Source organism: Lonchura striata, chromosome 1, assembly GCF_046129695.1.
Source record: "Lonchura striata isolate bLonStr1 chromosome 1, bLonStr1.mat, whole genome shotgun sequence".
NCBI classification, from domain to species: domain Eukaryota; kingdom Metazoa; phylum Chordata; class Aves; order Passeriformes; family Estrildidae; genus Lonchura; species Lonchura striata.
Genome location: NC_134603.1, coordinates 27,468,775 through 27,529,722, shown reverse-complemented (window position 1 = coordinate 27,529,722; position 60,948 = coordinate 27,468,775). Strand labels below are relative to the sequence as shown.

Sequence of the window (60,948 nt, the reverse complement as noted above, 5' to 3'; positions counted from 1 at the left end):
AAAACAATTTAGGGGTAAGTACACAGAGACATGGACAAGCACACTTACAAAAGACAGACATTTTTCTAACTCTGCTGCTAACAGTTTGCAGTGCATACCTTTAAAATGCAGTGAATTAAATAGCATTTTGTGGAGTGCAACCGTTTTGTTACACATGGTGCAATATTTACCCACAATAGCCCCATTTACTGCAAAATATTGATGGTATGGCCATGAATGTCATAGAGTTTTAAGGAATTTTGTTTAATCTAGCATCGTATATTGTATATTGAGCTCTTTTTTTCCTTTTTTCCTATGGAATATAAACTTTCAGTTTGGAAAGTATAAGAATTTCTTTAAATGCCATCTCACCTATGAATATGTTTAGCATTTCTGTAGGAATTAAGTAATTCTATGGCAATAGACTAGTCCTGGATTACTTGTATAATGTTTCAGCAACATCACAAGAGAAAATATAAAATCTTCTTAAAATACAAGGAGGAGATTCTAAAATATAGAATCAGAACATAGAAATTATCATGTAATAGACATAATCCTAAACATTTGATTTCAATCCCTTTTTGTTTCTAATTCCATTTAATTTAAATCTGAATTGCTGTATTTTCAACTTAACATGTTTACTCTTTCAACATATTTTAAACTATTGATTCGAAACAAACTATTGAACATCTAATCATGCACTGCTTAAACACAGCTGGACTGCACTATCTCTTTACAACTGAAAGCAATTCTAAGGGGACACCCCTTTCTTATCTTGGCTGTATCAAGTGAGATAACTTGATCACTTTGGCAAGAGAAAAGGAAGATAGTTCTGGCTGTGTGTTCCTAATGCCTGGATGAAAGATGTATAAACCAGCTCCTTAGTTTATCATGTTGGAATGTTCATAACATTTAAAAAGCTGCCAATGATAACATTACCTGGAATGAACAGGAATAATCTGTGTATGCTGATGACTTTTAGCAGGACTTTAAGGCACTGGAAAACAAATAAAACCTTTTATTTTTGAGATGGTTTTAAATTTTCGTAAAACTCACCACCTTGTTTCATTATCTGAAGACATACTGGAACAGCTGCTGGGGCCCTTATTAGATAACTTTTTTCCCTCTTTGCTTTACTAATTTCTTCTGTGTTGCCTTGTTATTTGGTGTCCTTGAAAAGCCAGGAGGATCAAAACCAATAATCCCAACCACCTTGCAGAGATCAGCCTGTTTGTAGCTTTGAGGCGCTCCAGCTACAGTTTTAGTGGGGCATCGGGTGGTCAGGCTCTCTGAAAAGCAGATGATGTAGTATCAAGCTCAATGTACTTGTACAGCTGACCTTTTAAACATTTAATAGAGGTTATTTACTTTTATACCTGTACCTTACAGCCCTACTTCACTCTTTAAATATGGATTAGATTATCTAAACTTAGCTTAATAAACACAGTAACATAACCCAATTTGCTTTTGCAGGGTCAACTTTACACATGCAGGGATGGTATTGTTTTTGTAAAATAAAATAACTACCAAAGCTATCTACAAATGTGGTTTTTTTCCCCCTATGTATGATATATGTGAACAGAGCTTGAAAACTTGACTTTGTCTTTTCTTTCATTGACTCTGCCTCTGAGGCATATTTCCTTCCAACCATTGTGTGCTCTGAGCCTTGCTTATTAGTTTGGAATGGAAATTAAACTGCTGCAACATTTATGTTTCAGAGAGGGGTCCTCCAGTCAGTCTTGCAAATGTAATGTAAAAACTTCATCAATCAATAAAGTCTTCCTGATAGTCAAGTTGTACATTTCAAAGATTTTTATACTTTGCAAGAAGTTTTCTCTTTATTCACACCTTCATACATGAGATTATTTTTAAGTAGCTAGAGAAAAAAGGCTCACAATTTATGCAGTTAAACCAGTCACTGAAGGTTTTAACTCTAGATATGTATACAAGTGCATCAGTCATAGTAAATCTGTAAGTCTCTTTGACACAGTTTCCAAATTCAGGTGAAATATATGTGAATACATCTTCTCCTCCAGAGACTATGACAGTGTTTTAAAGGTCTATTTCTTCACAGAAGTAACAGTTATAGGTACTTGATGTTTTCTGAATTTTAAGTATGATCTGCCCCAGATGTACTGAGATATTATTGACATTGCTTATTGGTCATTACCATTAATTCCTTGCTTACAAGCACATAAAAGCGTATTGATTTTCACTGTAGTGATAGGCACCTGTAATTGCGCATGCTGCCAAAGGAAAAAAAAAAAAACAAACAACAAAAACCAAAACACTAGTCCACAGTGTTTTCATATGGGTTCATAGAATAACTTTTGCATATGTATAAACCTCCCACTGTAGATTAAAAAAAAAAAGGCACTGTTGAGTAACTGTGTTTAAAAAGTCTCCTCCTATGTTCCCCTCCCCAAATCAGTGAGTATTCTGGAGGTTTCCTACTGGGAAATTACCTTTTACCATTGACGCAAGAACACTTGGCAACAAGTCCTAATTTTAAAGAACATAATTTGGATCTTCTCTGGCATTTAAAATATGTTGCCAAATCATATAACAGAATTAGCAAGCATATCCTAATCTATATAAGTACTCCTGAAAAGCAAATAGTCTTTCTACATAAATTTTTTAGAAGAGAATGAAAAAAAAATCTTATATCCCCCCCTCTTCATGTCCCCTTTTTACTAAACTGAAGGGTTGTCTTTATCTTTATCCTTAAATGTAATGTGGAATGAAAGTCCAATACCAATGATCTCTTTGCATCTGGAAGGTTTCCAAGAGATGCACACGAGACCCATAAATGGAATTTTTTAATTATTTAGTTTTAGTGTCTATAGGAAACTGAAGGTCTCCACTGGCAATAGAGTATAACGTGCCAGTGTTCAGGTCCCAGGAAAAATAAATAATTGAAGTTTTCTGCTTCTAATTCTGTACTAAACTAAACCAGTACTAAATTGAAGTCACTTTCCCATGGAATTTTATACATAATAAAGATCCTTGATATAAAATCCATGTAACTTATTATTGTTATAATCAAAATAAATAAATGCATTATTTAAAAATCTGGTTTTCTGTTAAAGATTACTTTTACCATCGTTGCCTTGATAACTGCAGCTCAAACTTGCCTTCTTTTTGTCCTTGCTGTCCTTTTTAAAAAAATGCTACTGGTGCCAATGAAAACTGTTAAGAAAGGATCTCTGATTTGAATTTCTTCTGAATTTCTAACTTACCTGAGAGTTTTTATATGCCTGCTCAAACAGTGAAGACATTAGCCTTTTCTAACCAGCCTTTATTGATTCCATATGACTTCAGAAGGGCATGAGAAACTACAACTAGAGGTTGTAATAAGATTGTAATAAGGAAACAGTGTGGTCTGCACAATCAGAAAATATTTACTTTTTGATTCAGTACGAATATTAAAACAGAGGTGAATTGGATGCCAAATTAAAATACAAATAATTTTAACTTTTCAAATACTGTCCAAAGACCTTTACACTAAATAACCCAAAGGATAATTATGATATAAAAATGAAGACTACAGAGAAAGCAGTGGATGCTCAGCCTTCTTTAAAATCCATGTCAGTGATTTAAGAAATTTATATGCAGATTTTAGGATATTGATTTTGAAAAATCACTAAAAAATAGTCAATCTCCATAGCTCTTAGTGGTGGTAAACAACTTTCAGTGTTCAAGAAAATGGTCAATATATTATTAAATACTGCATTAAAACAACCAACAATGCTCTTAATAAGAAAGGAGGTCCAAAACCTACTAAGTCCTACTAGCTTCAGATGTTTTGGGAATGATCTCATGTCATTGTTATACTGCTGGGAATCTTCAAGGCAATCTTTTGGGGATTGATACCTGACTGTTTTAAAGCTAAATTCTGCTAACACATATGGGATTTTGCCTGGATAAACTCTGTCTCATGCATACTTAAAAACAGGATTGCATTTTTGGGACCTTATGCTTGATAAGTAGTGCAGCATAGTTAAATAGTTGTGGTATTATCTATATTTGTAAACATTTGAACTGAGTGTATGGAGTAATTATTTCTATATAAAATAAGGTTTATCATAGATTATGTAAGTCTTGCCTTGTCATCCTGAGTTGCAAAACTGGAACTTGTTGACATTTTCCTGTTTTTCTTACAGGCTATTCTCAGTAATACGAAACTACTGATATCTGCCTTTGCAGATGTCCGCAGCTGACGTCAGGAATTTCAGGCACCATTGTGCAAGTTGTGTTCTAACCTGTAAAACTTGTTGCAGTGGTGATTCGGGATATGACAACTTTCAGGTACATCTCAGTCATAGCTGGATTGCAATTTTCTGTTCATTATTTTTGGGTTGTTCAGAAATTATGATTCATCAGCATAGAAAGTGTTCAAAGAAAAATTAACACCATAAAGTTCTGCTGAAAGACATCTTCATCTGCTTGATCTCTGATTCAAGACAGATTGCTAAAATGATATCAGCCATTTTGAAACAGAATATGCATCTTTCAGAACAGAAATTTTGACTTTGACCATATCTGATATCAATTACCAATCCTCCTTTGGAATAAAGTAGGAGATCAGTTCCTTCACTTCTAAGAGAGCCAGAGCACCAAATCATTTGCAGTTGTTCACACTCATGGCAGGGTGAGAGAGACCCCTGAGTTTCTTGTCTGCCATCAGTTATCTGTAGACTATGTTTGTTACTGTTAGTTATATAAGGTTATCAAATGTATATAATTATATAGTTATATATCTATATATAACTATATATATGGAATTATATATAATTATCAAAGACCTTTTGCCTTTTGCAGTCAAGAGCTATTAGCTGAACCACTGAAAAAGAAAGTGACTAGTTAGATGGGACTAACCTAGAGAGATCTGCAAATGTATTTATGGTTTGTGTGAAACAGATGGTGCATGACAGCATGATAGACAGACAATATAATATAAAGAAATTTGGTGACAAAAATACAAAAGAGTAGGGCAAGGTAATTTTGAATTTTCTAAGAAAGGAATGAAGTTTTAGGAATAATACCAAAGGAAAAATAAATATTACCTTGTTATACAGATGCAATGAGAATATAATTTGGAAATGTTACCACAGTTTCTTTTGCTTGATCAGATAATCAATGTCAATTTTATGACTATGAAAAATATTCTTTCTTCACTAGGTGAGGATGGTAGAGACTCAGTAAAATGATCTCTTGGAAGAGAAGCCAAGATTTCGGAACTGTGACCTTTTCACTGTCGCATCAGCCTGGCTATAAAGTAATTCTAGACTCTGGTTTAATGCAGCAGATTGTGTGTGACTGACACAACAACTGCTTTGCTTCTTGAAACCCAACACAACTGGCTTATGATTCCTGCCATTACTGTTTTCTGTTCCTACATCCTTAAGTGTAATTCAGCTTTTAGCTATGATCTTATGACTGTTGTTAAAATATTTAAATGCAAGTATTTCTTAATTAAAGAAAACTAATTCTGATTCTGCTGATTCTTAGAAATTTAAATAAAAACCCCTGTCATCTCCTTTTCCTTTTTCTTCTGCATGAATGCAGGGAGTAAGGTTAATGTTATGAAGGAGCTCTTGACCTCATGCAAAGTCCAAGAGATAGGATTCAAAGACAAAGAGTCCAGTGTTTTTTTGAATAAACTTCCCAATTTTTTTTATTCTTGAAGTTACAAGGTGGCTGTGCAATAAGCCTTTCTTGAGATGGCAAAGAAATTAGGTTTGACTTTAAAGGAAGTCCTAGGAAATGCAGCTTATAAAGGGTGGCTGAACGCTTACTTCTTGTTGCACAGAACTTAAATATTTTTTTCCAAAATAAGAGGTTTTTGTTAATTGCCATAGTGATGGAAGCAGATTATTTAAAAATTTAAGTTAAAATAATATGATTTAAAGCAGTTTATTTTTGTGGCTCTTGTAATCCAGATGTTGTCATGTTTTTTCAATACATTAGAAATTGTGGGACTAAATTGCTGTGACAGAAATCACAAAAATGTCCCAGCAACCCAGGGCATAGGAACGCTGAGGATAATAGATTCTAATACACTTCTTAAAACTCAGCCCTGTATTTCATCAACCACTGATTATTGTCTACACATTTTAGGCTACCCCAATCTGCAGGGAAAGTGTTAGCACTCTTCCAGGAAACTGGGATTAATGAAATGTGATAGCCTTGGCAAAGCCTTCACAGTATAAATAGAAGTGGATCCCTGGCTTTCTGGATGAATGTGTGCAAAGTTTTAATGTCTAAAGCTCTGAACCTACAAAACATTATAGATGTGTTTAACTTTAGGCACAGCAGGACACCTACTGAAGTTATATGAGAATATGAAGTTAAAAATGAAGATAGTATAAGAATGAATGAAAAGGAGTCTTATTTTAGGGATGCTAGTCGGAAAAAATCCAGAAAGCTCTTCCAAAAAATATTATGTTATGTTATATTACGGTATGTTATATTAATTATACTATATTAAGTATATTATATTATATATTAATATTGAAATTGGTTTTCATTTTGTAAGTTTCAAATACTACATATCTCAATAGTGTATTGATTTGTGAAAAACACCCTGCAAATATTTTTACTAAATATTTCACTAGCTCTCGTAGTGACCTTTTTTATTTAATGTTTACAGAGAATCGAGATACAGTTATTTGTAATGATCTGGTCAAAATCCAATATTGTATTAGACAGTCTTCCCATATAGCTATTTTAACCAGTGGGGGAAAGTTGCAAAGTCATGAAAGTTCTGGAGTGAAATAGGAGGGCGCTTCCAAGCTGCCAGTCACTGCTTGATCTGAGGAAGCTCTGGCCATCCTGGTGTAAAATATTGCACGGGGTGAAAGAGATGAGGATCACCTTAAAAATAAAATAACTCACAGTAAACATTGGCCTGTGGTTTAAAGGTGTGAGATAGGGCCCTGATGGTTCTGAAAAAGCTGTTGTCTCATATTACCCCACACCTGCTTCATGCACTGGGCTTTGCTTATGTCAGAGATGCAGCTCTGTTTGTGTGTGCACAGCTGGTTATTGTGGGTAGGATCAAACTTGGCTCCTCTACATCAGGGAAAGTGTCTTCTTAACTGGGAAATTTTATCTGCTATGGCCTATAGTTTTAGGGTTTTAATGATAACTGAACATATATTTTAAGTTGTGAAATACAGGACATCAATCTATATAAAAAGTATAGAACTGTGTCCTGTAACTCCCTGTCCCAATTAAAAGAACAAAGTCTGAAGCAAGGAAACAACTTGTGTCCAAATAATGAAGCATGCATAATCTTTTCTTGTCACTAGGTTGTAGTAATATGTAGTCTATATTTTCTAACAAGTAACAACAGAACCTTATAGTTTTCATCATGCACCTCATATTCAGGGAATATATTTAATTGCAACTAATATGTATGTTTAGATAACAGAAGAGATTTGTAGGTAGACAGGAAATGTTAATAAAAACAAATTTTATGTTTGGCAGCTATACTGACACAACATTAAACGATTGATATTAGAAATGACGGGGTAGTTCTATGTTTTTGTCTTTTCCTTTTAACCTTGTATCTTAATATGAAAACAGAATATATTGGGGCAGACTCATTGACTTATACATAAGAGAAAGACAGACTTTTATGTTGGTATATTTTACTTTCCCTAAATTAGGGGCTTTCACCAAGCAGGCTTGTTCTTCTTGCTTGTCTTTCACATTTAAAAGAATCCATAGACCCCAGAGTTTTGGACCTAAAATTGAAAATCATATTTGTGTGCCAGGAGATTGCTGAAAATTGTTACTTGAATGACACATGTTCAGGATTTGCGTGCTTCAGTTGGAATTGCTGATGGGTTTAAACATAGCTTTGCCAGGTGTATTTATACATGCATACATATATATATATATATATATCACTGCTATTACTTGAGAATCAATTTGAGCTGTATCTGTGGCACTGTATGTATGGAGCAGATGTTTGTCCAAGGTAACAAAATGTATTCCATTTTTGTTGTTCCAAAAATTTTAGTTCTTTATTACAAGGGTTTGTGGTGATAGGACAAAGGGAATGGCTATAAAATAAGAGAGGGTAGGTCTAGATTAGATATTAGGAAGAAATTTTTTACTGTGAGGGTAGTGAGGCACTAAAACAGGTTGTCCAAAAAGGTTGTGACTGTCTGGAAGTGTTCAAGGCCAAGTGTTGGATGTAGCCCTGAGCAGCCTGATCTAGTGGAAAGTTCCCTTCCCATGACATGGAAAGGGGGTTGGAACTGGATGATTTAAAGTTCTTTCCAAATCAATCCTTTGTTCTACAATACTTCAGTGATTTGTGATAGCATGTATTCTGGAAGTTGCATTAGGCATTAACTGAATCTCATTATTTTGTACAGAATTGATTGTTGAATAAATAGCACAAGAGAAATGCCTTCTTTTAGAGGTGTCACTGACTGTTGAAACTGCATTATTTTAATCAAAACGTTGCTCCTGATAGAAAATATTTTAATTAGAATAAGGCAGTCACACAATCTCCGGTTTGGAGGCTTTTACTGGGGAGCTGTGCCCTCTGCTGTTAGCTTGAGCACAGTGAAGGAATAGAAATAAGCACCAGCCTGAATACTTTTGACCTGAAACATGGGTAAAATGGGGCAGTTCAAAATCATCTTCTAACATAACTAATTTCACAGGGTAAGTTGTCCAAACCCTATTTTTGGTATGAGAATTTTTGTCAAAATGCTACAGAATATTTAATTCAAGTTGCATTGTAAATTGCATCTGGTGGCTAAGAATATTTTTTATTTCTCATCACGTGAGAGACTCATCAGTGAAAAAGAGGAGAAAAAGAACTTTTGAGATGGATTTTTTTTTATTTTCTCAGTGATGAAGCATTAAAATTCATGATTTCCTCTGAAACAATGGGTAGAAAAAGTACTAACTCTTCTATAAAAAAAGAAGTACAAAACCAAAAAGTGTATGGTTACTGGAAAGATTATTGTTCTTTTCATTATTGTTGAACTTTTTTTCATCAAATACTGCTTAAAATACAATTCAAAGCTTATTTGTCAATATTACTGGCTGACTATTCTACCTATAATTTGCCATACCTTCTAATCTTACTGTCCACAATGGTGATAGTCACAAAGAATAACTTATATAAGCCAGTGAGGGATGCAGTGCTTCTTTCACTATTTCTCAAATACAGTTCTTAATAACAAAGGCACTGGGAAAATAATTATCATTTCAGTTACGATTCTAAACTATTTTTCTCTTTGAGCTAATAAGTTGCTGGAAACACCTTAATGAGCAACACATTAAAGTTTTATTACAAATGTAAAATTCAGATGTGCATATATGCAAATAAGCATATTTATGCATCACATAGTTGTAGTAGTTTAGCTGATTTCCAATCTAGGATTTTATTACACGGGCAGTGTTCTTTCTTGTTATGTTCTACATTAAACTCTACAAGCATAGTGCAATTGGAGAAGTATCCAGACTGCAAGGCAGGGACTAGGGGAGCAAAATCCCTCTCGTGGTTAGAGATCAGGTTTGTGACCACTTGAGGAACCTGAACACACAGTGGTCTATGGGATGTTGAAGTAAATCCCAGAGTCCCAAGGGAATTGGCTGATGTAGCTGCCAAGCCACTCTCCATGACATTTGAAAAATCATGGCAGTCAGGTGAAGTCCTAAGTGACTGGAAAATGGAAACATCACACTCATTTTTCTAAAGGGCGCAAAGGAGGATCCTGGGAGCTACTGTCTTGTCAGCCCTACTACCTGAGAATAGAACAGACCCTCATGGCAGCTATGCCATGAGAGGTGAATCAGAACATCCAGATGGCTTCACCAAGGGCAAGTCCTGCCTGACAAACATAGGGGCCTTCTGTGGTGGAGTTGACTACATCAGTGGACAAGGGAAGAGCCACTGATGCCATCTGTCTGTACTTCTGTAAGGCCTTGGGGACAGTCCCCCACAGCATCCTACTCTGTCAGCTGGAGAGAGATGGGTTTGGGTGTACTGTTTGGTGAATGAGGAATTGGTGGAACCATGGTGCCATCCAGAGGGCAGTGGTCAAGGGTTCAATGTCCTGATGTATGTCAGTAACAGGTGGTGTCCCTCAGGGGTCCATATGGGGAGTGCAGTTTAATGGTTTTTAACAGTGACAGGCTAAGGGATCAAGTGCATCCTCAAGAAGTTTGCAGATGACACCAAGATGAGTGGTAGGGTTAACACACCTGAAGGATGGAATGCTGTCCAGAGGGACCTGGACAAGCCTGAGAAGCCAGCCCACAAGATCTTCAAGAGGTTCAACAAAGCCAAGTGCAAGGTCCTGTACCTGAGTCAGGGCAAAGGCTAGGATTATAAAACCTGGGGTATGAAGGGACTGAGAGCAGCCTTGCCAAGAAAGGCTTAGGGCTGCTGGTGGATGAGAAGCTGAAAATGTCCCAGCAGTGTGCACTCACCATATCCTGTGCTGCATGAGGAGATTGGCCAGCAGGGAGGTGATTCTACCCCTCTGTTCTCGTGAGATCCCACCTGGAGTACTGTAAGCTGCTCTAAGAACCCCAGCACATGGAGGACATAGATCTGTGGGAGTAAGTCTAACACAGGGGAGCCACAAAAATGGGTAGAGAGTTGGAACATCTCTCCTATGAAGAATGGCTGAGAGAGTTGTGCTTTTTCAGCCTGGAGAAGAGATAGCTCCAGGTAGACCTCACTACAGCTATTCAGTACTTTAAGGAGGCCTATAGGAAATATGGGGATAAACTCTTCAGTAGGACATGTAGCAGTAAGACAATGGGTAATGTTATAATTAAATATGGTAGATTTATATTACATAAAAGGAAGGAGCTCTTTACAAAGAGAATGCTGGAACACTGGCACAGATTGCCCAGAGAGATGGTGGATGCTCCATCCCTGGAAACATTCAGCTTAAGGTTGGACAGAGCTCTGAGCAATACAATCTAGATGAAAAGATCCCTGCTCATTGCACAGAAGTTGGAAGTAAGTAACCTTAAAGGTTCCCTTCCAACATTCTATGATTTCATGATTCTATGGTAAGTGTATCTACTTGATGGTGCATGGATAGCCTGGTGCAGTGAGATTTGTTGCCCATTTTCACCAGGGCATATTTGAAACCTCCTGCATATGCAACCTAAGAATCGTATTTGTTAAGAACCAGAAATAGTTGTAGGAATGTCACAGAATTCACAAGTACCCTAGAGACATTAAAGCAACTCTGTCACCTACAGACACTCAATTTCTGCATTTGCACTAAAAAAACCCTACCTTAGCCCTGTGTAGAGTTCTTATAGATTTGCAACTAACAAGAATCCCAATTGGGAAATTCTAGTGTGTAAACTGAAGTATGAGACTGTAAGGAATGATCAAGATTTAATGAGAATTGTAGAGGAATTGAGCAAGTTTTTTGCAAGAAATCATACATATTCCATTACCATCTTCAACTCCCACTGGGAGGTGATCAAGCTTTGTGATGCTTCCTCCTCATCTTTGTGATTTGCCTTCCTAAACAGGAGGGAGAATTAGTTGTTTTCAAGAGATTAGTTGTTTTTAATCTTTATATCTTTTCTATTCTTAAATGAACATCTGCTTTTGCAAATTTCTGATAAAATTATGATGTGCCTCAAAATGTCAAAAAATACAGCATGTTTGCCCTGTTTTTCTGAGTTCCTGCTGCAGTTTAGCACATTCCATGCTCCCTGCAACCATGAAATCACACCTGGTTATCCTACTCCTCTCACAGAGGTACAAAAAACTGAACTCTGTTGTACTGCCAAAGCATCAGAGAGAATTGTGGGAGTCCCAGGTCAACAGGCTACTACAGGTCTCCTTTCAGTTTAAAGTAAGCTTTTTCATCAGTTTTCTTCACAGAGATGGCCTTGAAAACCTGAAACAACGTGAACAGACTGAGATGGAGGCAAGCAGCCAAGGAGTTGATCTCAGCTTGACAAGAGACAGAAAGCAAGAGTGTTGCTGAATGGAGACAGGTGCATGATGGCACTCCTGCACATTCATGCTCCTACCTATTCAGAAAAGAAGAAATCCTGAAAAAAATCTCCCTCTCCCTTACCATCTCCCTGGCCATTTTCCATCCCATTGCAGGTCTTCCCAAGAATGTGGGAGGCCATGAAGGACTCTCCCAGCTATTTCACTGCAGCTCTGAAGTACATCTTTACCTGACAGGGCAGATAGTTAAAAAATCTGAATTATTACTTTTGTGAAGAATTAGTGTTCTGTTTGTTTCTTTGCAGTTTACCCCAATTTCATGCTTCCCAGTAACAGTGTCTTGAAAAATGCCCACTCTTACTTGAAAGGACTATACCCTTGTGTTTCTTTAGACAAAGATTAAAACCACTCAGATGATCTCAATAACATCAGTCTTTGACAGCTTTTTGAAGTGACAAGAAAACAGATCTAAATAAAATTATTTTGGCTTCTGTGCTTTAGAAACTGAACCAATAAAAATGTAAAGAGGAGGCAGTAAAATGCAAACAAGATATGGAGAACCCACAGAAAAGTATCTGTGCGAAATAATATGGGACCAGACTGGATCTGAAGATGTGGAAAGATGGAAATGAAATGTGTATTAGGACAACCTGGTGAGATCAGAGTTCTAGCTTGTGGCTGCCTCACTTGCACACCTTGAGTACCTCTAATGTGTATACACAGAACAAGGCTATCTTAGCTTTGCTTGATGGCAGAAACTAAATGTTTCTGTCCTTTACATTAATCATTGTGTACTTTGATGGAGGCACTAATTTTCAGTGAAGGACAGCCCTTCTTTTTCTCATCTTTGTATTGCTCTCTGCCACATAAAGCAACCACTGAATTTGGGTTCACCATTTTTCTTACAGAAGTACTGCTCTTGATATTTTTTTAGTTGTCCATATGATGCTACTGTTGCCTCTGCACTAAAACTTGCTGTACATGTAGGAAGGTTAATCTTGTCTAGTGCAAGACTTTGGACTTCAGATATGTTATTTTCCCTCATTGTTTTATTGACCATCTGCATAATGTACATTAATAGTCCATATATGTTAACCCTACACATTTCTTTTTACATGGACAACCATTTGAAAGTGTATTTTGTCCAGAGACTACTGAAAACACTAGTTCTTTTCCTTCTTTCCCAAATGTATATCAGTAAGTGAAATTAAATTTTAGCAAGCATTTTAAGAACAAATTATGAAAGCAGCTCTTATGCTAAGTAAAATTAATATAAATTATTTTATTGCATTTTCTGAAATATATGTGAAATATTTTGAGGTTGTTATTTCTGCAGGAGGTTGGGCTAGGTTATAAAATACTTCTCTATCACTATAAGAAATACTGGAACACTAGATAAGACTACTGAGTTCCTGGCTTATTCTATTTATTTTCTATGAACAGATTCAGGAATCATAGATTGTGCCATATAAAGAATATGTCCATAATTAATGGCAAGAAGAATGAGTCAGAGATGTGGGCATCGCCTCAGGAATTTTGAACATGGATGTGCAATGATTTTTATCATTCATTACATTTGAATTAGAAAATATATAGATAATGTGGTGAAAACCATCATGTAAATAAAGTAAAACAGCCAGCAGTCCAGAACTTACCACTTTGTTAAGATAACTAATAAAATTGAGAGTTCAGACATGTATATTTATAGGAAAGAGTATCCAGTAAGTGATGGTGTGGGATGTTGCAAGATGGGGATGATCTCAGTTATTACAAACAGAAGACTAGATCTAAATGAAGGGGATTATAAAAGCTATAATTAGCTAATACTCCCTAAAAGCCTAACCTAAACTGTTGAGGTTTTTCCATTCCAAAGGGCAATACTACACAGAGATCACATATCATGCAGTAAGTACAGAAAGAAAAACAAATCTTATACAAAGAGTATTGCCTTCAATTATTTCAGAGCAATCTTTTAAACTTTCTGGAACAGACACTTTAATGATGATTAAAGGATAAAGGTGATTGCTGAAGGATTGTTTACTTATTATATTGGAATATAACATACACATTACAATTAATGTCACCAAGTTATGTTGATTTTATTTACATACTCATAGATGATGATTTACTCTTTAGATTGTACTGTAAATTCTGAAGAAGGCAGATGGGCTGGTAAAGAAAACAGAATCCCTTGTCTTGTAAAAGCAAACTTACTATTCTCAGGAATGATTTCAGTGCTGTTTTACTTATTGATTACAAATATTCATGTGTTAACATAAAAACTTGAGGAAGAATGGCTGTATCTGTTCTGCATGAATCTAATTCTGTCTGTAGAGAGTTTTCAAAGTCTGCAAATATGCAAGGGTTCAAACCCTGACTGAGAATAAGTGAAGGAGCACAGGAGATCTTTCTTTTCACAGAGAGTCAGCAAATGTGTATTGTCCTTTACCGTAAACACATGGATAACAGAGGGAAGCACCAGAGAAGGACTATAAGCAATACCAAGACTTTTCAGAAGTGTGGTTAATGCTGTCTTACAAAGGACAGGCAGTTTGTACCATCTGCTAGAGATGCAAGGGAATGAAAAGTGCCTTGTGAGACATACATAGACTAAATATGGAAACTCAGGCTTGATTCTCCCAGGTTCCCCCCAGCACATCCAAAGAACATCTGGTAAGCTAATTCAGGAACCAGACCAAGTTATATTAATTTTTAAAATAAATTAATAGTCTCTTCAAATGCAAAGATTTATTTCACTTTAAAAACAGACAACTGCTATTTAAAATAAACCTCCAGTGTCTGGAGTAAGTAAAAATGTTATTTACCTGAACTGTGTCTAAGCTAAAACAAAGGCTCTGGTTATGAACTTAAAATTCTTCATGTGCTTAAATTCTTGGTTAGGTTGGGCTTTTGTGCTAGATGACTTCCATCAGCAGTTTGGAAGCAGAGGAAGGTCTTGCAACCATTTAATCCTACACAGCACAAATTTCTCACTGTAACAGTGTATCAGTGGTCCATTGAACTTATTTTTCCTCCCCCATTGCACTAAAGAAATGAAAGCTTTAGTTCTTATGCCATAGAAGGAAGTGACACTGAATATTTGACTTTATAGCAAATCTTAGTCTTTCTGAGTCAGTGCTAAAAGTTGTTTTCTGTTTGAGTGATAGATAAATATAGCTTATGTCTGTGATCCATAAGGAGGTTTCCTCCATCAGGAAGATGTCTTGCCTTCATGGAGGCACTAAAGATATAGTGGTGACTGTTGAAGCAAAGACATCAGTTTCTAATGTATAATTTTTTTCTGAAAACCAGCAGAATTCTTGCAAAACAAAATGGCTCATATTTATCTTCACTCTTGCCGCTGGCATCTGTATATAAGCATGACTGACTATTAAAATATAAACCTATAAAAAGCACATCCTGAATGTCTGTTTTTCAGTATTACAGGATGTTAATAGCCAGTGTTATTAGATGTTAGTCTGTGTACTACCACCTAGAAAAAAAAAGTCATAATATTACCAAAAGCAAAAGACTGGTGTCAAAGCTGGTAAATTCAGAAGGGCTTAATGAAGTTGTTGTCTGTCTATGATAAAAAAAAAAGAGACTTAAGATGCCTTTTTAAAAATACTTTTGGTATTATATCATTGCTAGTCCAGAGGAGATTGCTTAAACTCTCAGAAATTGTGTTGAGTAGAGATTGCTTGACTTCATGGACTATGCATCCAGCGACTGAAGTGAAATTCTTTGTACTTCCTTGTTGTTTGGGTATATTATCTGTTATTTTATGATAATAAATACTTTTGGTGTTTTTTACAAGATTACAGTTTATTATTTTATTATACCCAAAGATATTATCAAACTCAGACCTTTAATAAATTCAGAGAAGAAAAATACAATGCATTCAGCATCTCTGAATTTATAGCTAAACAAATGGTCTTGGAATACACAGATGAAAATTGTTGGCCTGTTGCCCAATTGTGTGTGTAAGACCTATAATTGAAACACCAGGTTCATTGCCTCTCTCAAAAAAGGTATAGTGATGCAAGGTTAGAAAAATATTTTCCGTGTCTAATGCCTTAAAATACTTTGCTATAATTTCAGTAGAGAACCTTTACAAAAAGCACGTGGTTAAAGCTGGAATGCCCAGCCAGAAGCACACAGAAGAAAATTGAATAGTGAAACCAACTTCACAAACACCAGTGTTTAGGGACACAAACTGACAAGTATTAAAATGAATTTGAGGTTGTTGTGGGTTCTTGTTCTGCTGTTCCATACAGCATGCAGCTTACCAACTACAACTCTGCAAGAAAATAGTGAAACAGATTGTGATGTTCTGCAGTAGGGACACCCAGAACAGGCCCGATTTACCCTTTCAAAAAAGGTGCTCCTGTAACGAGTAGTTAGATAACATTTAGCACTTCTGTGGCTGTTTTGATGAATAACAGTTTTCAAGAATCATATTATTAATCTTTAACACAGTCCTGTGAGGTAGAGAATAGGGTGCTGTACTCTGCATGGATACAGCAATGAACACTTGTCAGGGACTGACAACCACAGCTCCTCAGAGCACATCACTGTTTGAAATGGGACTAAACATAATGGCTTCTCATTTTTTGTCATATCCCTTTAATTACAGTTGTGCTGTCCTGGAAGAATTTGTAGTTGGAATAGATGGGAAATCTTTCCTCTGCACATGTGGGATGTTTGAGAAATTGGCAGGTGCTGATTGACCATACAAGCTGCCAGGATTGATGGGCTTGAGATTTCTTATAGGCATTTCCTGATCTGTGATTCTTCGTGATCATACATTTAATCCTTATTTATCCATTTCAGCTGAATATATTTCTTAAAATTAACCAGTAAGGTCTACCAACAAATGAGGTCTGTTTTATTTTGTATCTGGGTTGTGCAGTAGTGAACTGGTGCATTATGCATGTCCTCAGAGAATGCACCTGAACACAAACATTACATTGATCTCAGTTCTGAGCAAATCAAAAACATTTTACAAGTCTAGAATGGTTGACTTTTTAACTATATAGAGAGTTTCTTGGCATCACTAGAATTGAGGGAAAGACATCAAGCCAGCACCAAGCAAATGTGAAGAGCCAAAGAGAATGATTTATATTCTCAGCTGCTTTCCACAGGCAAAAGCATGTTCTCCTCCAATGACAGTGACCACGAGCTGTGCCTGTGACAATTGGGAGGATGTACAATCACCACTGCTGGGACGGCCAAAGTCTGTAGATCCAAATGGCAAAGTGTGCTCTGGGCTAGCAGCTTCAAGCTAGAATAAAAGGCATTTAATTGTTTACTATTACCAAACTCTTTATGTGTTGGACTATAAATAAGCCGTGACCATTACTGCAGTAGCAAAAATAGCAAATACCAGAGGGCACCTCTCAGTGTTACTCCTTGGTATAATGCAGTTAGTGTTCTCAAAAAAGGTTAAAGTGCAGCCCAGTGCAACAGTAGTCACTGTCTTTCTTACAAGGATGAAGCATAATTGCCTTATTTACATCTAGCTTGTCATATCAAAGCCCTTAGTAACCCTTGCAGACAGTTAGGAAGATCAGAGAATTTGTGCTGGAAAATACTCTGTTCTTGCCTGGGAGGAACAGTTCCACAAAGACATAAAAAGCATACTAACAAAATAAAAAAAAAAAAAAAAAAAACCACCAAAACCAAACCAAAACAAAACAAAAAAACCCCAGAAAAACAGAAAAAAACACAACAAAAACCAAAAAACAAACAAACAAAAAAAACCCCAAAAAAACCCCAAACTCAATCAGAATATTCAAACTGGCCTATTACATTTGACTGCTTTTATAGATACCCCAAAGCATTCTTAAGTTCAAGAGTAAAGAGCTTAGTTCTGAAAAGGTCTGAGTACTTTGTCCCATACTTCAAACGTATTTCTGTACCTCAGCACTGCTGCAAGCATGTGGGTAAGTTCACTGAAATTACTATTGAGAATTAAAAAGTGTGGTTAGATCACTTAAAATATGTCTGGCATCAGTCTTAAATCAGCCATGAAATCTTGGCATCCATTCAGGTGATTAAAAGAAAAGAGCAGGGTTGTGTTTTTCTTTTCAAAATACATAATGTAAAGATGCATTAAGCAACCAACACATTTATAGAGATGGAGAGTAACACCACAGAGAAATTTTTAGAAAGACACTGAGGAACATGAAGACAGAGAAAGGTAGGACTAGTGAAAGACAAACTAGCAAAACTTTTTTTTTTTTTCACTTACAAACCATTGTGCTGAGTCGTGCTAAACTGTGAGACAAACAGCATTTCTGTTAGCTGCATCTAACTGGCATCTTTAAAGTAGAGATGTATTTTAGAATCCATAGCCCAAGCCTGTATGTGGTCATATTAGAGAAAGCTGAACATTGCACTAGACCCCATCAAGATGCATCAGTATTAATTCAGATAAATAAGACTTAGAATGCAGAAGATGAAATCTGAGGATTTTGTCCATCAGACTATAATGTACTATCAACTGCAAAATGGGGTACTGCTCTATTATTGTATCCCCAGATAGATTTTTAAATATTACATCTTAGGATTGTTGCATATCATTATTTCAATCTGCTTCTGTCAATTCATGATAGGCTGTTATTTTCTTATACTGCTTTGAAAAGAACATTAGCATTTCCAGCCAATATTGTTTCTAGGTTACTAAAGGCTTTTTGTCACAGTTTTGTTTCCCCTCTCTTCTGGTAATACCTGCTGTTCAATATGTGTGACAAGCATGGGCTTCCTAATACTGACTCCTTTTTTATTACATGCTACTTACACTTGCAATGCACAAATAAATATTTATACTTACACACATCCAGTTACCTTTTTGTTATCGACAGATGATTCTTTCAAAGGTACTTTGTGGTCTCAGAGTGAAATTTCAACTCTATTGAAGTGAAGCCCAGATATTCATAGAAATGGGATGTTATGCTCTGGCCTTTCAAAGTGCACAAACTCTATGGTCTCAGAAGGAATGACTTTCTGAAAACGTTGGGAAACACACATTTCATGGAATTTCGGGAAAATGCCTATGATATGAAAACTCTTCTGCCTGCAAAGACCACATTTCTAAGGTTGGAAACACATTATTTTCTTATAAAATCATCTTTTAGGAGGACATATTTCACTGGAAAATATGTGTGAAATATTTCTGGTTTGGTGCATCACTAATTATATGATGTATTTCATTGAGATGCCTCTTATAGAACACTTATGAACTCCTCCAGCTATGTTAGCATTTCTGTGGCCTGATTAGGACTGTTCCCAGGCAAATGCTACTGCCAGAGTATCATGCAACATAAAGGTCATACATAAAACTCTACCTTGATATAGAAGAGTTGCCAATCTGCTGGAATTTCCAAACAGGCACATATGGACCTTATAAAAGCAAACAGTACAGGTCAGACTCCCATACCTGGATTATTTCAGGTCGGACTGTGCCAGTGTATATAAAAGGAGACAGGCCAGCTCTGATTTGGATTTCAGTGTGAGTGCCATAGAAGAAAAGCCCTATGGGAATCAATAGGAGAGTCATATTCCTGCAGAGTTTATCTGTATTGTTTTTCAGATCTGGAAGAGGTGTCTGAAATACACACTGTATTTTTGTTGTATCAGATTTGTATGTTATAAATAATAAATTTACTCTTTTTTTTTTTTTTAATGCTATTACTTGTCCTTCAATCTGTGCTTATTTTAGTAGACTGTTACAAGGAAAGCTTGTTCACTTTTTTTGTTCCTTTTGTTAAATTTACAACCTGGCTTACTGTTTTCATGTTTATTGTATCTCATAGACTAAATATTAAGTTTTGCAAATGATAAAGCAGGTTCTAAATCACAACAGAAAAATGATGGAAAAGGTCCTAAAGTCAACTGCAGACTGCTGAGTTACACACCCTCTGAACTGTAAAGATGCAGTAAAATACTGACTAATATTTGTCTAGAGATGCTACACAAAAAAAAAAAAAAAAAAAAAAAAAGTGTTAATGTACCTAAAAAATTTATTGTGTATAAAACCAGCAAAATCAACCCAATATGCTTCTTATTTTCCTTTGGCAGATCTTCCAGTAAGATCTGGCTGTCAATAGGGGTTTCCATTCATTCATTCCTACAATGTTTTCCATAGCATGGCATCTCAGTGGAGGCATATGACAATTTGGCTTTTTTGGCTATGGCATGCCACCATGGCATCCCTAAATCAAAACCACTGAGTGACATGCTTTTCTTGTACTGCCTGGCATGCAATGTGCAATATGTCAAAAACACTGCTGCCCCTTCCATACTGTGTGTTATCATATTCCTTTTTGTTGTATTGTTTTCTTCCGCAATCTATTAAATATAGTAGAATACATTTTATATTTAGATTGGCCACAGGCACTGAATAAATGCTTTTGCTCATTTAATAGTGTACTCAATGTGGGCACACTCTGTGCTCCAGCAAAACCCTTTGCATGAAATCACCCATGGGAAATATCCCTGAGCATGGTGAAACTTGGAAAACCTTACCTTTGAGCAGAGGCATTCGGGAATTACATGCTGCTGGCATATTTACCTCTGTGTGTCCCCTCACAGTCAGCCATTCCTAGCTCTAATGCTGGCTCCTGGAGACAGCTGGAAATTGGCATGCTGAAGTGAAGCAGTATTTTGGTTGCTCTAGTTATTTCAAGGTATTGGCCAAATCAGTTATGGCTGGCAGAGCTCAAAACTGCTGCCAGTCACTTTTCCATGCATCATTCTCCTGTATGTGCTTTCTGTGCTCTGGGTATAGCCATGGCTCTGAGCCATTTTCCAGACTGCTTTTTCCTTCTTTCCACTCTCAAAATGAAAGTCTCTATGACTTCAGGTAAGGTATTTTTGTAAGTGAGATGAGCATGGTTATGCTGTTTGCTTGTTTAGCAGAAGCAGATGCAGCACCTGAACTGCACATCCAACAGATGGTGTTCCACAGGTATAGCATGTTATTTGCACTGGAGCCTCTGTTTCAATCTTTCATTTAGGTAACAAATGTAGAACCCCCTGAAGAGCATCTTATGTGTTAGATATCCAACAGGACCACCATGTTTTACTTATTTTGATAATCTTTTGAATTATCATCAGGTGCCCAACTGTGATTCTGTGACTGGGTGCCAGTTTTGGGCAAGACCATGCCTGCAATTACTGAAATCCTGAACTTCATAAATGATGTAGATTGATCTTGTTATGCTCTTGCCTTTGCTATTTCAGATGGCTGATGGCTTTTATATGTCCGAAGTTCACAAAATAGAAAGAAATCACTGCAATAAAGTTGTGAATGCACTAAATAATACCATTCCTCTTAAATATTTGAAGGTGTGACCTTTTCTTAATTAAAATGGCATTTCTCTAACAGAACTGTTCATTTCCTGAAAAAAGTAATTTTTTTACAAGTTAGCTGATAATGAATTTTGAAACAATATCAAAAGAAAAGAATAAAGGTAGATCCTGAGGAATGCGAGAATAATGTTATTCTGATTATCTCTTAAGGCAGATAGTGCTACTACATTTGCTTTTTGCTCTTCCTTTGATGAGGAAAGCAACAGGAAAAGAAAGCAGTCGGTGAGACACTGTGGGATGACTCAGTGCCTGGGGCTGGCTCCAAGTACCTTCATTTGTCACTTGTGTGTAAGTTACTGCCTGGAAGGCACAACGTGCAGAAGCTGACAAAAAGATGCTCCTCTGCGTGCAACAGGACCAGCTCAATGGAAAGCTAAGATATGAAGACTTTCACGGTTGGATGGGGTTCTTTAATAAAGGAAATTGTAAAAATTCTCACATAGAGCAATGAATTTAAATACTAAGGGAAGAACTGACTTGCACTTTTTTCTCTGTAATACAAATTATGTCCCTCAAAGGGCTCCAATGAGCATTCTTTATGTGTATGAAGTTGATAAAAAGTCTCTCTGAGACTTCCATGAACAAGGCCACTAAAGCTGTCTGCTTATACAGACAGAAAATGAGCTGCTTCAATTAGAATTCCATGAGCTCACAAGTGTTTCTCTCTAGATAGATAAAGTAGAAATCAATTCAAAAGGATTAATGCCTGAGATTTCTGAATTAAAATTGCAACAGGTGTCAATTTTACATGCCTGGCCTTCCAACAAATGTGACATTATGCATTTGATTGATGGCAGAGTAAAAAAAAATGCTTTTTCTTTTGCCCCAGAGTTCTCTTTTGAAAGCAAAAAGATATATCCTTCCATACCATTGTACCTGTCAGCTCCTTGTATATTCTTAATTGAATTCTGCCTAAAGAAGATATGAGGAACTACATGTTTTGAAGGATACTTTGATGATGAATGCATCTCTGTTCCTTTAAAGAGAGTAAAAGGATGCTTCTTACAGTATTGTGTAAGTTGCTAAGGTTAATTGAGTTTTAATTTGATGTATCTTCCCTATGTAAAAATACTATCTACATCACTAGAGAAATTTTCTCAAATGCAGATTCCTAAGTGAGACATCTTGTCGTTTCTGTGTCTCAAAGGACTAAGTATCTCTACTTAGATTATACTCAGAGCAAAAAGAATTTAGTACACAATGTAATAAAGTAATTTTAGTTATGTTAAACCAAGTCCATATTTAGATATTTATTAGACTAGCTACACAGCACAAGTAGAAGAGGAATCTTTATCTTCTAGATGGTTTGGGGACATCAGATAGGACCAAATTAGTCCTGAGCTCTGTATATTGCAGCTTCTCAACTTTTTTCCTGTACCTCACCAACACAGAGGGTAGAACCTCTCAAAGATGCAGATTTATTTCCATGTTGCATTACTGTGCTGAAAGGTATAAGGAGCATTTGAACAAGTTCACTGCACATGTTTGGAAATCTCCATGGTTTGTGATTCTTCTTGACTGACTCTCGGATATTTATCTTGGAATAGTATTTAGTTTGAGTTATGTAGCTTGAGGTTTTAGCTCAAGGTAGACAGAGTTGCTGCAGTGTTAGCAGGGACTGACAAAGCTGTGGGAGATCGCAGCAAAGCTGGCATTTAAGAGAAAAGTTCTGAGTATCCAAAACAGATGTGCAGACAAAGCCAACTAACACAACCATACTGTTGCTAATTCCCCATCATCTGAATGCTCCCCTGACTAAAATACCCACTGCTAAGTTGCCTAACGTGAGAAATGTATTTGGTGTAAAGCTCCCTGCATGAAGAACTGACTGCACAACATCAAACCCAAACTTGAGCCAATGGTCAGCAACAGCCTCCTTTGGGGCTGGCAGTCTCCCTTTGCTCAGTGGTTTTGCAGGCTGTGAGCTATCCTTTCGGGCAGACACGGGGCCTTTCCGAGCTGTGGCATGGGAGCATTTGAGAAAGCGGGGAAGCGGCAGTGGGTGCCTGCCCGCGCTGGGAGCCCGTCCAGAATCACCGGGGGTGCTCCACGCCCGCGGCGCTGCCCAGGGAGAGAATCGAGCTCCCCCGTCCGCTCCCGGCGCCGGAGCAGCCGCTGGGCGCTCCAGGCAGCCTCTCCCGCGGCCCCGGGGCTGCGGGGCGGGGATGCAGGGAGCCGCGGGCCCCGGCCGGCATCCCCTGCCTCCTCCGGGGGAGAGCGAGCAGGCCGTGCCCCGCGGCCGCCCCCGGCCCTGCCCTGCCCAGCCCTGCGGGCAGGACTCGGAGCCGCGGCGCTCTATAAAAGCCCCGGGCCGGGAGAAGGGAGGGAGCGCCGGGCGGGACGGCGGCATGGCCCAGTCCGTGTGGGGCTACGACAGCGACAACGGTGAGCGGCTGGGGCACCGCGACCGGCGGGAGCCCGGCTGAGCAGGGGCGACCTTCCTTTGTTTTGTCCCTCAGGACCCGAGCGCTGGCACGAAAACTACCCGCTGGCCAAGGGCGACAAGCAGTCGCCCATTGAGATCAACAGCAAGGAGGTGCAGCACGACTCCTCTCTCGCCTCCTGGCACGCCAGCTATGACCCCGGGGCAGCGAAAACCATCCTGAACAACGGGCGCACCTGCCGCGTCGTCTTCGACGACACTTTTGATCGATCAGGTCGGTTTGTATTTTTTGAGGGTTGTTAGGAATCAAGGTTCGCAAAGCGCCGGGTATCAAAAAGCATCCTTTAGTATCCTGCCTGTGCAGGCCAGCAGAGAAAAGTCACTTGGGAAGGTAGAAACGGTGCTCCGGGAGTTTGTTCAGGTGGGTCTGAAGCAGGATAGAAAGGCTGTTAGCTGCAGAGGAACCCCTGAAATACAGACTCACCTGGATGGTGGACTTCTCCCTATGTCACCTCCTTCAACACAGCACATCTTCAGGTTTTGTGTAAGGGACAAGAGTTACCCAGTGTAAGGTGCAAGTGTGAGGTCCCCAGAGGGGTTTAGAATGCTCTGAGACACTTTGTAAACCAAAAACTTGTATATATATTTCCACTGACCGTGATCTTGATTTCTTCTGCATGGTAATTCTTCAGGTACTTCAGAGCCTGAAAAAGTTATGAAAATAGACTTTATGTAAATAGCATTTTATAGTTTCTGGAAAACGATGAAATGGCTTTGTTATTTAATTGAGAGTGAGCAATCTCATAGCTCTAAATTAAATTGTTCAAAACTTGATTGCAGAGCTCTAGATCTGGACGCAGATAGGCAACAACTGTCAAAATGAATGTTAAATTCACAATATCATATAGTGCAAAGACATCTCAAAAGCATGAAGTATTGATTGGTCCTTCATCAAGAAGGAAAGCAATCTAATCAATGGAAAACAGTTACTTTCCTTTGTATTTCTGTGCATCTGTTTTGATGGCACTTGTATTGAGATTTTGTTTTTAGTAAACTATATCTCTAATTAACTATATCGACAGTACATTGAAAGATCATTTTCCTCTTATCTGGATGAGTCCTTTGTTTTTTGGATTTCTTTATTTATCACTACAGCTACTTGTTATTGTTCCATGTCTCCCAGATGGAATCTCAACTATTTAGGACCAGGACTGTCTCTACATTACGTATTTTTATGGTTCTTTAATATTTATTACCACAGTTTCTACACAACGGTCTCATAAATTGCACTTTTATTACCATAGAAACACAGAATGGTTGGGATTGAAAGATGATCTTAATGATCATCTAGTTCCAATCATACCCTTATCACCACCTTCCACTAGACCAAGTTACGAAAGATACATCCAACCTGATTTTGAACATTTCCAGGGATGGAGCATCCACAGCTTCTTCAGGCAACCTGTTCCAGTGCCTCACCAACCTCACAGTAAAAAACTTCCTAATATCCAATGTAACCATACTCCCTTTCAGTTTGAAGCCATTCTTCCTTGCCCTATCACCATCTGCCCTTGTAACAAGCTCTGTTTAAAAGCCAGAATGCACTTCCAAAACCTCTGCATAAAATGAATGCCACGACTGAAAGCTTGGGAAGGAAATTGGTAATGAACATTTTCACATGGTGGTTCTGTTCCATCTTCTTTACTGCTTCCTAAAGGCTGAAATTTTTTAGGCTGCTCAAGAGGTTTTCTGTCTAGGGAACAGTATTGGAGAAAGATCCCAATTTGGTGAAACTAAATGCAGCCCTTGGTGCAGCGCTTCCCATAAATCATCTTCCTCCATTTCCTCCCTGTCTCTCCCCTCCCAATCACCTCTGTTGTTTCAGTGTGTGCAGTCACTCCTGGCTTCCCTTACTTTCTGCAGGTTGCTGGACAGTAACTTAGGACTCAAGTGTTTCATAGGCACATGTCTGATCAGAATCAAATACAGTACTTGACAGTTCTGAAAGACCACGAGGAAAAATTTTGTAGACATTTTTATTACCTTCATTTGTTGGCTTCTGCAGTGTTAAGAGATGAGGATAAGTAGTAGTCACAGATCCCATTTTAATTGGAAAAAGAAATATAGTTGAAGTTTTTTTTCCAATCGTGAAAAATTTTGAATGTCAAAAAGATTTGGTTTTATGTTAGAGAGATTTGTATACTGTTATGCAGTGCTGTTTTCAAGTGCTTCACAGTATTTTAGCTCTGGGAAGGGCCATCTTTAAGAAATGAATGGTAAATGAATTTACAAATCTGACACTGATTCAGCTTGTAAATGTAGGTAGATAATATAAATTCAGCTCCTGCATCCCATTGATTCCAATGTGAAATGGCAACCAAATACTTTTGAGGAGTTGGGCCTTAGATTCTATGCCATTTTTGGTCCTATATTTGAAGGTGAAATAATAATAATAATAATAATAGCAATAATAATTTTTCCATTGAAGTCTTCTACAGAAGGTTTACTCAATATTACTCAATACTATACTGAGTTATGATTATTTATATATGAACAAAGTAAAAAAGTAAGAGGAACTACATGCTTAAATCTCAACAGTCCTTTTCTTCTGGCCCTCCCCTTGATGGTTGTGACACCTACCAACTAAAAAGAGAAATTGCAAAGTTAAACCTTTTGCTCTGTGTAGGTATTCCAACTTGTAGGATATCAAGAATTCATTTGAGACCATTGGGCAAAAGAGGATTTCAATGTTAACTTTGAACTTCAAAGCTATTGGTAGAAGTTCAAACTTGAATGCTATTTAAAAAAGGCCTTCTGGCACTGCAGTTGTGAACTACATTATCAGCTTTCTGTGTAAGGAAACACGACTCATTCCAACCTTAGGTAATGAATGAAAATACATTTGAGAGCTTATCCTCTAAGCAGTCCCTGCTCAAAAGAATCTCCAGGCTGAAAGAGCAGGTGTGATGTTTTGAAAGTCAGAGTTGATGTCAACTGTCAGACTGATGCATGGTCAGCATTATTTGGCTAAGCACAGCAGAAGTAACAGCTTCTTAGTTTCCCTTGTTGGTGACTCAAGAACAATTCTCCAACTCATTTGACCCAAACTTTATTGTTTTCCCTCACTTCCAAGAAATAGATAATATAAAAAATTTTAATATTTTTTGGAAGCAGCTATCTGTAACCATTGTTTAGTTGTCTTGATACCTTGTGAAGGCTGACCTAGAACGGAGACCAGACAGAGCTACAGAATAAAGTAGGTATTTATTAGAAGGCTTTAATGGATATACCTTGGGCAGCACAAGGTGACCTGTAAAAGGCATGGACGGGAGATACTTTTTGAAGCACCTTTTGGCTAATTTAACAGCCCTAATGCCAATCTTTTTAAAACAGACCCTTTCTTGACGAGAACCACCTGTGAATACCCTCCCTTGTCTCTCCATACCCGGAACTGTAGTGCGTCCGCTTGCCAGGAGCAAAGGGCTTGCTGGGCAGCTGGGGTGTAGCTGTGCTTAGCATCCCCATGGAACGGAGCTGGCGGGCGCTGCGGGCGGCTGGCGCTGGGCTGGCTGCAGGAGGGGAGCCGCGGGGCGGGGCGGGGCTGACGCCGTGTCCCCGCAGTGCTGAGGGGGGGCCCGCTGAGCGGCGCGTACCGCCTGCGGCAGCTGCACCTGCACTGGGGCTCCAGCGACCAGCACGGCTCCGAGCACGCCATCGACGGCGTCAAGTACGCGGCGGAGGTAGGACGGGCGGGCTCGGGACGCAGGCTGGCCGCAATCCCGCTGACTCGCATCTGAACGCGCTAACCATTATCCCTCTTGGAAGTATTGAGCTACCGGCTTTTCTCCGCCGGTGAAACTTTTGGATGCTGCTTAACATGCAGTGGGATAAGCTGCATCTGCCAACACGTGTCCCCTGCAAGTATCCGCTAACACGGATTTCTTTTCAGAGTTTTTGCTGGTATCTTAGAATGTTTCAAAAATATTTGCGACAAAGCAATCTGTTACTTCCAAACAGGAAGAGCTGCTGAAGTTTTTTTGGCTTTTAGTCATTTCTGGTATAGCTTGAGTTACCAAATTAGCTTCAAAAAGAATAGAAAAACTCACTAAAAGCACATTTGATAAACTGACATTCAAAATTAGATTAATCTTAAAACTGATTCAGAGTATGTTTTAGTTGCTGAACATGTCTGCTTTAAAATATCTGGGTTTATTTTCAGGAACCACAGAAAATATAATGTTTGGGTTTGTTTATTTGATTTTTTTTTTTAGATGTAAACCACTGCAGGGCTGTTGTCCTAGTTTGTTAAAATTCATGAATATTTTAGACCCTGAAGACTTTTTCAGGCCCTAAATATAAGTAAATTAACTATTGATGGTAGAGGGTAGCTTGCTAGTTAAGGCTGCCTCCTTCCTCCATCTTATTTGAGAATAGGCTCAAAATACATACCTATGCTCACAAAAATCCTGCAGTAGTGTTTTCCTGCCTTTCACCTACACTCAAGGCCCAGAGCTTGGAGAAGCTTTGCCCACCTCTCACAGGACAAAACTGAGGCAGATTTTCAGGGTCAATGTGCATAGACATTGCAGAGAGGACTGCAGGTGGTGGCTTAGGATTTTTTTTCCCATTCCTTAACCACAGCTAGTCTTTGCTAGTATTCTGTTTTCTCTGGTCAACAAAAAAAGAATAAATTTACTTCCTCAAACTATTTCTTGGCTAGTTCAAGCACAGACTTTTTATGTTACTTTTGTTAGCAATACTCACTGATGGAAGAAGAAAGCCTGGAATATATGTAATTTAGCTACATTGCAAACAAAGATACATGGTTGCTCCAGCTTTATCCTTAGCATTAAAATCCTTATCCTCAAGAGAAAAGAAACAGAGAACAAAAGATTCATTCATATTCAGGACAAATTATATTTTTTGTTACTTTAAGAATCTGCGATTGCATACTGCTGGTTGCAGCATTTGTAGCTGTAGGCATGAAGCAGAGATTTTCTGGACAGGGATGCAAAAATTTGAAATATATCGTGTACTTGAGAATATGGCACTGTTTAAAGTAGATATGAGAAAAAAAATGTTAGATTATATCCCCACTCCCTTCCAACACAATGCGCTGAGAGTAGTAAGAGACACAAACCAATAACGTATGCATTACATAAAACCCAGTGTAAATCCCTGAGCTGACATCTGCATAACCTGAAGACCTAAACATGTACTAGAGATGAAAGGCATGTCAATAGGTGTTTAATGTACTGCATGTATGCATGTCATGTGCTTGGATTAATCTATTTATAGTTGCATTGTCTGATATTGTGTGATAAACTCCCTTTTCCTATGCTTCAATTAAATGCAAAGCAATGCTTTATGGAAAGCATGAGAATATAAAAGCATGGGAACAGCAGTAAGAAATACTTACATAGAGTTTTCTTTTTTGTATCCATTTCTTTACTTACTCTGTACCAGAATCTTTTCTTAATTTAATTTAAAATTAAGATTGTGCTGTTGATAATTTCTTTTTTAATTTCTGTTTATAATTGAGGTTTAATTGTTTTTTAGTTAATTGATTTCTAATTATGATTTTAGTTACATATGGTGCACTGGAATCCAAAACACGGTAATTTTGCTGGAGCTTTAAAACAACCTGATGGTGTAGCTGTTGTGGGCATTTTTCTCAAAGTAAGTGGCAAATATTCAGACTTTGTAAGTTTTTGTATTTTTCCCTCTTTAGTGCCAGGGGAAAAGTTACCATTGTTTTTTCCTGCACTGCAGTCCTGTCCTGTGGTGTACACTGGGTGAGGAGGTGGGTCTGCATAGGCTGTTTCCTCTTGTCTTTTGTGTCTCTTTTCTGCTAGCAGGTGTTGTATCTGCCCATCAGCAAGTTGACTGATTCCCTTCTCTAGTCTCTTGTTGATTCCCACACAAGTTGGGAATCAAAATGAGTTCGATGAACCTACTCCAAAAAGAAAGAATTGATGGTAGAAGATGACCACGACCACTCAACATTCTAACCTTAAAATACAGAAACTTTTAAACAATTGTAGCAGTATTTTCAGATTGATTTTTTTATAAACTCGACAGAAAGAAAGTAATCCTTGTATCAGATCTGTATGTGGTCTAGGACATCGAGAAATGCTAGCAGGCACACAGCCTAACAGTGATAAATTACAGAAACTACAGTCCTTTTAGCGTCAGGTGGGCATTTCAGCTTGAACACACCATCAGGGAATGAGTGTCCTTTTACTGTTTTATCACTAGTAAGTGGCATTTGTACAAGCAAAAGCAAGTGGATGTAATTAATTGTGCTACAGTATCCCTGGACAGACTAGATGAAGTGTCATTTTAATTCTATTACACTGTGTGCCAACCTGACCTTTTCTCTTGTGGTTAGTCTAAATTGAAGGTCAGCACCTGTCCAGATTCTCCCTTCAATTATTCTTTTGTCATTCATTTTGGTCTATTTTAGTCTAAAGTTTTATGTTGTCAAACATAACTTAAAAAGCACACCACTATATCTCTATTAACCATGCTAAAGTCAGCTAAAAGGTCTAGAAAAGTAAGGAGTATCATTGTCTTCTTTGGCTCTCTTTCCCTGTTTCCTTCTTGCTCTTTGATGAAGGAGCTGTTGTTTTTCTCTGAATTTGTCATGTTCCATTACTGGGTTTTGGGATACTACTAAAACAGGATTGAATTATCTTCTGAGGAATTGAAGTTAATTTATTTTAGAACAAGACATGGCAATAACTGAACATCTTACCCATACTGCTTTTACTCTTCGGGGATATCAAAGCTTTTGTAAATGCTAAATGTCATGAACACAGGCAATAAAGTGACCCCATAGCTCTAGGTCATCTAGACATGAATTCATCACATCTCTTACATCAAGTCTGATCTGACTGTGTGTGTGCTGCAGAATGAAGTGTCTGCAGGAACTACATCCCTTCAGGCCGTCAAGACTTTGCCAAATTCTCAGACATCCCACAGTGGCTTGCTTTTGAATGAGGAGCCAAGGGCTAAGCCCTGGTTAGTGCCACTGAGTGTGCAGTCCATTCCTCAAACAGGTGTGATGCCTTCTAGAGTCCTTCAACACACATTCAAATTGCAAAGCCAGCTACTGGAGTCTGCTATTTGGGATGTTCTTTGAACATATATAATTTTCTGTCAGTCCCTACTGGATTCTCTGAGACTGCTATTTTCTAATGTGACAGAAGGGGTGGGATGAATTTCTTTCAAATACCGTGGAACACGATGAAAAAGATAGAGTATTTGTGCTTTGCATTACAGGTTGGAAACACTCCCAAACCAGAGATGAAGAGAATTCTTGAAGAAATTGAAAATATTAAAACCAAGGTATTAAAACAATTTTCTGTGATATAATGTAGCTGGAAAGCCACAGAAACAGGAACCAGTGGTTCAGATGCATATTTTGGCATCATTTTGATGCCAAACAGTAGCACCAGAGATGATATACATTGGACTGTGGAGCATGATACTTTCTTTTGCTTAATTAAATATTTAACTCCTCACTTCTGTAAGTATTCTGGTTGAACATGATTTTTTTATCAATCATTGCATACACAATTGGTCCTGCAGGTCTTATTGGTTCTGCTCTGTAAAAAATATGCCAGTGAGCCAATACCAAAAAGAAATTAAAAGCTTTTTGAAGACAACAGTGGGCAAAAAAAATGCACATGGCAGAGTTAGAAATTTAGTTTGCCTAAAATGAGAAGAAAATAGTAGCAATGATGGAGCAGGCTCTCAATCAGTGTTAAGGGAGATTAAAAATGTTATTAGTTTTAAGAAGAAACTGTATTTATAAAGGGAATTAAATGGTGCAGTTTCTGCCCCAGTCCTAAGTTCTCCCTATGATACCAGGAGAAATAGCATTGCAAATGTATTCTAAATTGTTTTTCAGTTTAGTTAATGATCTAAGGCACCAGTCCATACCTATTGCACAGATACAGCTGCTGAAGGGAGTTATTCGCAGAGAACTGTAATATTGCATCTATTGGCATTTTGCATTATGATTTACAATAAACTTAATCTCTAGATATACCTTAGCAATTCTACTTCATTGTAAACTTTATGATTCTAATTATGCTAAAAGTTGATGTGGTTTTGGTTATTTTTTTTTAATTTCATTTTGAACATGCCACCAGACCACCAAATTTGTAGGCATTTTCTTGCAAATCTACCAGAATTCCTTGCATTTAATATATATATATGTGTGTACTGCCATTGATGTGCAGGTCTGAACCTGACAGCTCTTCTCTCCTTTGTAAGAGTCATATTAATTTTATTTTTTTCCAACTCAGTTTTCAAATGTAATTAAGTTCTTTCTTCTAAGGCAACTGAAGGTTATTTTTCCACCCTATTCATGCCCCTGCTTTGATGTGTCAATGGTATCTCTTTTGCTGGCTTTTTCTCATAATGCCTATATCATTTTTTTTGGCCATTTACATGTAGTAGTTCTGGAAAAAAGCAACAGTTGAAGTAAAGCAGAGAAAGATAAGTGCATATGCAAAGAACCACATGTTGTATTTCATCTCTTTTTCTTTTCTGTCCTCACAGATATTTTCCCAAAATTAATTATTTTTCAGAAAGATTAACAGGTGGTATCACTGGTATAATTATCACACATGAAGTTTCAATTGCACTGATGCATTACAGGCAGAGGAGTTTCCCGGTCACTGTACTGTATTTACTGAAAAAGCACAATATTGTGAATTTATTTGCAAATTCATGTTGAACTTGCAGAATAATCTTTCCAGGAAGATACAATTGGAGTTACTCTTTCTACTCTTAATTTGTGCAAGGATGTGTAGAAACTATTTCAGCTTCTGCCACTTTGTTCTAATCTAGAGAAGATTATCCATGATAGAAGAAGAAAATAGGAAAAATATATCTTCCTTCCCAGAAGGAAATCCAAAATACCAATAGAGAAATGAACTGCATTTCCTTGGTTAGTTTTTATTGCCCAGAGGGCAACATTCATCAGAGTCCTGTGGAGTTACAATCATATTTGGTGGCAGACTTACCAGGAAATTTTGTCTGATGTCTGCTTTCTCCCTTGTCTTTTGGTAATAACCCTGAGTTTTAAGATATTTAGGACCCAGTACTCTTACAGGAAATATTTTAATTTTTTACTAAGTGCAATAGCACCAACAAAAAGCCTGAGAGTGTCACCATGAATATATAATTAGAGCACAATCTTGGGAGGAGAGAGATGCAGATTTAAATTCCTCCAGATAGAAGACTGTAATGAATCTGGGATAAATGCCTAGCCACTATCCTGTAGGATAAAAAGAGTAACAGTACCAGCAGTGCCACAGGCTTTAATTTTTATCCAATGGCCCAAAATAAAACACAATTTTGATAATTCCAGAATAGAAGAATATTCAGTTTTAATTTCTTTTAATTTATTAATGCAATCAAAATGTCCGTTTTTATTAATTGCTGGGAAAGTGCTTCACAGGAAGAAAAGGATATTGATTTCTTGCATGAATCTTGGTATTTAATTGTTTCCTTTATTAAAACATCTATACTGATGACGTTTAGGATGCAGCTCTCTGGAGTTACTGCAGAGATTTTTTTTTTTTTTGTTTCCCTAAGGGGAAGGAGGCTCCTTTTCAACATTTTGACCCTTCAATTCTTTTCCCCAAATCTCGTGACTACTGGACCTACCACGGTTCTTTCACCACACCCCCCTGTGAGGAGTGCATCACTTGGATTCTCCTGCGGGAGCCGATTGAAGTCAGCTCAGACCAGGTAAACTCCAGCCATTTCTGCTGCTCCTTTACCAGTTCTCAGCAGTGGCTCAGGATGTCAGGGCAATGATTTGCAAGCCCTGTGTTACCTTGCACTTTTCAGTAGGGAAAGTTTTAGCTGTGGGCAGTGAGAAACTGCCTGCAGAATGCACTGTTGAAATGAGCTGTAAAACTGACCCTGAGAATCAGGTGCTCTTCTAGGACACTTCCTGGAACAACCTCAGCAGTGTTGTTCTTGGGATCCAGAAAATCTGCTGAGGTAGAAGTGCCCCTGAGCCACAAAATTCAACCATCGTGGAAGCCTCAGTTCATTCTATGTGCTTTACAATTAAGTGGAGAGTGAGACTAATAGTTTCCTGGTCCAGACCTTGACTTATTAAAAGCTGTCAATGAGAAAGATCAAACAACCTACAACCTACAAACCTGAACATTCATACAGAATAATGTACCACTTGCATTCACATAGCTCAAATGTGCATTTATAGAGGGAAAAAAAAAGCCTATCTAGATAAGGTGACATTTTTAGATCTTGTGTCAGAAACTTTGGCTATTTATACCAATTTCTGCTTCAGCAATACAAGTCAGGGTATATTCTTTCTACTGAAACGGCTGTTTTCAAAACAGATTTATTTTGCATTTGGATGAAAGGGTAACTATTAACAAAGCAACACTGAAATTAAGTTAATTTGAATAACAGCAGCTGAGTGATGAATTCATTATTCAGTTTAATAACCCAGTTGGCATATCTCTGCCTTACAGACCAAAATAGAAACTTCAGCACCAGCTTTTTCTATCACTGCTTTGCACTGACATCAGTCTAGATCCTCCTTCACAGATTAGTTGTATTTTCACAAGGTGTCCATCTCCAGATGGGTCACAGCAGGGCCCTAATCTTCTTCCACACCATGGGTGTGAATCAGAGGAAAAACCAAAAGAAGCCCAGGCAAGGGTCAGATGATGAACTGTTCTGTGGATGAAAAGTGTGAAGATCCACAGAAACTGTGCAAGCTCCTGGGCTGCAGCAGTTTTTATCAGTAATCTCTGTATTATTAGAGACTGACATTGTCATTGTGTGCTTGTCACTACACAAGAAAATTCCTTTCTCATCTCAGTTTGTTCTAGGCAGTAAGGTCTGCAGTTCTTCCACATGGACACTTGATCTTTTCTTCCTTGCAGATGGCAAAGCTCCGTAGCCTTTCCAAGAACGCTGAGAATGAACCCATGAGCCCTCTTGTTGACAACTGGCGCCCGCCACAGCCCCTGAAGGGCAGGATAGTGAGAGCCTCATTCAAGTAAAATCTCAAGTCTCACTCTGCTGAACCTGAGTGAGAAAATCCCTACAATACAAAAGTGTAGTTAGTTTTTGCTGTCTACTGCTTTTCCTCTGGATCCAGGTCTGTGTTTCTCAGTTTGAAATTCTGAGTGGTAAAAGTGAATCTATTTTTAAAAGCAGAAAAATACTGTATGCAAATGCTAAGCATAATGTGCAAATGGTAGAAGTAATGATTCTTGACCACAAATGCCTGAGCATTTATGGTCACTTCTCTGCCTTGTGATCTTGTAAGAAAAATAGTCTCAGTTTCAATATTTAAAATTAACTTCAAAAGAAATATATAAGGCAAAAAAAATGAACCAGTATTTCAGGAAAGCAGAAGTAGCAGTAGATGAACAGGAGGGAAATGCCTGTCTCTACAATGTGGTGTTGCTCAGACACCCCATCCTCAAAGGAAACATCCAAAGAATAAGTACCAAGTACCCCTTTAACATACGAGGTTCTCCCTTCCCTGTCTTGTTCATAGTTTTTTTATCTAAGATTAGATTAGTATTCTGAGAGTAAAATCATTCATACTCTGTTTCTGTGTGAAGAAGAGACCTTGTTGTCATTTCAGTATTTGCTGTCTTCACCATATCCTGCTACTGCCATTGTTGATCTTTTCTTCTTTCACTGGTTCTGTTACTTCACCCGTCCAGTGTAGAGTCCTGCTGGTTTCATATTGCCTTGCATTTAGTATATCAGCTTTGGTATTGCTGAGGGGAAAGTGTCTTTCTTCTGCTGCTCTCTGTTATCTCCCAGAATGATGGATTTTTGATATTCTGCCTGCTTCTTGTATTTGACACCATAATGGTTTCACCTGTTAGGGATTTTGTTGTATATGGAAAGGATATTTCTGGATGATTCATATGTGTCCTTTGCCATCCCCACTACCGAAAAACCCAGATTAAGTCACCTAAGTGTTTGTTTATTTGACTTTGTAGCTGGAGAATAGAAGTGGATTCTGTTTGGCTCAATTCCTTTCCGGGGAGACACATCAGCTTTCAAATATGATCCAAGCAAGAAATCACTGGCAGACAGAAACATCTATATCAACTTCCCCTGTCCTTCATCTCATAAACTTTATCATTTCAGTGTACAAGTACTATTGAACCCACATACAGATCATGTGAATAAAGATCTACATTACATTCAACACCCAGGTGATTATTCAGTATTGGACATACAGGAGATTGGATGGTCAAAGGTGGTGCATGAACCCCACTGCACAGGCAGCTTCTGGGTTCTTTGTGTTCCTGTGACTCACAGGAACTACTACTCTAGGTAGCAGTGGGTGTTCTTCTGGAGGTGTTCACAAACATGTTCGCAGCAGCATTTATGTCAAAGTCTGAAAAAACAGGGCTATAAATGGCTGGAATAGGCATTTCCCAGTCCTCCTTAACTATTTCACTTTCCACCTTTACTAGAAAAATGATGTTTCAACACAGAAGTAATGAATGGGCAACACTGGACAAATTCTGCTGTTCTTACCAGCACAATTCAGTGCAAATGCAGAAATGAAACTGAGGGTAGATTTTGATCCTTTTTATTCATTTAGAATTGTTCTAAGAATTGCTGAATTCCCATTGAAAGTTAGTATTTTAGTTTTTTAGGAATGTATTTTGCTTAGTATAAAGCAGTTTCTTTTTAAAAACTAAGTTAATGTGAGTAGAAGATAAAGTATTGATTGAATCCTGTTTACAAATGTTTTGGCACTGCCTTAATTTTATCAGAAGATCAGCTTTTGATATTATGAGTGCAGCACTTGCAAGGGTATTGATTTTAGGAGCCCTTCAGATCTTCTTTAAACTTTTGAATCTGTAAATCTTCTCAACACATAAAAATGTTACAACAGAAAGCTCATAAGCAACAATTTTTTCCTACTGTACTATGTCTTATGTGTAAAATTTCTTCTTTTATCCATATGCAGTTGATCTTGGTGATGAGAAAATTTTAACATGAGTAACTGAGACAATGGTTTGAGTCTTTCAACCTAAAAGCCATTGACTGTGGTGTTTTATTCTCTTGTTATTGAGGCAATAAAACAAAATAGTTGTCAGCACTTGAAATAACTGCTTGTATGTCTTGAGAGAATCAATAAATTGACTTACATAAAAAATAAATTGATTGCTGTTTTTATGCTAAGTGATGACTGAGAGTAGCAAAAAAACTTAGAATACCTTGCTGCTCCTTTCTTTGGTACATATGCTTGTAACACAAGGGGGACATACATTTTAGTACTTTTTAGCTGTTGGAGTTTAGTACAAGAAGTATATCAATAATTTAACTGAAATGTTACATAGTTCTGAAAATTCCTGATTAGTTTATACTTTTGAAGCACACAAACTTGTTAAAGAATAATTGCCTGCAAATGACAGAATGAATGCACTTCGCTTGGTTTGCATGTTTCCTATACTGCTTTTGAAAGGTAGAATAGGTAGAAATTTATGAACTGCTGAGATAGTGGTTTTGGTTCCAACAACCAACATTTGGTTTGTATGCTAGCAAAAAGGAAAATACAGTCTGAAATTTATATCGCTTCCTCATGCATCTCCTCTGATGCCATTCTCTCTTCGAACTATTGTTGCACAAAAGCATCAGATTTAAAGCATAAAAAATATGCTTTAAAGTTTTTTTTTTCCTTGAAAAATAAAGTGCACAGAGTTTTGTTCTATTGCCTTTCTTCCTTTGACGACTAGTGTAGCTCAGCACTGATTACCTTGGTGACAAAGTCAGAATATGTGGATTCTAATCCTGCTGCCCCATGTACCTTAGAGAAAAAAAAAACAAAAACAACAAACCCGTAAATAATCCTTATGAATTTAGTGCCTATAATGTATATTATAGGCACTAATACTAATGCTAATATATAATAATGTATTATTATTATGTATAATGTATATTAATTACAGCAGGGGAGCCAAGTGATTCACATTGATTACCACCTATTAGGTTTTGACAAAAACTTGCCTAGTTTCCAACACCTCACAAGAGAAATTACTAGAAAAATTTAAATCTTATTCCTGTAGTTTCAAAGGTTTTCTTTACTAACTGAAACAAGTATCACCATCTTTTAGTCATGTGTAAATTTGTATCTGGACTGTGAATTCCTGGTATGACCCTCATATACAACCAGCTATGATGCTGCATTTCTACTACAACATGAAAAGAACATATATCTTCTTTTTTTCTGTATCTCAAAGAAAGTTGCTCCCGGATGTCCTTGATGATGTTTTTCTGCTGAGTAATCAGCACTGAAGAATGCTCATATTTTCAGGGAATTGGACAAAATAGAACATTATCTATTTCTTCCTGAGGCATTTTGTCCCATGTCTCAGCAAAGGGAGCAGTTGTATGATGTGTGTTCCACCTTGTCTATCTGCCTTTCATCTCAATGAATTCTGGCATTTATCTTTGCCAATACTGAAGCACAAAGCATGTATTCAGGAATTATTTTATTTTCAAGGACAAAATTTTAATAGAATATTTTATAAGATTCCTCACTCCCAAGAATTTAATAGAACTTTTTATAACATTCTTCACTCCCCCAAGAGGTAATGTACAACCAACGATGAATCAGAGATCAAATCAGACTCAATATTTTTTTAAACATATTTTTTAAAGCATCTTATTTTCTGTTTATGGCTGCTGTATATGTTGATTTGCAAAAAAGTGCAATAAAATTAAATTATTTGTTAGGGAGAGACAGAAAAACTCACATTAAAGCACATAACCAGATTTGAATACAGATGGAGAACTTGTTATATTACTGGGAAAATAAATACCAACACAGTATTGCTATTATAGAAAATTGTAACTGTATTTGGACTGAGTAGTAGAATACTTTCAAGACTCTCCATGAACTTTAATGAGCAAAATAGTTGTAGAATTGTATGCCTGAGCTGGACCTTAAAGACCATCTAGTTCCAACTGTTTCCTGCCATGGGTAGGGACACCTTCCACTAGACAATTATTTGGGAAAAAATACATAGAAGATGGAAAATTTTCTGTAAAAAAAGAGGATGGAGAAGAAAGAAATGCAATTTGCATTTCAAACAGAGGAAGTGGAGATATAAGTCCACAGTCTAAAGTAATAGCTCACTTTCAATAAGGATGACTGTGAAGAACATGAGTGCAAATAAAGAGGGGTTAATAGGAATATATGTATATGTGAGAATGAAAATTACCATTAAGTGAGATGGTAAAGCAAGTAGGACAGCAGAGCAAACTTAATACAGATGGAGTTGTCTCTGCTTTAGAAAACAAAAAGATTGGCATAATAAATTACAACCCTTCTCTTGAGCACTCTAAGATCTCCCTGGAGACAGCATCTTGCCTCTCTACAGGAAAATCCAACAGGAAGGTTGGAAGCAATGATGCCATCAGGTTTGCAAAAGAAAGGTTTCAGTTCCTAAAGAACCACACCTGTAGCTAGTACAAACAGGAACATTGACAGAATGTTATCTGCATGGGAGTTCTCAAAATAAATCTCACTGATTCTGCCACTAATTCTTTAAGTCAGAGGTTGATATTAACTCATGCTTTTGCAGTTTTTTCATGCCATCAGTAAGCAGAATATGCAGTAGGTGTTAGGAAAAAAATATGCCATTGGTAAATTTGAGTAGCACACTGTCACTCTTTTACTGTTACTAATATCTTGCAGAAGATGTCAGAAAACCCTTGAAGAACAACTTGAAACTCCTTCCTGCAGTTAGATCAGTTTCCACACTGCATTAGACCAGGGAGCCCATGGACCAGTTGTCTCAGACTTTTATGGTGGAGATAATACATCTTTACTAGACTAAGGTTTTTAATTCTTCCAATTCTCATTATATTTTTCTCATTTCTCAAAACGGCATTCCCACGATTTATCCTACCTTCACTCCATAGACAATGCAAACATTCCTGCTAAAAACTAAAGTGAAGGATGCTGCTTCTTGCTTGGCTTGAAATGGTCATTTTCCAGAGCCCACACGGTGGAGCCAGTTCTTCAACAGTCACCTTCCTGACACCACTTTCAGCTAACAGGAGGCCTGGGCAGTGCAAATTCTTCTAGTCCTGCACAAGTAGTTGAGCATTGAAACAAATGCAGTTAATCCAAGTTCTTCTTGAGCTACAGGATCTGGTGTTTAAATAAATATTGATAGCAATGGAGTGGTATTAATTTCTATCTAAAAATCTTCTGTATTTTGTCTGCATGTTTATTCATGCAAAATCTATCTAAGGAAGTGGTTTTGTTTTTACAGGCTGAGAATAGTCCAGATAATTCCAATCCTAAAGTCCCAAAGAATCCTGTCACAAGGTAAGAGCAGTTTCAGGTGAAAATCCCCCACTGGTATGTACTGAACTGGTTGCTGATTTGAGTAACTATGAAATCAAGAATGCAGGATACATTACCCTCCATACTAGCAATACCCTGGCTGAATAGCAATTTCAGTCTATATAGCCCTTTTCTCTCTGCACATCTCAGCCAGCCTTCATGGTTATGATAATTTCTACACTGAATTAAAAAACAAAGACATTTCCATTAAGGTTCGCTTCTTTCAGAGAACAGTGACTTTTTTTTTTTTTTCTTAACACTACAGACTACCAGCCATTAAGCCCTAATTAAAGAGCTCCCACAATGTTGTGAATTGTCTGTGTAATAAATCTCTGCTGGAGAAAGAGGATAATCATCAAATATTCTTTCTTGTCAGACATCATTGAGCAACAAATGGCAACAGTGTCAGCAGCCTATCTAAATTTACAACTAAGCAAATGCTACTGACCCTTGAATAAACAGATGAAAGTTGATTTGTTGCCCAATAGTGTGTAAGATCTATAATTGAAACACTGATTTCATTGTCTCTGTTGGGAAGGGTAGGGAATGCAAGTTCAGACACAATACTTTCCATGCCTAATGTGTTGGAGCATTTTGATGTAACTTCTACCACTGAAAAATCCTAAAAAATTGATAGAATCGGTGCAATCTAAATAAAGCTGAGGCTTTGGAATATTTCTTCTGCCTTTAAGGTAATAATTGTGCCAGGACTTATATTAAATTACACACCATAATACATACATATGGTATGTATTAATTAATAGTGAAAATAATTATGTTCTTATACTGGTGTCCATCATCAGACTATTTTAATGCCAATGTAAAAAGCCCTATAAAATATTTCAAACATTTCCAACCAGATTTCCTATATGTTTTTCTCATGGCTTCAAAACCCCAAATTCAAATTTGCTGTGTATACAAATAGAACATTATTTGTATACACAGCAAATATGTATTCTCCTCATCTAAAAGGTAATGGTGGGTAAAAGTCCACTGCAGACAATCTCAACTGGCAGTTCTCTGTAAAAGCAAATCCCTGCTGGACTCTGATAGTGACCTTCTATTCTGGATATGATCTGGGTTATAGTGAGGTTTGCTTTCTGGTTTATGTTTCAATCAATTTGATCTTTTAATGGTTAATATTTAATAGCATACAGCAATTTAAAAAGTAAATAAAAGTAAGCATTGCCATTAAATAGACATTTTTGGAATCCTGACAAAATCTGCTGCTTTTGCTGCTCTGCTGAGCTTCGCTGTCCTAGTTAGTCTCTGTCACCCTTTCTGGAAGCAGTGCTCCTTTTTACAGAATCTGAATGAAGGGATTGCCATTTTAAAATAAGTTTTTGATGTTTGCTGTTTTTTTTGTTTTTGTTTAAATGATGAACCAAAAGCAACACTATAGTTCTCTTTTTTTTTTCTTCTTACTGTATTGAAATGTCTTTAATCAGGAAATGAAGCCCCATGATTTGAAAAAGATCTTCCTGGAACAACTTCACAGTATGCATAGAACCATAAAACTTCAAGTTAAACAGTGAATTACTTGCATTTGTATCTTCACATCACAGGATGTAGGGTCCAGTTTCTGATGCACCTGTTCAAGTGAGCCATCTCTTCACTTGGCAATATTTACTGTGACTGAGATGTTGAATAAAAGACACGCACTAAAATTTGTTGCCTGGATAGACTTCATGAATGTGGCTGCACATATTTCCATGTCAGCAAGGGAACTCAAGGAGCAGATGAATTGCATTTATGCAAGCATGGAGAAATTTTTGTGGCCAGTAAATAAGTACCATAGCAATGCCTGGTTATAACCAGACAGAAGACAAGCTGTTGAACATCTCCTTGCTTCAGCTTCTGATTCACTGTATGGTCTATCTGATGCACAAAAATGTCAAGATTCCCTAGCTGGAACTGGTGAAGGGAATGTGTAAGAACATTCACATAATCTTAAACTAGGATGTGGAGTTTTGCCAAACAGCCCAGATGGAGAGGGCACAAGGCAGTATTACCTGCAGAAGCTTTCCCGTCTGTGCCTTGTCACAGGGAATCTCTGTATAATCCATCTATCCTGCTAGCAGTTGCTAGAATTTATGATACCGTTGTAATTTTTCCATTACTGCTTGGACACTTAATTAAAGCATGCAAATTACTTATTTACACTTACTTCACTTGGAAAACACCCCTGGTTGCAGCTGGGGAAGGAAATGGCAGGGTCTTCACCATCAGGCTAAACCCATCTCCATATCCATGATTACCCTGGCCACAGCCCAGAAATCCTTCTTGCTTCTGTTTCCAAAATAATCTATGAATCAGTGTCATACACCAAGCATCAGATCTTGCCATGGACACGCTTTCTACTCATGCTTCTTTTGTATGTACTTGATAAGATCTATAGAGATTATCCCAGCCTGTCTCAATGGCAGTCTTACTGCCTGACTTGTGCCAGGGTTGTCTCTAGCAGCAGGGTCTGTTCTAGGGTTTGCCTCATGGAAGCAAGATTTTGGGGGGCAACTTCCACCTTTCTCCTGGTGATGCTTTCTTGCTTACCCATGTGTGGTACAGAACAGGCTGCTTCTCTTTGTGTGGGAGATGGTAACTGCAGGCTGCAAACCGAGCTGGAATAGCCAATGTGGACTTGTTGGATTTTTTTTGTCCTAGCAGGCAGACAGAGTTGCAAAATTCCCTGGAGTTTTTTAGAAGTTCCCTGCACTAAGTAGCTGTCTGGTTGATCCATCTCATCACCAGACAGACTTCTGCATGTTTCTAGTTCATCCTGCACTGCCATCTCAACTGTACCAATGGCACAAGCTGTTATCCTTAAGATGGTTCCCCATATATCAAGTAATATTCTTCTTGGGCACACTGAAGCTATTCCACCTAAAGTGCTGCACAGTCATGGCAGTGAACCTGTTGGCTCCACAATTAAACTTGGGTGATGTGTGTGTGTGTGTGTGTGTGTGTGTGTGTGTGTGTGTGCATGTGTGTGTGTGTGTATGTGTGTGCACGCTTGCAGATGCAAATATTTTCCAGAGCTTTGAAAGGAATTGAAAGGTAGCAGGCAAAACAATGCAGTTGACAGAAATGCCTGGATGGCATTCAGAAAGTATCCAAATGAGCTCACAATTATGTGTTGTAGCTGCACTGCATTGCAAAGTGGGTAGATGGGAACACATGCTGAAATAGACCAAGTGTTTTACCCTCATTCCAACCACGAGTGCCAACACATTTTTAACATTCATTTAGATAGGTTTACTTGGGCTTTTATTTCTAGCTTATCCACGTATAAAAATTTTTACCTACAAATGTGACAAAAATACTGATACTACCAAATATGCTCTTTTTTCTTGTTTCTGTATAGATTTTTGTTTACATAGACTCTTAAATAATGTAAGTGGCGGAGCAGAATGTGTCATAGCAACTCTTCAGTTTTGTAGGTGAGTAGCAATAAATCCTGGCAGAAAGATATTTTATAGAGCTATCTACTCCTAATCTGTAAGAATCAGTTCCTTGACAATAGAAACTGTAGGGGGGAAATGGGGATTGTTACATAATAGCAAAATAATTCAATGCAATATGTAGTTTTTCTTATTTTGGCAGACAAAGATCTCGCTGTTGATAGGTTTCCATTCATGCCTACCATGTTTTCCATTGCCTGGCATAGATTTCAGTGAAGTGGAAGGCATATGACAAACTGGCTTCTTGGCTGTAGCATGCCACACCAACTATGGCATGCCCAATGAAAAGCACTGTGTGAATGTCCTTAGCACAGTGCCAGGCATGCTATCTGCAACCTGCTACAAAACAATATGGAGCTTTCTGCAGCTTATTTTTTTTTGCTTTTTTATTTTCCACACATTCATTATAAAAACAGAAGGTAGACTATATTGATATTTGCACAAACCACAAAACAATAATTTCAAAACAGCTCTGTAGTTTGGTGCAATTGCTCTGCAGCCTGGCACTGCACTGAAACACAGTTGATGCAGGTAGGTCTTAGCCTGGTCTACTGACTGAGCAAATCTAGTGAGCTCTGCTTCTCCTCGCCTGTGGTACTTCAGCCCACTGTCTTGCTGGCCCTCCACTGCACTTGCAATGCTTATTCAATGCCTTTCTTGCAATAGCAGGCTCAAAATTGGATTCTAGAACTACTTGCACTAGTGTTGAAGATGGAAATTATCACTCCTGTCAACCTGCTGACTATACTCTTGTTAGTGCAGTTCAGTGTGTACCACAGCAAGGGCACCCTGCTAGCTCAACACATCTGTTGTCCACCAGGATCTCCACATCCTTTTGTGCAAAGATGCCTGCTGGCCAGTCAGCCCCAGCCCATCCTTCCCAGGTGCAGGACCTTGCAGTGCTTTTGTTGAACTGCTTCAGGCTCCTGTCAGCCCATTTCTTCAGCCTGTCTGAGCTCCTCTGGATAGCAGCTCATGATTTCATCCTTAAACTTGCTGAGGGTATATATTTTGTGTCATTGTTCAGGTCATTAAAATCCTGCCAGTAATGAGCTCAGAGCTACATATGTCCCCTGTCCAGGCTATTCTTATGACACAAGGGAGGCTTCATATCCCTCTTCTTCCCTTTATTTCCTTCTTCTGTCTTGTCGCTTGGCCAATAAATCACTCAGTGATTTATCAGTAAATATGCCTAATTGGGAAGATGAACAGAGAAGGCATTCAGTTTATAGCTGGGCAGAAGAGTATTAACTGGTGTGACCAGCTGGCTGTTTATTTGATCTGCAGAAAACTACAGAGTTATTTAGGCTACTGGAGTGCTACAGTGCTGCCCATTCCACCGTTATCACATTACTTCCAAGCAGAGAGAAATGTCATCAACATGATGTCATAACCTTCAGCCAACTGGTTTAAGTGATGCTGATCCCAAAACTTTTTTGAAATATGCCACAGTTCTGAGGTTGGATCTTGTTAGGTTAGTTTTAGTCAAGCTTATATATATCAAAGGTACTAAAATACTTCCCATTTGTCAGCACATTTTCCTCATATTTTTATTCTATTGCATATGCATACTTTTCAGGTTGAATTTTATGCGTACTGTAGCTCTGCAACTGACCACCAGTTCAATAAGAACCAAAACCACTGGGATTTTATTCCAACTGGTTGTTTTTCATTAATAGATGCAAGACTAAAATGTCACTTTCTGAGTATATCACTTTGAAAAGTGGTGTTTCATTCAATTTCCTAGAAGATCATGTCATTTCCAGCAGCAATATTCCACCATGCTGACTAATAATAATGAAATGACAAATGTCTGCTCAGTATCTTTTGTCAATTGCTCTTCTGGCTGTGATCAGCTAATTTTCAAGTCTTTGTGTGTTTATATTCAATAAAGGTCAAACAATTGAACTATTTCTGCATCTTCCTTTCTTCAAATAAAAGTATAGATAATTTTGCCTGCTTCCTGATAGCCATTCTTGTGAAGTGGGACTTCATTACTTTCTCCTGGTGGTATATTAGGTGTGACTTTATTGCTCTCTCCTGGTAATCTACAAAATATTCAGAGGACTTTCAAATTCCCTCTATGCATATTATGCATATTCATCACAAAACTTAATATTTAAGGACTCCAGATGCAATCTCTGAAGATAATCTGAAATACCTGCTGTACCCTCATTACTGGCAATTTGGGCACCCCAGATAGGTTGGATAATTTTCCTACAGATCTCTTCTCTGTTCCTTCTAGTCTGTGTTCAATTTTGTAAATACTGTATTAAAAGTTAATTTTGAGGGTTAAACAGCTGTAGGAGAGTGAGCTGGCATTCTCCATTTCTTGCAGAAATAACTCTAGTGAAGCAAGCATGGCCTTTTGGCAAAGACTCATCTCCTGAGATCAATGATTTTCCATTGCTTTGCTCTCCCTTATATAAACAATGTAGCATAAGGAGGAAGAGGCAAAGAAAATTAAAAAAAAAAATCTGGGACAGAATGCTTGAATTAGTGTCAGAGTTTCTATCAGTGCTATTATGAAAAAGCCAAAACTGGAGTTGGAGTGTGCTATATAAGTGGCAGCATGTGATGAAAAATAGGTCTGATGTTACTTGTAATTTCTATTGATCCGACTGGTAATGGAAAAAGGAATTTTTCTGTTTTAATAATGCACTTTCTCAATCACTGTATTTCTTTTGTCACTTAATTCTAAATAAAAAACATATGAGGAACAAGATTCTTTGGATGAGAATCCTGTAATAACCTAATGCAGCAGAAGCTGATTTTTCCAAGACTTCCTAACAGAAATTACAGAAGTACCACAGAACTTTCCTAAACTTTACTCTTTCATTATGCAAGAAGGTGTCTGCTATTCATTAACTTCTATGGTTACACATTAAGTCTTTTCACTGACTCTGTAACTTGTAGCCTCTGTGTGGCTATCTTGTGTTAGAGCTTTTTCTCTATTTTATCATTTTCTCAGCAAAATGACAGTATGTGGATTTTTGTAGATAGAGATGAAAGCATCAAAGTTGCTGAGATCTGTGGGAGATACAGAAATAACCTGAAAGAATAAATTTACCTTTATATTTATAATCAAAGCAAAATTCAGACATTCTGATCTGATGAGTTTTGGAATTACACATCTAAATCCAGGACTGATGACACAATTACACTACCAAGAAATACAGTCATTCTTAGATTGATGAATGTATCAATCTGATTTGAATGAATAGCCTTTTATTAAAGCATATTTGTCTATGCCCTGTACCTAAATTCAGAATAAGATTCAAACACTTCTCCATCACCACTGTCAAATCCCTAGTTTTAATGGTGATTAGTATTATGTGGAAAAATATCTGTCTGAAGTGTAAAGTCCAAGCATATGTCTGAGAAGTAAATATAACTGCCCAACCTAAATCTCCTGGCCAACTATGTGCCTTTGCCTCTTTGAACAGGAATTATCCTTGTACGTGGTCAAAATGAGATTACAGGCTCTCGTGTTAATGATCTTTTGTCTTATGCATCTGAAAGGAGAAGTGAATAATCATGAAGGATGGAAACAATATATGGAGGTGCTAGTCTGCTAATCAGTCAAGGATATTGTACTAATTCCCTGTCCCTTGAGCAAAGCCTAAATAAAGTCATTTGGGAGGAATCGCTATGTCAGGATTACTAGAAATAGCAACCTCCTCCACCCTCTGGAAGTGAGTTATGAAACATGAGCAAACACAACCTCTTCATCTATTTCTGGAAGTAATTTTCGTATCTTTGTCCCCAGCACCATCAGTAGTATCAAGGCTTTGGCTGATGGAGCCTCACAATTGCAGATCTTCCCTTCCACCATGTTCCTCAGAGTTTTTAGTTTGCTGACACAGAAGAAGCTTTTGTGAGCACTTCTCCGTGACAATTAAGGAAAGGGGATCCATGCTGCACTTCTTTCTGTCCTAGGACTTTGCCTCTCATTAGCTACACTGCAGAATTATTTAAGTTCTGATATATTTCAGCCTTTCTATAAAGGCAGATAAGATGAAGGATCTGGACCATAATCTTAAAGTGCTGAGGTTCACCTTACATCAAAACCATTTCATGGAACATTTAAAGGCATTTGAACCATAAATGTCTTCTGATAAAGACATGCTACAGTGAACATGGTCAGAGGAAGGGCAAGATCTGGGGCATTTTAGACTGGGAAATGGGACTGCTCTACAAGTTTATAAAGATTGTGGGTTTCTCTTCCATACCTTCCTTATGTGTGTTTGGATCTTAAGACTAAAAATTTTATTTATCACTTACTACCAAAGATTGAGAATAAATGGTTTATGTAAACTTCAGAAAATTATCCTGGTAAACCTAATTACCTGTTTAACACTGGACTAGTCCTTTTCATTTCTGACTTCCACTTTAAATTCAATGCAAATTAATATAAACTATACCTAAGCGAACAGAAGTGACAAAATGGTGGGATTTTCACAGCAGACATGCACACTTTGCTTTTATGAAGTCATGACGTCATTCTTACTCAGTGCTTGAGCACACAAGAGCAGATTGATCCACACTTTAATGGAGACTTACATTTCAGCATATATGCCATCTGGGTAATGCTTGCAGCAACACTATAATGGCTAGCTAACTAGAAACTTCATAGCAATCTATGTATTGAATTTGTGTGGTTTTTTTTTCATGGACAGATGCTGTCTGGTGAATTTTAATCTCATTTCCTGAATGGTCTTCATTTCTGAACTCAATGATTGTCCTTTAAATCACTTTAAAATTAGAGACCAACCCTGTCTTACATTTTTTTTTTTTTTTATAAATCTGACTTTATCTAAAGCAGCAGTAGATTTATTAGTTACAACACAGAGAGGGGACTCGACAAATTGTCCTGAAATAACTTTCTGTATCTCATCAAGATAAAAGAACAACAAAACTTATTGGAAGTCAAGGTTCTAGGGATTTTTATGCATGGGGTGAATTACCAAGAATCCTGGAATCCTATTTCTAACTCCCTCGTTATTCTGCTTTGTAACCATGAACTACTCCCAGTGTTCCTGATTACCTAGCTGCTTCCCTTCTCTTTTTAGACCACCTCTGCTTGGGACCAAATTCAATCTTGACCTTGTTTGTCTTCTATGCCAACTGTGCATTTTCTTAAAACACTTCTCTTGTACAGACCATGTTCAATAACCAAGAGCCCAGTGAAGACTTTTTAAGGCTTTCTTTTTGGCAGAGAAGAACAGGGTTTCTACACAGGTCTTTTCTGAGAATGAAGTGAGTATTTAATCTGGAGAGAGATGTTGATGGACACAGGATACTCAGGCTTGGGGAAAGGAATAAAACCCAGAGGAAAGGGGTAAGAACACTACTTTGAATAAGGAAGAAGATCAAAGTAGAAAAAACCAGAAGAAAGCCTCATGTGTCACTTGGTCCCCTTGATGACCTTCAAGTCCTAGAGAAAGAGTTGAGCGAAAGCAGATATACAAAAGACATTTGTTTTTCCTCAGAAATAACTTATTTATTTGATTTAAAGGTCTGAATTAAAGTGTCTAATGTTAAAATATTTTCTCAGATTGCTCCTTCTTTCTTTCCACAGTCATTTTTATGTTATCTAAATGTCAAGGAGTTCACACTGACTGTGAAAAATTTGTGTGCCTGAGAGCTCAGGACAGAAATTACAGTATCTAAAAATTCCTGAGTCTTCCTACCTGGGCCATAAAATACAACCTCAAATCTGTCCCTTAAAGTCAGTTTAAAAGACACAATACTGTTATGTCACATGCTCTTGATCTGGAGGTTTGTCTGTGGGTCATGGCAGTGAAAAGATGCTCAGAAATGGAAGTGAAAACTGAGGAAGAGGTGGGAAATAGTATGTGCTCTGTCAGATATAAATACAGCTCCTGTGTACTTTGTTCACGTCTCCACTTTTAATACTGCAAAATCACAGGAATACCTCAGGTGTTTCCAAACCTTGATCTGTTATCTTGCCTCAAAATGTTCATGGCAAAATTATATGTAATTGTTCATTGGCTGACACTTCTCTTTAGCTTCAATAACTCTTACAATTTGTTGGTGTTTACCTCTCTGATGAAGTGCATAGAAAGACAGCTGTCACTTACCCTCTTACCATTTGTTTGCTGTGCAAACCACACTAAGCTTTTATAGTCTCATCTTATAAAAGAGGCTCTTTAATGGCCTTGTCTCCCCTGCACCTGTTGCAATTCATCCTAATTCAGCTTCATGAGGCCAACAGACCTGTCTCAGAGGTCATACCAGGGTCTCTTCAGCTTCAGTAACATGTCCTTGGTTTGTTCCTGTGTTTTTCTGTGAGCAGCTCCTGCCTGGTAATGCTTCTGGACACATTATCACCAACAGACCCACTCTTCTTCCTTCTCTTTCACTTCTTCTTCATATCAGAAAAACATCTATCAGCCAGGGCTATGATTCAAGACCACTGTGTAGCACCTTCAGCTACTAAATTTCACTCACTGTAGTTTACAGAGCATTCAGGGATACTGTGCTCTAGTACTATGACTGCACTATGACTCCACACTTCCATCCTGGGCTATTTGCATTTTTATTCAACCAACTTGTACATTTTTTCACTCATTTCATCACTAGCAAGTAAAATAAACTCAATCCTTCTTATACAGAAAGTCTTCTAAAATTTAAATCACAGTAATTCACCTTTCAGTCTAGTGTTTTATCTTCTATTTAGTCAGCCCCTCATCCATTTGACACCGTTGGTGCTAACCTCTGTCTTTATCTCATCTGGCATTTCCCTATGTGTCAGAATAAATATTTTTGGAAGTAATTTGATTTCTGTGTGTCACATTGGGAACACATGCCCGCTAGCAAGCATGTTTACAATTTTAAGTGCAATCTGACGCATAACACCCTCCTAAATGAAAGAAGAATTAGAGCTGAAGCAAAACAAACAAATCCTATGCTTAATTTGCTAATACCGATTTTATCTGGAGCTGGAGGGAAGTGGATCGTCAGCTAGTTTAAAGGATTTCCGTTTACCAAGGAAACACTGCAGTAGAGGAAGCAGCACCTTTTTAAAGGCTGGAGCAAATAATGCCACCGAATTTTTGCAGGGAAGTTGTTTATGAAGGCAACGGGAGACCGCGCAGCAGGGAGCAGCGCTGGAACCCAGGCGAATACGCGGGAATTTCCTAGGGAAGGGTGCGAACCTGTGATAGCCATTTGCACGAAAAGCTGTTGGACTCATCCTCTGACCCCCTGCTGGCCCCTGGATCGGGGCTATGCCGCACACCCGCGAGGGAAACGCGGCTCCTGAGGAGACACCCAGCCCCTCCGGAGCGGACAGACCTCACGCCAAAAGAGGCTTTCTACAAACGGCCATAAAAAGCCCCGCCAGCCTGCCTGAACCTGCACATTTCATTTCAGCAGCCAGCCAGCCTAGAGCTGATGTGGCTGCGTGTCCGCGCACGGATGCGCGCCTATGTCACTTGAACCTGAAAGCCATTCCTACATTTCCTACAGTTGCCTGTGCCTAGTGCTGGACATTCGTGCTTTTCTATATCCCCATCTCCTCGGCGGCGGGGCAGGCGGTGGCAGCCCTTTCCCCTGGCGCGGCATTCCCGGCGCTGTCCGGCCGGCTCCTTCCCCCGCATTCCCGGGACGGCGGGAGCCGGGCGGGCAGTGGGAGGCAGCGCGGCTCTCCCCGCCCCCGGCCGCGGCGCCGTCCCGGCCTCGGGCGGCGGGGACGGGCGCGGATTTGGCGGGAGTCTATAAAAAGCCGCCGTGAGACGAGGCCGCCGTCCTGCCAGAGCCGCCGGCAGAGGCTGGGGCGCGGCGCCGGCACCGCACCATGATCAACCCCAACTACTACCCCTGGGGCTACGACAGCGACAACGGTGAGCAGGGCCCGCGCCCGGCCGCGCCCCCCGGCGCCGAGCCCGGGCGGAGCGGGACCCGCTTCCCGGAGCCTGGCGGAGCGCGGCTCCCGGCGCGCCCGCGGCTCGGCGGGGGCGCGGCCGAGCCCGCTCGCTTGTCGCGAAGCGGCGAAGCTGCGGAAGGAGAGGTCAATGGCAGGGGGTCTTTGAGTTAAATAAAGTCAGTTTTCCTGCTGCTAATGTAAATTAAAATTATAGCAATAAAATCCGGCTTAGGATAGCCCTAATGAAGGAAGAGCAGCGCTGGGCGGCAGCCCCGCCTGCACGGAGGGCTTGGGTCTTGGTGGTCTCTTGTTCCTGCTGCAGGAAGAACAGTTCAGCATTGGTTAGGCTTTTTCCACATGAACTTCTTGGCAAAATCTTGATGATAATTAAATCCACGTTTCAAATTCTTGGCGTGTCCAGGGATCAGTGGCCTTTTCTGGTTCCATATGGCTACATGGTGCCACGTTTGAATTATTTGGGTATATCCCATCATATTCCTAGCCACTGCTGAACTTGGAGTATACACTTCTGGTTTTCTTCCTTGGCATATTATCACTCTCTTGATAGTCCGTGTTGAGGTTGCTGTAAGAGCTTAGGTTCAGTTGGAGGACTTGAAGTATCCAGTATTCCAGCTAGAAATCAATCTGGTTGCTTTTTATACAACAAAACTCTTGACAAGGCATGAATAACAACTAGGCAATTACTTACTAATGCACTTAAATGATGTTCTATACTTAACGAAAGCCAAGCTTGTGCTAATTGTAACAAGTATAATTCATATCTCTCTGGAAAAGATTTTTATGATACTTCTCTGTACTTTTTTGTAGGACCAGATCAGTGGCACAAAAATTACCCTTTTGCGAAAGGACGTCATCAGTCACCGATTGAGATCAATAACAAAGACGTGCATTATGATAGTTCTCTACTACCATGGTTTGCTAGTTATGATCCCGGTGCAGCTAAGACTATCCTCAATAATGGGAAAACCTGCAGAGTTGTATTTGATGATTCATTCGATAGATCAGGTCAGTTTTGTTTTCATCTCTAACTGTCATTATATATAAGTGACTGTTTCTCAATTTGCATGGAAGAGCCTGCTCTGAATGTTCAGGCTCTTGGAAGGGTGCTCTGTACTGCCTGTGTGTGATGTACAGGTTTCTCTGACCAGGTACCCTGTGCTGCTTCTGGCAAGGTCTAGGACTTCTTTTAAAGTTCATAGGTAAAATTCCAGGGAATGGAGAGAGCAGCAAAGAAACTTGGTACAGGGTGAATTAAGGTGTAAGATAAATTTCTGGGGCTGCAAACAGTCATTGCAGTTGTGTTGCTTTCCAGAATGAAGGAGGCCCATGCTTTATCTGTGAGAACTGAATTCCGTTTTACATATTGGAGATGCCCAGCAGAACATCTTAAATTACAATATTTAAAAACTGTATTCATGTAATTTGTGATAAATGAAGTAACAAGGCAGATATTGCCACAAAGTCAGAGTATTTAATCAGTTGAAACTCTTTTTGGCATTAATGAGGTTTTGTCTTAATGAAGATGATAGGGCTGAAAAATTTGTGTCAGGTGTAATGTCCAGAATCTTTTATCCACCTGCAGATATGAAAGTACACAGTGTACAGACTTATTTCTTACCTGCATTAAAACTTACACTTTCTATATGACTGACAGCTGTAATTACTAGGAGAAATTTTACTAATAGATTGTTTCATGTTAAGTATATATGGATGTGGATTTGATTTAATTTAATGGATTTTTAACTAATTATTTGTGTTTCATGTATGTTTCATGATCAAAATGTATGTAGGCTGGACTAGTCAATATGCTGTCAAAACTCACAAATTACTATGCAGTCAAGAGTTTTGTAACTTTTCTAGCAAGATGGGAATTTTCATTTTTATTTGAATTAAAATATCAATGTCAAATAAAATGATACACAAGTAAAGAAATGTAGCTGTGGCATGTGAGATCTCCATGACTATTACCATTTTTTACCATCTGTTGTATTTGTTGTATTATATAATGGTATATTATATATATACCATTATTATATATAATGGTATATATTTGTTATATTATCTAATGGTATATTAGATATACCAATGGTTGCATCTTCTGCATAAAAGTATAAGTATTGTTAAAATAACTCAGATTTTGAATGGGAGTATCCAGACACATCATGGGTGCAACACTCACCACAAAAAAACAGAAAGTTTCAGAATGTTCTAAAATTTTTTTCAGATGAACTGCTCAGTAACTATTGTGTTTTGATCTCAGAAATAAAAAGCGACTCACTGCAAAAAAAAGTAGGTGTATATATCAACTCTTTGAAGTCAAGAAATATTCAGTGTTTGTTGTTATGTCTCCTTTGTTATACCATTGCCTGCAGAGTCTGTGGGTGGTGTTCTTTCTCTAATATAATGCTAATTGCAGGACAAATTCCACTGTGCATACTCCTACTGACTTGAACACATTTTCAGTTTTTCAAGATATGTACAATGGCTTATTTTTTTATGTGAAAGAACCACCAGCTGCACAAAACATACATATGCAATAACAATCATATAGGAATGAAGCTTTTATTCCTTTGGACAAAGATACTCATTCTCTCTATATCTGTGTATGTGTCTATTACTCTGTCTATCTGAATTATTTCTGAGTTAACCAGAAAATGAAACATTTATTTTCCTAAGTTTTTCAGTTATAGTGGTTATACCCATATCTGTACTTCTGTCTACATTTTCATTAATTTGGATAAAACAGATTGCTGAAAAAACTGCCAAGGTGAATGATAAAATCAATTACTTTGAATGGCTCCAAATTTTACATCCATTGTGTATCCTGCCAAGAACACTTGTAGAATTCACGATTGAGCACAGTTTCTTAAATTCAAGCAATTAGAGTGTCATCCAATGTAATTCAGGTATTATGTTGAAAAAGGCCTTATTACTTTTACGTTTTGGGTTAGCCTAATGGAAGGAATTGGAGAATTTACTTCCAGCTACTTATAAAGTCTGATTGACTTTGAAAATCTGCTACAAAATTGAAAGCTATGCTGACATTGCTGACAGATGGAGTTGCTGTAGGAGCAGTATCATGTCTCTGCTGCCTATCCATACAAATTAATGGATTCTTGTGGATTCAGTTTCCTGTCTTACTGTATTCGTGTAGCTGAACCTTATGCATTGTAAAATGATTGCAGGTGGGGGCTGGAGTCTGAAAATTAGGAAAAGAACTGTGAGCTGAAATCAAACCTTCTAGGTAGCTGGTCTCAGTAAAATAAACCAAAACTTGGGTACTTTGGCAGGCTACCACTGCTATGTTTTTTGGCCTGCTTGGCAATTCAGATATTCTTTTAGATCCAGCATTGACCCATTTTGGTTTGAATTAGGACTGAAATCTTATTTCCAGTATCAGAATCTGTTTATTTCTAAAATTCATAAAATATTCATATCAGAGAAGTGTCCTGAGAGCTTCTTGCTGGTGGGACTATTGTTATGATGTTCCTTGAGATATATAACTTCTTTACAGTTAGTGACTCTGGCTATTGTTGTGATACCTTGGTTAGATGGTTACACCAGAGTGTTTGATTGCTTGAGAAACAGTAAAGATACAAAAGTCTGGTAATGGGACCCAGATAGAGCAACTGGATAGAGATACACTAAGGTCTCATTGATACCTGCCTTCATCTTCCCTCTTTGTTTATTGTTTTTGTTGGCACTTCCTATGGACATTCATCAGCCAAACAGATTCCTACTTCTTCTTTTACTGGCTTTCAGATGGGTGACATTAAAGGGTTTGGAGTACCTCAGTGCAGGAACACATTCTTACAGGCTTACCTTGATGCTGTTTTCAGAATCTTTCCTATCAATGAAATGTGTGGCTTTGAAAGTGGATGATGCAAAAAAAAAAAAATGTAGAGACAGTTACTGTAAGAAGTTGGAGCTTGTTGCTAATCAGCTCTTTTAGCGTGACTAGGGCTTGTGGCCAGAATTTTCTCAAATACCTCTTTGTGGGAAATCTCATTTATTTTTGCAAATGAAATCTTGATTATCAACTTCTGGTAAATAAAACATACATTTTTTCACTGATTATTACAGAGTGAGGACAAATCCCAGTAACTTTAATTAAACCAGGGCGAAGTCTGTCCATACATATTCCAGTTTTGGTTGATTCCTGCAAAATGTTACTTAACATTTTGTCTGCTGTATTTACACTGGAAAAAATCAGTAGCTGTTACAAAAATAGCACCACTAAATCCCAGTACTTTTGCAGTTGTGGTACCACTCAATGGCTGTACTACATAAGGCAAAAGGCAGCAAAGTAAAATTCTTCCTTCAGTATGACAACACATCTGTCATTTGTCATGATGGTATTGAGAACTCCTGTACTTGGGTACAGGGAATTTAGGATTTGAGCTTCTGTTAACTTGGAATTTCCATTGTTAGAATTAAAAGTGCTTGACTTTTAATTAGACTAGTCAAGGGCCTGCTGAGGCTGCAGCTACACAGAGGACTGTCATTTTTCTGCTCCTGGAGGTGAGGCAGCCACACAGATCACAAATGAGGATGATTTGGAAGCTCACTGATGAACAGGCTGTGATCTGGGGGCACAAAACTGGCAACGATGTGTTACAGTGTAGGTGAGAGTGGGTGGCAGGCTGACAGACTTCTGTCTAACACTTCTCTTTCCCAGTCTGTCCCTAAACGAGTACAAAGTTCAAATAGAAACAAACATAATCCTGCTGCATATCTATTCAGTGCTTGCTTAAAGAATATTTTAGTGAGAACAGAAATTTGAGTTCCAAAAGCTTTTAGGTAACACATTTTACCCCTGCAGTTAGCTGGACGATTTCAGATCCTCTTCTGAGCAGAGGCTTTTTTATGACTTCTAAAATGTGACACTGATGGGAAACAGCTGTGGTTTCTGTACGGCATTGTTAGATTCTGTTGGGAAGCAGCATAACAAAGGTAATGTGTCTTTTCAATTGTCACATAGTAGTACATTACTAATTTAATTTCATTGAGGTTTACCAGTTCATTTTATGGATTTGGCAGGATGTGAGATCATAAATCTCCCTAGCACAGTCATTTCTTTTCACGTTTATAAACAACCCTGGTCTCATGAGTCTGTTTTGTTCTCTGTGGGCTTTTTCACCTGCCTTTACAGCAAACAGGGAAGACACTTGTGTAGGGATAACTTCACCAGTTTTACTGTAGTGAGGGCAAATGACAATTGACACTAGCACAGATTCAACAACCAGACCCCTATGGAAGCTGCTCAGCAAGTGGATGCACATATTTGAAAAGCTGCTTGTCACTCTTCTGTTGTCAAGGGCACTTTACCTCAATAAGGTAAAGTGACTGGAGCAGCCATCACCACTCAACTGCAAGACACCTTCATTTTCCTGTGTCCCAGAGTGAGAGACAGGGTTTTCTTGCCTTAGTTGCATCCATCTGTGCAACACTTGCCCTAGTGATTACATTGAAAGTGATAAAAAGCCCCTTCTTTTATTAGCCCATTTTGTCTCATGCTGCTCAGCTGATGACAGAGCAAATAAAAGGTGAGCTTTTTTCCAGAGTAGATGTCCATGTGTGTGTCCATGTAGGGTTGTTCTGTGATAGATCATTCTTCACTGTGGATGTGTAGGGGCAAGAATTTGGGCAAGACAGACGTGAACATTTTTATGTCTGGTATCAGGCGCTGATGGGTCACTGGGGGTAGTGTGCAAACTCATTTAGAGTCAGTCGCTGAGCAATGGGGTGAGAGTTTGCAATAATGGGGCACCAAAAAAGGAGTGAATAGGTCTTTCCCGCTGTCTTCCTGAGCTGGTTTGCATATTCCTGTACCTGGGCCATGTTACTTTAATGGCAGCAAGTTTAAGGGAGTTACATTTTGGTAATTCTGCCATTACTCTTAGATATTTAAGGTGAACATTTCCTGTGTAATAATTATCAGAAAAAATCCCTGTTACATGTGAATAATATATACTGGCATTGCTGAAAAAAATGTTAAGATACCATCTCTTCTTTTATAAACTTTTATTTTATTCTTTTTCTGTTATGTGGTTATGCATTTTTATTTGCATAGTATTAAAGCCCAATAGGATAAAGATACGTTTAGAATTTAAGTTCCAAAGCACATGCTTAAAAATAAAAAACCTTACTAATTTTGGGCTATGCGGACATAATTTGGGATTTTTAATGTGCTAAATATTAGATAACTTAATTATTGTAACAGTTTTGTTTATTTTTCCCTTTTTAAAATGCAGGAAAATTTAATTTACTTACATTGTCATTTCATGTATTTATATGTTTAATACTGCACTCTTGTAATTAAAAGAAAGGAAATATTTTTTTGTCCTTCAGGAGATATTGTTTGCATCATTCTTTCTGCTTAACGTGTGCTAGGTAAAAGTTACCGCCTATTTATAGATGAGTGAAACTGGAATGTGTTGGCATGAGATGATGCAGAGCTTCACCTAATGCCCAATCAAAAATGTCTGCTGATGGCCCATCAGTGGAAATAATTACATACTTTTACCTTAAAGAGGATTACTTGGCCTTACAGATCTATTTTAATGGAGAATTGATGGCCTTGTCAGCTACTACTCTTACCCTGACTGTATTCACCACAGTTATGAATGTCTGTGGGAAGAAGTAAAATGAATTTGTTGAGAAAAACAGCTACCTCAACTCTTAGTGCTGTATTTCTTGAAGTGATAATGGATTTAATTATTTTCAGATTGAAGGATATTTTCCTCTGGCATATAAAGACCAGTTCTTGAGAACTGCAGAAATTTTTATAGGAATGCTATAACTTCTATCTTCAAAATAAGTGAATGAGAATTGAGTATCTTGCTGAATGTAAATACATTTTTATACTTCATTGATTCTTTCAAATAGACCACCTTCATTTACAATATTATTTATAAATAGTAACATTATTTAGAAAACTAGATATCATTCATCACTGGCTGGACTTTTTTTTAGGAAAATAGCTTGCATTCTCAGTGTTTGCTTTTCTGGTTTATTTTCTACATTCTTTCTCCTATTCCATAACTGGAGGGAGCAGCCATTAGAGCAGAAGCAGCATCAGTGATTTCATAACTCGTTAAACAATTAAGTCATAGCCTGCAATAAGATACACAATTTTGTAGTATTTTCTAGGAATTTATCATCTAGCACTTCAGTAGTTGATCTTAATCGTGGTTATATTTGTGTACTTTCACATCAGCAAATCCAGATTCAATTTGGGGGAGATTAAGACCTCTAAATTTAGGTGTTTTATTGTGGGATTTTAAAAGTTGGTGTGTTATATCTAAATTGCTGTTTGAGGCAACAGAGTTGGAGTTCAAGGAATCCAGAGAGCAATTCAGCTCACTGTATGTTGAGTGTCTGCTTTAAGGCATGCAGAATTACTCTAGAGACCTGACTGTTCTGATTAGGGGTTACTTCAGTTACCCAAACATAGGCATCCTGTGACATATTTGATAATCTAATCTATTTCCCCTTGCCTCCAGATATTGGTTTATGATGTACAGTTCTTCCACAAATCCTGGACCAGATCTCTCAGTCCTGTCCAGATATTTCTGGATTATTCCAGAAAGTACTAGGTGCACATTCATGCAGCTGAATTAAATCAGTGATCTCTAGTGACTGTAATGGAAGCCCAGACACAAAAGTTCTCCTCTGCCTGTAGGTGCATATGGCTGAAGGTGGTTGCCTGACGCGTGGCTAAAATCAGTTCAGATTTTCAGAACATAAAGCTTCAGTACACCAAATATGTAAATACACAAGTAAATGTTGCAGATAGATATGTGTTTCATTTGAAAGAATTGGGAGACCCTTGAGTCTGATGCTGTTGCAGATTATCAATTGCAGTGCTGAGAGGTGGGCCACTTCCAGGAGTCTACAGGCTGCGGCAGCTGCACTTCCACTGGGGCTCGTCTGACGACCACGGCTCGGAGCACGTCGTGAACGGAGTGAGGTATGCAGGAGAGGTAAGACTCACCACTTCTTGCTTTAAAACAGGGTGTAAAATAAAATTTGACACTCTTGTTCTGGTGGGACAAAATTTGTAATTTCTTGGTTTTTCTGGGAGTTCTTTGTATTTATTTATCTGTGCCTTCTTATTCTTACTCCCATTGATTCTTATGAACATAAATCAGGTTGAAGTCATTCTCACAGCAGGAGAAAAGAAAAATTCTGTTTGAAACAAAGGTTTCCATGTTCTCAAACCAGTGTGGTGTGAAACAGCACAGCAAGACTGAATTACTCAGATGCAATCCAAACTTACAGTATTCTGAAAATACAGAATTATAGTAGAAGTATAAAATTGCAGTGATAGAAAGGGGTGGGAAGAATTAATTACCTTGGTTCTTTAGCACCTTAGGATTGTAAAGAAAATGAGAAATGTAGACTAATAATATACATGAATGATATTCATAGGGATTCTTTGATAGAATTGATGTAATTCAAATGCCAAATGGAAATGAATCACATATCAGTAGATGATGTCTGAACTTCATGGTCTACCTGATTACTTCAGCAACTTTTCTTCAGCTTAAAGACAAGATTACAGTTACTTTTTTCAATTTCTTATTCAGATATTTATAGTTTATTTTAAAGCAAATAGTATAGTTATGCTATTAGATAATTAGATATAACTACTAGATGACTTTGCTGTCCCTTTTTTCTCTCTTTTTTGAAAGGCCTCATTATCATTCCTTGTTGCCTCAAACTCACAGTTATGTGAAGAACTGTAAAATTCAACCTTCTGATGGCTTGATGTTGAGTAATGGGGTTTTATTACGTGTTTTTCTTTGTTTTAAGCTGCATTTGTTACACTGGAATCCCAAATACAGTAATTACCTTGATGCTAAGAGAAGAACTGATGGGATTGCTGTTTTGGCCATATTTTTGCAAGTAAGTAGAAGCATGCAACCCTTCTTTGCATTGATACTATGAAGTTTCTATTCTTAGAGGGGTCAAAAAAAAGCAAAACTCTCTGGTGGGTATATTTTCTAGGGATCCTACCACATTGAAGGGGTTGACTTTCAGTAATGTATCCCTTTCAAGTTACAGAGCATGAGTCATATTATCTCGAGTGGTATCCAAAACTACACACACTTGTCCCTGCAGCTATTGTGTCACTATGTGGCTCATGGAATGGGGACATGTGCCAGAAGTGGCCCCCTGACCAACAGCAGTCAGCTGTCTTTTTTGCTAACTGGGGACAGATTTCAAGGGCATGCATCTCTTCTAGGTTTTTCATTAACTTTCTCTCAAACAATGTATCTCACAGGCAATACATATCAGCCATCCTTTCTTAAAAATCCTTTTAGGGGCATGCAGTCTCAGCCTGAAATATTAGCTGTTGCTATCTCTTGTTTAATTGATATGCACTAGAGATAGTAAGCTGGATGTCTTTTTTGAGATCAACAATTGCAAAAAATATATCTGACTATGAAATCTATGTTGTGAAATTAC

The 60,948-nt window shown here is 38.1% G+C and overlaps 2 protein-coding genes across 3 annotated transcripts in view; both read left to right on the top strand.

Annotated features, from left to right (window-relative positions):
• Nucleotides 1-23,670: 23,670 nt before the first annotated feature.
• LOC110477475 (carbonic anhydrase 3) lies at nucleotides 23,671-34,768 on the top strand. Of its 2 annotated transcripts, none has more exons than XM_021543267.1 (7): nucleotides 23,671-23,707; nucleotides 23,782-23,979; nucleotides 27,327-27,445; nucleotides 29,292-29,384; nucleotides 30,990-31,055; nucleotides 33,318-33,473; nucleotides 34,649-34,768. In XM_021543267.1, exons 1-7 carry the CDS (start codon nucleotides 23,671-23,673, stop codon nucleotides 34,766-34,768), a joined length of 789 nt encoding a protein of 262 aa, XP_021398942.1. The 2 variants fall into 2 exon arrangements, with proteins under 2 accessions (XP_021398942.1, XP_021398944.1); XM_021543269.1 differs by having other exon boundaries at nucleotides 29,292-29,408; nucleotides 31,020-31,055.
• Nucleotides 34,769-51,349: 16,581 nt separating this feature from the next.
• The window catches only part of LOC110477476 (carbonic anhydrase 3), a 14,477-nt gene continuing 4,878 nt past the window's right edge, over nucleotides 51,350-60,948 (top strand). The window contains exons 1-4 of the mRNA XM_021543270.2: nucleotides 51,350-51,430; nucleotides 52,282-52,479; nucleotides 59,341-59,459; nucleotides 60,292-60,384. Of these exons, the coding sequence (XP_021398945.1) occupies nucleotides 51,385-51,430; nucleotides 52,282-52,479; nucleotides 59,341-59,459; nucleotides 60,292-60,384 (456 nt within the window). The 5' untranslated portion in view covers nucleotides 51,350-51,384. The remainder of the gene's footprint in view (nucleotides 51,431-52,281; nucleotides 52,480-59,340; nucleotides 59,460-60,291; nucleotides 60,385-60,948) is intronic.

What these genes read in the sequence shown, in the direction of transcription:
- LOC110477475 (XM_021543267.1), top strand. Translation starts at nt 23,671, where the DNA reads ATGGCCCAGTCCGTGTGGGGCTACGACAGCGACAACG. An exon ending in GCGTCAAGTACGCGGCGGAG is followed by an intron (nt 27,446 to 29,291) that starts GTAGGACGGGCG and finishes TTATGATTTTAG; the next exon opens with TTACATATGGTGCACTGGAA. An exon ending in TTGTGGGCATTTTTCTCAAA is followed by an intron (nt 29,385 to 30,989) that starts GTAAGTGGCAAA and finishes TTTGCATTACAG; the next exon opens with GTTGGAAACACTCCCAAACC.